Source organism: Heteronotia binoei, chromosome 3, assembly GCF_032191835.1.
Source record: "Heteronotia binoei isolate CCM8104 ecotype False Entrance Well chromosome 3, APGP_CSIRO_Hbin_v1, whole genome shotgun sequence".
NCBI lineage: Eukaryota > Metazoa > Chordata > Lepidosauria > Squamata > Gekkonidae > Heteronotia > Heteronotia binoei.
The window spans coordinates 104,312,524-104,384,612 of NC_083225.1; the positions used below are offsets into that span (position 1 = coordinate 104,312,524).

Below are 72,089 nucleotides of genomic sequence, written 5' to 3' on the forward strand. Positions count from 1 at the left end.
CTGGGCATGGAGCAGGGGGTAACTGTGGGTGTGAAAAGAGAGGTATTTGTGAATTTTCTGCATTGTGTAGGGGATTGGACTAGATTACCCTGGAGATTCCATCTAACTCTATGTTCTATGATTCTATTAAGAAGGTTCAAAGGATGGGAAATTCATATATATACAAGTGGAGTTATTCTACTCCATCCTCCTTTGCTTTCTTTCCTGTCCCCTTACCTCTCTCATACTCTTTCTCCCTTCTGCCACACCTTCTCTTACTCTCTGACCAATTTCACACTAAACCTTTAATCCTGGTTTAGCCCTGTCCCCAAACTGACATTCTACACTAGAATCATAGAATCAGATAAACCAACTCTATGATTTTAGTGTAGAATGTCAGTTTAGGGACAGGGCTAAACCAGGATTAAAGGTTTAGTGTTAATCTCTCTCCTCTGTGCATGTCACTTCCTCTCTCTTTCTGCTCCTCATTGCTCTCTTTGTTTTTCCACCTCCCAACCTCATCTTTCTTTATCTTTATGTCCTCCACTTCATCACTCTCTCTTTCTGCTCCCATCATTCTCCCAGCTGCCCACCTGCTTCCTCCCCCCCCCCCCAGCAGAAGTGGCAGTGGCAGCTCTCTGGGAATCACAATGGATCTCCCAGCTACAGAGATCAATCACCAGCTCCGGTTGGAAAATTCCTGGAGATTTGGGGGTGGAGCCTTGGATGGTGAGGCTTGGGTAGTGAAGCAATCTCAGCATGGTATAATGCAGGGGTGGCCAATGGTAGCTCTCCAGATGTTTTTTTGCCTACAACTCCCATCAGCCCCAGCCATTGGCCATGCTGGCTGGGGCTGATGGGAGTTGTAGGCAAAAAACATCTGGAGAGCTATCGTTGGCCACCTCTGACATAATGCCATAGAATCCACCTTCCAAAGCAGCCATTTTCTTCATGGGAACTGATCTCTGTCTCTGGTGCACAGTTTTAGGTCTGGTTGATCTCCAACCCTCATCTGGAAGTTGGCAATGGTAGTTCTCATGGAGGAATTGGCTGGCTTGGAGGGTGGAGCTTTTGGCATCATACCAGTCTGATGTCTGTCCCCTCCTCAAACCTCACACACCCCAACCTTCACCCCTCAAATCCCCACAAATTTTCCAACCTGGAGTTGGCAATTCTATCTCCTTCCCAGCCAACAGCCAAGCTATCTTTATCTGCCCCTCTTTCTTCAGCTTTCTGACTTCACCCTCCCCTGCAGCCTCTACAAAGGAAAACTACAGTCTTTCTTCACATTGGGGTCCAAAGCAGCTTACATTGTATTCTCCTCCTTTTGATCTGCACAACAACCCTGTGAGGTAGGTTAGGCTTAAAGTCTGTTACTGGTTCAAAATCACCCAGTGAGCTTCAACAGAAAGATGGCAATCTCACAGAAGAAGAAGATATTGGATTTATATCCCGCCCTCCACTCCAAAGAGTCTCAGAGCGGCTGACAATCTCCTTTACCTCCCTCCCCCACAACAGACACCCTGTGAGGTGGGTGGGGCTGGAGAGGGCTCTCACAGCAGCTCCCCTTTCAAGGAAAACCTCTGCCAGAGCTATGGCTGACCCAAGGCCATGCTAGCATGTGCAAATGGAGGAGTGGGGAATCAAACCCGGTTCTCCCAGATAAGAGTCCGCACACTTAACCACTACACCAAACAGACCCTATTCTAAAGCTCTGAGCACTGCACCATACTGACTTTCATAAGATGATTGCTGTTGAACAAAATCAAGCAGCCAGGCCTAGTTGAATCATGCGAGTCAGGTGGTATCAAGTCACCTAGAGAGTGCTGCCATATCTAGGATTGCCAGCTTCCAGGAGGGACCTGCAGATCTCCCAGAATACAACCGAATTCTAGACAGCATACATCTGTTTCTCTGAAGAAAAAGTATTTTCCCTCCCCCAAAGCCTACCCTCCTCAGAATCTACCACAAAATCTCTAGAAATTTCCCCATCTGGAGCTGGCAACACTTAACAGGCCTGGCCTTAGGGTTGCCAGCAGGCGGGGGATGGGGCTTAAATGTCTGGGAGCATGGAGGGAGAAGCAAGAAATAAACATGACATGCTTACATCACCCAGAAGTGATGTAGGCACACTGGTGATGTGGGGGGCAGCCTCGTAGCTAGCAACGTTTTGCTCAGGGGGCTGAAGTGAGGCCTGCTATTATATGACTGTGTGGAGCTGTCACATCATGCTTATACTTATAAATAACCAATAAATAAATAATAAATACAAGTGGTTTATAGCATAAAAATGTTTCAGGGTTATTATTATTGTTAAAAATAAAAGTGGTTTATTGCACAATAATATTTCAGATTTGTTATAATTTATTACAGTAGTAGTCAACTACAAAGTAAGGTCTGAGCCACCATATATTACATGGGTGGCCAAACTGTGGCTCAGGAGCCACATTTGGCTCTTTCACACATATTGTGTGACTCTCAAAGCCCATACTGCCCCACTGGCCAACTTGGAGAAGGCATTTCTCTCTTTAAAACACTTCCCCAAGTCAACCAAGCTGGCAGCTTGGAGAATGCATTTAAAGTTGCTTTCTTTCCACATCTCCTTTCCCCAATCTATTTGCCTTTCTCCCTCCTCTCCCTCCCCTCCCTCCCTGTGACTCTCAAATATCTGACATTCATGTCCTGTGGCTCTCAAACATATGACATTTATTGCATGTGGCCCTTATGTTGGCCATATCTGATATATCATATGCTCCCACATTCAAGGGATTCTCTCCTTCTAGGGAACATGTTCTGGGTCCTTGTTCAAAGAGCAGTTCTTGTGCCTGTTGCTCAAAAACCAAATGCCCCCAGGACAATCACACAGGCTGAAACAGAACACCACTATGGTCTGGCACCTTTAAGACCAACAAAGTATTATTTAAAGTAGAAACTTTTGTGTGCAAACACACTTCCTCAGATACAAATAATCAAATAAAATACCCTCAAGTTCTGTTTATAAGGAAAAGAGAGGCTGGGGGCAGCTGTTACAGAATGGCCATGCAGAGCCAAGATGCATTGAGCTGAAATAGGCCTGTAAGATCAATGGACGGCAGCAAATTAGCACATAAATGCAGGTAACAGGGATGTGAGAATGAAACCAGGGTCCTGCAGAACCCCCAAGCCAAACGAAAGTCATCCCAGGGTACATGTGATAACAGACTCTCAGCATGTACACACTTCTTCACATACATTGAAACAAATTTCCTCAAATATTACATTTCATTGCTATATGAGGATTAACACATATCAGAAATGCTTCAGTTCCTATACCAAACTGAGTTTCCTGAATTTGAATTTATTCACAAGCACATTGAAAGCACATTGCAACTTTGCATCCTGACTTCTTTCTTTTAAATAGTCCTTGTATCTTTTTATATGGATATAACAAAGATTTCCATTCAAATTCTGTCAGACAGACAAGTTTTGACAGTTGAAACCTCAGAATCCCAAAACCAAGACAAATTAATCACTGGGCATACCAAGATATGTTTGCTCACCTGCTCATTTTCAACATTGTATATGCTGTTAAATGCCAACAGTTCTGTCTGATTTAGTAGTAGAAGAAGAAGATATTGGATATCCTGCCCTATACTCTGAATCTCAGCGTCTCAGAGCGGCTCACAATCTCTTTTATCTTACTCCCCCACAACAGAGGCCTGAGAACAAAAGAAGCAAATGATCTGGCAAATGGTTACTTTTATGGCTCCGAAGGTGTCAACAAATGCTAATTTCAGGGTGACATGATCTGCAGCTGGAATCGGGAATCACCAGAGTTAAAACAACGCCTGACATTAGTCTGAATTGAAAACACACACCGAAAGGAAAATTACTGAAAAGGCTGTGTGAGGGGGCCTATAAAAATGCAAGGAGGCCATGTCTCCTCTGGCCCCTTGAAAGCTATGGTGCTGGGGGAGACACTCTCATTCGGGGCAGAACTCTATGGTTTGAAGATAATTTTACTGTAGAATTTTGCAAAAAACCCCAAAAACCCTGGAATGTCACCCCTGATGTTACCAACATATCTACATCACTTCCTGGTTATGTAAGCATGTCATATTTACTTCCTGTTTCTTGCCTGTTGGGAGGTACTTCCCACCATGGAGAGGAGCAGCCCACACCCATTTCCCCCCATGTTTGATAGCTCTGAAGTGGGGGATCCTCACCTGGTTGCAGCTGTTCTTTAGATCCAAGTGGGCAGCCTAGCTGGTCAGAAGCAGTAGAACAAAGTAGGAATCAAGTTGCACCTTTAAGACCAACAAAGTTTTATTCAGAATGTAAGCTTTCGTATGCATGCATACTTCTTCAGACAAGGGGATAGAGTACAGTGGGCTGAAATACATGTAGTTCGTGGGTTAAGAGTGTAAACTGATACAAAGTTAGGCTCAAATGGTGAAATAGTGTAATAAATGGGAAGGTCATTTGGTCTGGATAGCAATAAAAGGTAAAAAAAGTTGCCTGTTAATTGCTGTAGCTGCAAGTCTAGGTAAAACAAAAGGACATGTATTTCCTAGTGATGTTCTTGTCCACCTAATTTACTTTTTAACATCATTCTATACATTATAAACATCATTCTAGTTTTCCATTAGAAAAAAAAGAATACATAAAATGAAAATGGGTTAAGTAAATGTAATAGATAAACAGCCAATATCCCTTATTTGAGTATGTCAATACAAAAAATTTTCTGATACAGTATTCTATAAGAAATACATTGGAATACTGTGGCTGTATTATACTCAGTGAGAGTGGGTTTAGCACATGTAATGAGATAAAAAAATCAGTATCCCTGTTCAGTCCTGGGGAGGTGTTTGTTCCAAGTTTCATAATAATTTGTAATTCAGCAATTTCTCTCTCCATTCTGTTCTTGAAGTTCCTTTGCAGTAAAACAGCTACTTTGAGGTCACCAATTGAATGTTTTGGGAGGTTAAAGTGTTCTCCCACAGGTTGCTCAGTTCTATAATTCCTGATGTCAGATTTGTGTCCATTTATCCTTTGGCGTAGGGTTTGTCCTGTTTGCCCTATGTAGAGAACTGAAGGGCATCGTTGGCATTTAATGGCATATATAATATTGGAAGATGAACAAGTGAATGAACCCCTAACATAGGGAGACCATCAGCAGTGGGGAAGGAGGGTGGGTAGTGTGAATGCACAGATGACCACTCGAAGATCTACAGTTACAGGTAAGCAACCTGTCTATCTTCTTCGTGGTCTCTGTCTTCACACTCATGGGAGATTAGCAAGCCAGACATACCTGGAGGCGGGAAGATTGTCGATCAGAAGAGACAGCTTGCAGCACCACAGCTCCCAGACGAGTCCTCTGCTGAGCATGCACGTCCAAAGCGTAGTGCTTCATGAAAGCATGCGGAGAGGACCAGGTGGCGGCTTTGCACTCATCCGTCAAGGAAACACCCTTCAGGAATGCCACCGACATCGCCATTGCTCTAGTAGAGTGTCCACAAATGGGTCCAGGCAACGGCTTCTTGGCCAGCAAGTAACACAGTTTAATAGTCTCAGTAAGCCACTTCAAAAGCCGCTGAGATGAAATTTTCGAACCCAATCTAGGAGCAGCATAAGAAACAAAAAGATTCTGGTCCTGACGAAAACTCTTAGAACGACTCAAGTAAAAAAGCAACACACGCTTAACATCTAAAGCGTGCCACCGACATTCCTCGTCCGAGGAAGGCGTGGGATAAAATGTGGGTAACCAAACGTCCAACTTAAGGTGAAACTGGGAGACCACTTTAGGGAGAAACAAAACATCAGGAGCCAACGATACTCTGGACTCATGAAAAACTAAATATGGGTGGTCACAACGCATAGCCATGAGCTCCCCTACATGGCGTGCTGATGTCGGTGTGCTCCGATGAAGTGACCTCGATCTAGATGAATGGGTGCGCTGGGTCAGGTCTATCTCCTGCTTAGATCCCGACAGATGGATCGGCTGTAAGCCTCTGCTTCTCGACACCGAAGGACTCGGTGGACGTGCAGACACCAGAATCTTCTGGGGTGGAGCAGCTTGAGTCGACATCGACTCCAATGAAGCATCCCGAGAAGGACTGTGGGAAAGTCTGTCCTTCTTCCGCTTCTCCTTGGATTTAGACGTTTCTTGGCCAGAGTCACCACTAACCCTTCAGGGGGTTGTTTTGTGGGTTGGCCTTGCTCGTTAGGCATGCTCGTCTGCACCGGCGATGATGGATCGACCGATGCAACTGTCAGGGCCTGGGTAGCTTCTCCCATCGATACCGACAGGCCCGTTGCCATTTTTGGTGGACAAAGAGCCGATTCTACAAGTGCTGCCGATAGCCTTGCCGCCCGTTTTTTGTGGGTTTGCTTCAAGAAACTCGAGCAATGTGGGCATGAATTGACTCGGTGTCCCTTGCCCAGACACAATAAGCAGAGGGCGTGACCGTCAGGGGGTGCAATCTTGCTACCACACTTGAGGCAACGTTTGAAAACCCCCCAACGCCTTTCCATAGGCACCGGAACCCACACAGAAAGATTTGTGAGGGAATGGGGAAAATAAAAGTCCAACACAAAGTCTTTTTTTTTTTAACAACTAACTATAATACTAACTAACTAGGAAAACAACAAACGAGCGAATAACAGGGGGAAAAATCCAAAGGATTACCAGGCACCAACCGGAGCAGTCAAAAGGAGATCCTATCAATGCGGCAGTCAAAAAGGAACTGGCGGGATCCTCGCGCTGGCTCCGGTGAGCATGTGTACTGGGACGCCTGCGCATGTTCACTGGTGCCAAGCACGAACAATCCCGGGCTTTTTAGGTACCGATTTGGGGGATCAGCGCAGGCGCTATATCCCTTGAGTGTGAAGCACAGAGACCACGAAGAAGATGCAGACAACCCACATTTGCAACCTTTATGCATGGGAGAAGTCAGGAAAAAGAGTGAGAGAGCTGGTACTCTGTAAACTCCAGCAGGAACAATCACATTCGCAAAATTTACTTTGCATGGTGCAGAGTAGAAAGTACTAGTTGTCTGTGACCAACAGCTGCAAAACTCATTTGCAACTCTGTGCTGGGTTTAGCAGGAGATAAAACGTCCATTCCATACACAAGCATGACCCAAAAACATGCTTATTTTTATATGTAAGTTGAATGCAGTACTAGCAGGTAGGGATGAAAACAGATGTTTAAAGTTTGTATATTGCTAAACGTTTAAAATCACACAGAGACAGAGCTCAACAAATACATTAGGCTGGTTGCTGGGGGTGGAGCTGAGAAAAAGGTGGAACTGGGAAAGAGCATCATTAATTTTACTTGTATTCTGCTACTTCTCTATTCCAGTTGCCACAAGAACATCATGCTCTTGCAGCAGCAGGTCAAAAATCCACTACTTGAATATATTTTAATCACAATTTCCCTGACTAATTTCCATTTCCCTGACTTTCCAGAAAGTGGCATCCCTGCTTCTGCCGGGCCAGCACATGGGAGTAAATGGGTAAGTGACCACCTAGGGTGCCACCCTGCCAGGGGGTGCTGCTGGGCACCCCCTCACTCCCCCTTCCCTTGTGGCAGGATTGCGCCTGCCAGCAGGCAAGCCAAGACCCCCAGGCGGTGCTGTCACGCTGCCGCTTTTCTTTGCTGGGCAAACATTGCCTGCACTTGTTGGAGGCTTTCAAGGAAGCCTCCGAAGAGCACCCCATTTTACTGCTGCCTGCTGCTTTCAGGTTGAAAGCGGCTGGGTGGTGGCACCTTCCCATTGCATTAGTTGGAGCTGACAAGGGGAGGGTAGATAATAATTATAAAGAAATTTAAAAAATTCTCTGTGTATGGGAATGTTACTATGGTTGATTTTATAAAATAATTTTAGAATTTCAAGCTTCGAAGTGTCTTCTTTACAACATCTTTGTTTAATCTGTGTGCAAAATATGTCATTGCATCTTTTAGTCCACTTCTTGAAGGTAGATTTCCAGGGACACGCTGCGTAACTTTTTTTCTGAAAAGGGGGCGTTAGGCCAAATAAGTTTGGGAACCACTGGTGTAGTTTAATACTGTTAGGTCCAGTGATAGTGTTGTCTGTCTGGGTGTATGTGGCAGCAAAGTTGGCACTTGGGTTTACTGCAAGCTATGGTGTCCATGCTCAGATGAGATGTTTGATCCTAACTTTGTATCAGTTTACACTCTTAGCCCACCAACTGCATATATTTCAGCCCACTGTACTCTATCCCCTTGTCTGAAGAAGAATGCATGCATAGGAAATGTTACATTCTGAATAAAACTTTGTTGGTCTTAAAGGTGCAACCTGACTCCTACTTTGTTCATTTGTAAAGTTGTTCGAAAAGGAATTCTGTTTTTTAAAGCTACAGACTCTTTTAACATTTTCAGCTTTTTAAAGCTGTCCAGAATAATTTTTTTTTAGATTTCACATTTTTTTCCTTCAAACCTAAAGCCCTTTTCAAGTCTGTAGAAAGTTCTGTCTTGTCCATTCACAGCTTCAGTAATTGAATTTAAGTACCCAAAGATATCCTGACTTTGTTATTAGGATCAGCCTTAAATACAGATATTAGTGTAGAATGATTTGAAACATTCTAGAATATTGAGAGTAATTTATTTGTCAGAGTTGTGTGACAAAGCAGCACTGACTTTCTTTGTTTAGGATCAGATGTCCCACTTTCTTGATTATAGTGAACTACTGACCTGTATTTCTGAAAGAAGCTAATCATTTCTGCAATATTCTGCACTGGAGGACAATTATAGAGCCCACTATCCATTAGCAGTAACATTTGATTTGTTAGGCCTTTTGTTACAGAAGCAGAAATTTCATGAGGTGCTACTGTCTGCAATACTTTTGCTCCACATATATATTGGAGACCACAGTCAGAAGATACACTTTCATGAATTAAACATTAGCCAATCAATTCAGTTGTCCAATGGAACAAAGAAAATAAACACTGCTTTTGGGACAAGGCTGGATACAAATAGAGCACTATCCAGCCTATGGCAGAACCAAAATGATGCAGTATATTTAGTTTCATAAATTTGTTTGAAAATTTTTCATTTTGATTACTGACAAAACAATGTAACAGCTTTTGGATTATAGACTCCAAATATACATTCTGATAAACCCTTTAGCTCAGAGTTTTTCAAGATTTATTAAATTGCATACTGTCGAGAGTGCTGTGGGATCCCCTCTTCCCCTTGAATGCCTCCTTCTTGGGTCCTTGTATGTTGTGCTGTGATGCTCTTGTTGGCCGTGCACTTTTTGTGTTTTGTGTGGATTAGTTTGTTTTGATCTGTGCTGGCCATTGGCCATAATAATAATAAACTGAAACTAACTGAAGTAATTAATATATATATAATATATATAATACTTTTCTAAAATGACTAAATTTTCCTTCTCCATACACACATACTTAGGCTAAACATTTATGAGTATACCTGCCTGTTTCCTGTACTTGGTGTTCTTTGCCTTACCACTGGCTTAGCTCATCTTACATTTTACTTTCCTATACCCTACATGTAATCTCTTCCAAGCCATGTAATATCCAGTCTGAGGTAATGGAAAGCACAATGAGACAATCTTGGCTCCACTTCTCATCCCAGCATTCAGAGCAGATTTGCCTGGCAGCCCAGAGTCTTGTTTACAAATGATCACCCATTAGACATGCAAAGTACTTTGCACCTTCCCTATTGATGTCCTTAGTCCTTTTAGTGAGTTAGCCTTCCAGTTTGAAGAACACTGTTTTAGTCATTGAATTCCTCTACAAGAGCTATAAGTCTTGGAATTACTGTTGACATTTTCCAAAGTAGATGGGATACATGAACCCCTCCCCATAGTTTCTCGGAGGTTTGTGGGGCTCATGGTAGGAAGTGGGCGAAGGGAGAGGGATCATCGAGATGGCTTGCATTCCATTTCCACCAAACAGCAGGGCTGATGCACCCAGCAACTGTTAAGCTGAAATAGATGCAAGCCATTTAAGTGATACCTTTCATTCCCCCTCCCTACTTCCAAGGGATTGCTGAAATGTCTGTGGGCTCTGTTGAGCAGTCAGGGTTGAACCAGGCTGCCCAGGAGAACCCCAGCCCAGCCTGTTGGGAGAGTTCTTTCTGCAGGATTGGCTCTTTTGTAGGCTCCGTTGGACAGTCTGGTTTGAACCAGGCTGCCCAGAACAGCCCCAGCCCAGTCTATGGGGAGAGTTCTGATCCTATCACATTACTTACTGGCTCTTCCATCTTGTTGTATTGATATTATTGACTTAAGGTTGCCAGTTGGGAAATTCCTGGAGATTTTGGAGGTAGAGTCTGGGGAGATTGGGGCTTAGGGTGTAGAGAGACTTCAGGTGAGTACAATGCCATAGAGCAGCCATTTTAATGGCTTCTAATGCCTTCTAAAGCAGCCATTTTCTCCATGGGAACTGATTTCTTTTACCTGGAGATCAGTTGTAATTCCAGGAGATCTCCAGCCACTACCTGAGGCTGGTAACCCTACTTATACTGTGTAATCCATCTTCAGCCTCAGGAAAGACAGGCTATAAATAACATAAATAAGTAAAATGAAGCAGCCTCTGCATTACTTGCATTTCAAGCTGACACCTGTGCAGTTGCTTGCATTTATGAATCATGCCTTACTGAAATCATTAGGTGCTGCTGAAAAGATCGCAAAGTATAAATCACATCATTAGAATGTGTACCACAGTAAGAATAGTGTTGGCTTGTAAAATGCCTTATTGCTAAATTATTTTCAGTTAATTTCCCTTGCATATACTGATATTCCCACTGCTATTATCCTCTCTTGTATTGCTATTTCATAAATGAAGAGTCTTCTTTAGAGCATCTATTTGTTTGGGATATTTCCATTAATACAAGAAAAAGATATTGGCAGAATATTTAACTTTGTTGGCCAAACAAACAGATTGAACTCCTTAGGAGACAGCCAAAATGTTTGCACAGATTCAAGCAAAGTGCTGTGATGCTTTGTCTAAAACAGAGACCACGGATGGTGGCAGGTGGTACAGGATCACAAAGATTTAGGCCTCTGCCATTATTTAGAGAGTCAGATCTGGTTATCAACTGTTGTATCAATGTATTTCTAGCTCTGTTAGCATTTCTTAATTGGAGTGCTACAAAAATACTCAGCCCAATGTAGATCAACAACACAAAGATAATGAGGGACTTGTAGCTTTAGCAAATTAAGGCAGCTTTACTTAAAAAGTGTTCTGGGAGAGTTCTATTAGCTACAGAACAAATAAACTAATTATGCTCTGTTGTGTGGCACAACAAGGCTTCTCCCCACTCCCAGAGGGAGGAGCGAAGCCTTGTCACATCCTGGGCTCTCTTAAGAGAACACTTTATGGAGATGCCTGCATCAAAGCAGGTAAGGGGAGGCTGGTGTCACTCCTCTCAGCGTGCTGGGGGCGGCAGTGAATTAGGCATATGCCTGGAGTACTGGGAGGGGGGGAGCTCAATTCAGTGCCCCCCTCCCGGTGCCATAGGCAAATGCCTAGTTTGCCTAGTGGGTGAGCTGGTCCTGGCTACCATTGTTTTCTACTCCACACTGCCTGCACCATTCAGACAAACATGAGCACATATATATTCAGACACCATTGTCATTGATTTAGTCAAGAGTAATGACAAACAAATACTGGCCATTACTGGTAACTTCATTCAGAGCACTTCTGCAGTACTCAGTGATGTAACAAGTGGTTTCAATAAGTATTTAGATATATTGCACAAATTAAAAAATGACCTCAAGTAAGTACAGCCTCAAGGTGGTTCAGAAATAGATCTGGCTTATCCTATACTTATAAAAGACAAGCTGTCTTGGTGATGATTCACCTACCCTCCCATTGGCTGAGCCACATGTTGCTCAGTCTCCATTGAGAGCAATGCCACCCTCCAGATGAGGATTGGGCTGCCTTCATTTTCTATTGCAGGGGTGGCCAATGGTAGCTCTCCAGATGTTTTTTGCCTACAACTCCCATCAGCCCCAGCCAGCATGGCTGATGACTGGAGCTGATGGGAGTTGTAGGCAAAAAACATCTGGAGAGCTACCGTTGGCCACCCCTGTTCTATTGGCCTGTCTCACCAGGTCCTCCATTTTCCCTCATAGCAACCATAGTATTCCAAGTTTGGTTCTGTCAGTAAAAGGCAGGGGGAGGAGGCCCCTTTCAGGCCTTTTATGGCCTTTGAGAGAGAACTCATTGGGGGCTGACTAGAGCTGCCATCTCCGGGTTGGAAAATTCTTGGAGATTTTGTGGTGGAGTCTATGGAAGCCAGAATTTGGAAAGGGAGAGGCCTCAGCTGAATATAATGCCATAGACTCCACCCTCCAAAGCAGTTATTTCCTCCAGTGAAGGTCTGTTGTCAGGAGTTCAGTTGTGATACCAGAAGATCTTCAGGCTCTACCTGGAGGTTGGCTACCCTAGGCCTAGCAGCAAACTGATTGACCTGATGCCACTTGATGGGCATGACGTAACTAGGCCTGGCTGCTTGCTTCTGTTCAACAGCAGTTTCCCTATGGCAGCCAGTGTGGCGTAGCAGTTAACGCTTCAGAGCAGGGTCTGACAAACCCAGACTGTTGCTGTGGAAGCTGAGTAGGTTGCAGCATTGTTGTGCAGATCAAAAGGGGGAGAGAAGAATGATGTCAGCTGCCTTGGTCCCCACTGTGAAAAAAGACTGACCTTTTCCTAGGTAGAGGCTACAGGTAAGGGGGAAAGATGAAGTCAGAGGGGCAGATAGAGGTAGGTTGATGGTTGGCTGAGAAGGCAATACAGTTGCCAACTCCAGGTTGGTAAATTTGTGGAGATTTGAGAGGTGGAGTCTGGAGAGGGTGGAATTTGAAGAGGGGTGGGACCTCAGGCAGATACAATGCCATAGACTCCACCCTCTAAACCAGCCATTTCCTCTTGAGGAACCATTGTTGCACTCACCAGGTGAGGAATGAAGATCACTCAGAATTGCAACTGCTCTCCTGTTGGCAGAGATTAGTCCTCCTGGAGAAAATGGCTGTTTTTCATGGTGGACTCTTTTTCATTATACCCTGCTGAGGTCGCTTCCCTCCTGCTTTGATCCACACTGTGGAGAAAGACTGTCCTTTTCCTAGGTAGAGGCTGCAGAGAGGAGGGAGGAGATGGAAAGCTAAAGTCAGATCAGTTCCCCTACAGAAAACAGTCTCCATGGTCTTCAGGTATATACCCTATAGTATACCATAACACAACCATGCCAGGTCAAAGGGAAGATCACACCACAAGCACACACTGATGCTAAATGCTGCAAGGCCAAATACGACAGAAAAAGGCACCAACAACACACTGCAGATGAAATGAATTCTGAACCTCTATGTCTTCATGATTATCATCATGCTATGACACCACAGCAAATTGACCCTGAGCACCCAAGGCCAGGGCACTCACCCAGAGCCTCTTTCTAAAGGCCATTGTATTTATTGCTAGTGTCAATATATATGAGAAATATGGCAATCAAAAATTAAATCCAAGTGCAAGGAATAACACGAACACAATGAGCATGGCCCAGTCAAAAAAGATGATCCAGATGTCTCTGGCAGTTGGCTGTCAAACCGTTGGTCTTGGCAGATGCCTATCATGTGTTACAAATTAGATTGCTTAAACTTTGTTGGGCTTGTTCATAAAGCCCCAGTTTATGAATATTCTGTTCTATGGTAAGGGAAAATTCTCTCACAATAGGAAAATTGAATGTTGAAACAAATTCTTAGAGATCAAGCTGTTGAATTCTATTTCTTCTATTCTTATTCATGTTTTTAAAATGCATTTTTTTGGTCTAAGGTCTTATTTGCTTTTGATAATTTACAATGCATGTATATTCTTATAAACATAAGAGAATCATTGCAATGCTGACTTCTGCCATTCTGGCAAGGTCACATGTGTATAACATAATTCATTATTTCTGATAATAATTATAAAAAACTGATAACAACCAGAATGTGGAGATAGAATAATAATTACATGAATGAATATACTGGTATAGAGATACTTATACATACACCAACAAGCACACATACACATTTTAAGGGTTTGTGTAGCAATGCCATAGTTAAAAGAATTTTATTAATTTTAATGGGCCTTTTCTAAGTACTCAGTCACAAGCTAAAAATACATCAATTCAAATTAAATATTTGTATGGCCCAGGCAGCTTTACAGTTTAATTAAAATACCTCAGATATCATTAAATCCACATCCATAAAAATGATCTTTGAGGGATGGCACTGCTTATAATAACTGGCTCGCATATCATCCTAATAATATAATAGGAAGAGATATTAGGAAGAGAGTGCACATTTCCTGTTCATAGCCAATGACTTTATGCTAAGTATAAAGAACCAGGCCATCCTCAGAAGCTCTGGGAGGCACCTCCCTTGTTTGAGCCATCTTCAAACACTTTTGTGTAGAAATCTGTAAGTCAATAGAAGGGAAATCATTTTATGTAAATAGTACATGATATAGGAGGTACTGTGACTAGCACATGATAATCTAAACTAGGATATAATATCAACTTTCCACCTATACTGTACAGGCAAATTTGGGATATGATGGGCTGTTCTTGTGTACAAGAAAATTTATTAAAATTCCTTCTAGTTACATGATTTAAATAGCTAATAAATACATAAAGAAGAGGAGAGGATGTGAGTGAAGCTGCTTTTGTAGTCATTTAAAGCCATCCAAATCCAAAACTTCATCAAATGGAAAGTTAGTAGGAAAGATCTTCTCTTCACTTTACAGGATTTGAATGACTTTGTGTTAACCTTACCCAACAATTTTTTGGGGATGTGTGTGTGTGTGTGCATACAGGTCACTTACACACAGGCTGTTTGCCCCATCTTGGGTACTATTGGGGAAGCTGGGGCTTTTTTCATGCTTCACTACAGCACTGTGGTGTTTCTGTACACCTTCCAGGTTTTTCTTGTTTTTTCCCCATATTTCCTAAATTTGTTTTACAGAAATGTTTTGGGAGATATCTTTGCAAAACTGAAGTTGCAAATCCATGTGAATAAAATAGCACAGCTTTTCCTAGTGCACACCAAGAACTCACCACCACACTATATGACAATGGCAATTGATCATTGTTATGTTATAACAACACTAGGAATAAGACCCATTGTGGGGAAAAATACAATGGGCTCTAGAAAGAGGCTCTGGGCAAATGCACCCCCACCCTTCCTGTCTTCCCACTCACTCACCCTAGTGGAGGCATTCATTTCCCCAACCTTAGTGTCTTCCCACCCACTCAAGGCAGCCATTTTCTGTAGAGAAATTGATCTGACTTCAGCTTTCCATTTCCTCCCCCCTCGCTACAGCCTCTACCTACATTCTTTCTCCAAGTGTAGACCAACGCAGCTTACATCATTCTCTTCTTTCCATTTTGATCTGCACAACAGCCCTGTGAGGTAGGTTAGACTGAAAGTCTGACTGGTTCAAAATCAGAGTGGATCAAAGCAGGAGTGAAGTGACCTCAGCAGGATATAATGAAAAAGAGTCCATCCTGCAAAGCAGCCATTTTCTCCAGGGGGACTGATCTCTGCCATCTGGAGAACAGTTGTAATTCTGAGTGATCTCCATTCTTCATCTAGTGAGTGCAACAATGGTTCCTCAGGAGGAAATGGCTGGTTTGGAGGGTGGAGCGGCCATTTTGGAGGGTGGCCAATTTTCTCCAGGGGACCTGACCTCTGCCATCTGGAGAGCAGTTGTAATTCTGAGTGATCTTCATTCCTCACCTGGTGAGTGCAACAATGGTTTCTCAGGAGGAATGGCTGGTTTGGAGGATGGACTCTATGGCATTGTATCTGCCTGAGGTCCCACACCTCTTCAAACCCCACCCTCTCCAGACTCCACCCCTCAAATCTCCAGGAATTTCCCAACTTGGAGTTGGCAACCCTATCTCCTTCCCAGAAGCTGTAGCAAGCAGCCAGGTTTAGGGTAGCCAACATCAAGATGGAGACGGAAGATCTGTTATCACCACTGAATTCCAGACAATAGATCTCTCTCCCACTGGAGAAAATCTGCTTTGGAAGGTGGCATTATATTCAGCCAAGGCCTCTCCCCTCCCTAAACTCTTGCTTCAGTAGACTCCACCACAAAATCTCCAGGAATTTCCCACCAACCTGGAACTGGCAGCTCTAGTCAGGACTGGCCCCAATGTGTTCTCCCTCAAAAGCCAAAAGAGACTTGGAAAGGGCCTTCTACCACCTTTTACTGAGAGAACTATGCTTGGTTGCCTTTTACAGACAGAAGCAAGATTTTTTTGCCTAGCAACAGCTACTGCCTAGTAGCTTCCCCAGTGGCCCAGTTCTCATCTGTCCTGGTCCAGTAGTGGGTAGGGGAGAGGAGCATAGACAGTAAATGGCACCAGACAACAATTGACTGATGGAATGTACACCACAGCCAATGAGAGAGTTATATTAGGTCAATTCCATTAGGGATTTATATCTTATATAGAAGATGCCTATCAGTTTCTGTGAATCCCTAACTTTGATTTTTAGAAAAGTACAGCCTTGTTTTGCAGCTAGTTGTGGTGAGCCTGTCAGCAGTGAGCTGGGTTGTGTTGCCCAGTACGGCATCTTGCCAAGTCTCCCTGATGGTTTCTTTAGTCTCCAGAAGGCATCCACAGGCACCTGTGCCACTCTGTCCCCCATGGGACATGGCTCTGGGTGCTTGGTGGTCCTGACAAGCCTCAGTAAGTGCAGAGGTGGAATTGCTGTCCCTGGCCACCAACTGTGGCATTTTTTGCCTGTGACAGACCGCCCCCCCCCCCCAAGTGAGTATATATAATAAGATAAACCATTATTTTACATTCTGAAGTAATAAAGAAATTCTGGTAACAAATACCAACAAAAATTCTAGGTTTGCTTGTTGCAATTAACCACTCCTAACAGAAATTTCTATGTATCTAATTGCCCCCATGATCTGCATTTTGAGGAAGGCTTTGCATTTTAAGTTGCGCCTTGCCAGAGGCTGAGCACATTTCAGAGAGGTCTGAGAGAGGGCAGAGAAGCTCTGAGATAAGTTGAGACAGCTGGGAAAGTTGCTGAGAATTTCTGAGTTTGTGTGACTGCTGAAAATTCTGAGTTTGTGGTTGCTTGGGAACTGCTGTTTGTTTCGTTGAGTGGGCTGAAGGTTAAAGTGATTGAAGGTGATTGTTGCTGATTGATTAGGAGTGGCTGTGTTCTCCACCCTCTTTGCATTTTAAGCTGCGCCTTGCCAGAGGCGTGAGTTTTTGGCGTGAGCCGAAGGGTGAGACCCAAAGGGCTCTTGGCCGGCTGCTCTTAGCCTGGGAACTCTGTAAGGACCAGGAACCCAGATTCCTTCTGCTCCCAATAAGGTAAGCTGACCCTCCAGAAGGAGAGCCACACAAACAAACAGGATTTAAAAGGGGACTGTATATTTTTAAAAAGCTATCATGAAGGTAGAATGCCAGCAGGGGGGGTGGGGGTGGGGGCTTTCCAGTGTTTTGCACTGAGTGTCACATGTATGACTATCTGCCCATAGGACAGAAGTCTTGGGTGTGTGCTCGATGCAAGGAGCTCCTGGTCCTTAGGGAATGAGTTCGTACCCTTGAGTCCGAGGTGACTGACCTGGAGAAGCAGACACAGTCAGTTAGGCACTCGGAGAAGATTCTCGGGGACGTGTTAGATGAGCCCTGCTCTGAACGTGGCAGCCCCATTGCTGCCAGGGAGCATGAGGGTCGAGAGGGAACAGGGCACCGTGCTGAGGGTAAGGGGAATGCACCCTCAGAAGGGACATCTTCAGTTGGTGAGTGGATATCCTTTCGCACCAAGGAACCAGCCCTGGGCAGGGAGAGAGGGGAGGTCTTGGTAGTTGGTGATTCGATCCTTAGGCAAGTAGACAGCTGGGTGGCAAAACTAAGTACTGACCGTATGGTGACTTGCCTGCCTGGTGCGAAGGTAGCGGACATTACGCAAGTAGTTGATAGGCTGATACTGGGGAGGAGCCAGTGGTCGTGGTGCATGTTGGCACCAACGATGTGGGGAAATGCAGTCGTGAGGTCCTGGAGGAAAAATTTAGGCTGCTAGGCGGGAGACTTAAGGCCAGGACCTCCAAGGTAGCCTTCTCAGAAGTGCTACCTGTTCCACGTGCAGGGCAGGAGAGATAGGCACAAATTAGAAGTCTCAATGTGTGGATGAGACGATGGTGTAAGATGGAAGGGTTTAAGTTTCTTAGGCACTGGGATGCTTTCTGGAACAAGCGGGAGCTGTACAAAAGAGACGGTCTCCACTTGTCTCCAGATGAAACCAGGCAGCTGGCACTTAAAATCAAAAAGGTGGCAGAGAAGTTTTTAAACTAAATCTTGGGGGAAAGCCGACAGGAGATGAAATGTCTCTGGTTTGGAAGGACTCATCTCAAAGAGATGAAGGGTTAGCTGTTACTTTTCTACTGGGTAATGGATCAGAGTTGTCCACTGAGATGGTGACAAACAGTATGGACTGTCTGCCAAAGTCTCGAGGCGGCAGGAGGAAGGTTGCTGGCCTAGCTTGCCAGGGAAATTATAGATGTTTGTATGCAAATGCTAGAAGTGTTCAAAGTAAAATTGGTGAGTTGGAATGGTTAGTGTTGGGAGAAAACATAGACATTGTGGGAATTTCAGAAACTTGGTAGAATGAGGAGAATCAGTGGGACACAGTGATTCCTGGATATAAGTTATATCGGAAGGATAGGGAGGGAAGGGTTGGAGGTGGGGTGGCTCTGTATGTCAGAGAGTGTATACGGTCCAATAAGACTGAGGTCAGAGAATTAGATTCCCTTCTAGAAATGCTTTGGGTTGAAATAGAGGGCCCAAAATGAATTTAATTATGGGAGTTTGTTATCGCCCACCAAATCAAAAGATAGAGGATGATTATAATATGATGGAAGGATTAAAGATAGCAGTTAAACGTAAAAAATGTGTCGTAATAGGTGATTTTTACTACCCGCAGATTGAGTGGGTCAATATGTGTTCTGGTCGAGAGAAAGAGATTGAGTTTCTTGATGCTCTCAATGACTGTGCTATGGAGCAGATGGTCTCTTAACCTACCAGGGGTGGGGCGATCCTGGATTTGGTCCTAAGTAATGCCCAAGACTTGGTGAGAGATGTAAAAGTGATCGCACCACTTGGGAGCAGTGACCATAATGTTATTGATTTCACCGTTTGTATAAATAGAGAGTTGCCCCAAAAGACCGGCACAACCACGTTTAACTTTAAAAGGGGTAAATTCTCTGAGATGAGAAAGGAAAGGTAAATACAGTCAAACCCTTTGGGAAGCTTGGAGGCTATTTAAAACTACAGTCCTAGAAGCTCAGATAAAATATATACCACAAGTTAGGAAAGGCACAAACAGGTATAATAAAAGGCCTGCATGGTTAACAAACAAAGTAATGGAAGCTGTAAAAGGAAAGAAGGACTCCTTTAAGTGGTGGAAAGCTAGTCCAAGTGAGATTAATAAAAGGGAACACAGGCTGTGGCTAATCAAATGCAAGACTGTGATCAGGCAGGCAAAAAGGGACTATGAGGAGCATATTGCAAAAAACATAAAGACTAACAATAAAAATGTCTTCAAATATATTAGAAGCAGGAAACCAGCCAGGGAGGCAGTGGAGCCTTGGTCAAAGGATTACTGAAGGAGGATAGGAAAATGGCTGAGAAACTGAATACATTTTTTGCCTCCGTTTTCTCTGTGGAAGACAAGAAGTGTTTGCCCGCTCCAGAACCACTAATTTTGAAAGGGGTGTTGAAAGACCTGAGTCAGATTGAGGTGACAAGAGAGAAGGTCCTACAACTGATAGACGAATTAAAAACTAATAAGTTACCAGGTCCAGATGGCATACATCCAAGAGTTCTGAAAGAACTCAAAGTTGAAGTTGTGGATCTCCTGACAAAAATATGTAATCTTTCATTGAAATCTGCCTCCGTTCCTGAGGACTGGAAGGTAGCAAATGTCACTCCCATCTTTAAAAAGGGTTCCTGAGGAGATCTGGGAAATTACAGGCCAGTCAGTCTGACTTCAATACTGGGAAAGTTGGTAGAAACCATTACCAAGGAAAGAACACGGGTTATTGAGGAAGCCTCAGTGTGGGTTCTGTAAGGGAAGATCTTGCCTCACTAACCTGTTACATTTCTTTGAGGGGGTGAACAAACATGTGGACAAAGGAGACCCAATAGATGTTGTTTACCTTGACTTCCAGAAAGCTTTTGATAAAGTTCGTCATCAAAGGTTCCTTAGAAAGCTCGAGAGTCATGGAGTAAAAGCACAGGTCCTCTTGTGGATCAAAAACTGGCTAATTAATAGGAAGCAGAGAGTGAGTATAAATGCGCAGTCTTCGCAGTGAAGGACGGGAAGCAGTGGGGTACCACAGGGCTCAGTACTGGGTCCCATGCTCTTTAACTTTTTCATAAATGATTTGGAGTTGGGAGTGAGCAGTGAAGTGGCCAAGTTTGCAGATGACACTAAATTGTTCAGGGTGGTGAGAACCAGAGAGGATTGTGAGGCACTCCAAAGGGATCTGTTGAGGCTGGGTGAGTGGGCGTCAATGTGGCAGATGAGGTTCAATGTGGCCAAGTGCAAAGTAATGCGCAGTGGGGCCAAGAATCCCAGCTACAAATACAAGTTGATGGGGTGTGAACTGGCAAGAAACTGACCAAGAGAGAGATCTTGAGGTCGTGGTAGATAACTCACTGAAAATGTCAAGACAGTGTGCGATTGCAATAAAAAAAGCCAATGCCATGCTGGGAATTATTAGGAAGGGAATTGAAAACAAATCAGCCAGTATCATAATGCCCCTGTATAAATCTATGGTGCGGTCTCATTTGGAATACTGTGAAAAATTCTGGTCACCGCACCTCAAAAAGGATATTATAGCATTGGAAAAAGTCCAGAAAAGGGCAACTAGAATGATTAAAGAGTTGGAACACTTTCCCTATGAAGAAAAGTTAAAACGCTTGGGGCTCTTTAGCTTGGAGAAATGTCGATTGCGGGGTGACATGATAGAGGTTTACAAGATAATGCATGGGATGGAGAAAGTAGAGAAAGAAGTACTTTTCTCCCTTTCTCACAATAGAAGAACTCGTGGGCATTCGATGAAATTGCTGAGCAGTCAGGTTAAAACCAATAAAAGGAAGTACTTCTTCAACAAAAGGGTGATTAACATGTGGAATTCACTGCTACAGGAGATGGTGGTGGCTAAAAGCATAGACAGCTTCATGAGGGGGTTAGATAAAAATATGGAGCAGAGGTCCATCAGTGGTTATTAGCCACAGTGTGCGTATGTGTATATATATATATATATATATATATATATATATATATATATATATATATAATTTTTTGGGGGGGCCACTGTGTGACACAGAGTGTTGGACTGAATGGGCCATTGGCCTGATCCAACATGGCTTCTCTTATGTTCTTATGTTGTTCAGTGGTAAAGTAAATATATCGCATACAGAAAGTACCTATTTCAGTTCCTGGCATCTTCAGTTGAAAAGGATCATGTACCAGCTGACATGAAAGACCTCTACCTGAAACCTCTGGAGAACTGCTGCCCATCAGAGTAGACAATACCGACCTTGATAGGCCAAAAGTCTAACTAAACATAAGGCAAATTTAGGTGTTCATGTGGTAGGAGCAGGCCTCATTTTGGGCAGGAGCTCACAGGAGAAGAGCTCTGGAACCTCTAAATGCTATTGTGCTCTTTTTTTCTTAACCCGCCCCCCCCCCCAAAAAAAAATGCTTCTGGACTCCATTGTTCAACATCCCTGTGAGAATTTTGATGAACTCTAAGATTTGACAAACTTTTAAATATTTTTCTCCACAAAAAAATGGGAAAATAACCAAAACATATAAAGCAGACAGATGGAAATCTTCATCATACCACTGTGGCCAGAGGAGAAAGTAATTTTAAAAGTATTATGGGAGTAAGGTTTTATTATGACAATTATAATTCAAGAAGCATTTTAAGGTAGAAGATGAGCTGATATAATTTAGAATACCTTCCAGTGATGCCAGGGGTGTGTGGCATATACAAATGAGTTTTGCTAATGAGCTCTGGCATCTCTTTTTCTATGAAATGACCCCCGGGTAGGAGAGGTGCTAAAGATTAGGGAGAAAACAGAAGAACTAGACAGTTGGTGAAATGTGTACTATCTAGTAATTTAGATCAGTCAGCAGTGTTTGGCTAATCTCATCAAAGTTTTAAAACTCTGATGCTGCATTCTGAAGACTGGTGGTGTGCATTTAGTAAGTAAAGAGATAAAAATGCCACAGTAAAGTTTTGGTTACACATTTCTAAGCATGCTAAGGCACACCTGGCATAATGTTTATATTTTACCTTCCTTCTTGAATTGCAGTGAATGTTCAGTCTCATTGATCTGCCTCTAAGGGTAATTCACATAATTGGTTTTGCTTAAGAGAACTGATTAATTCAAAGGTTGTCTTAGGTCTCTAGATGGCTTTAATGTAGCAATATGGATGCTGTTATCTTGATTCTCCTGGCTAAGAACTGTACTCCAAGTCTCAGATATACACCTTTAGCATCAGATGCTTCACTGTGAAACACAGGAAGACTCTTCAGAATCAATTACTTTTTACATATGACTGTTCAGTTTGTGCCACAGTTGAGAAAACTGTTCAATAGCAGTCTGGTAATTTGATATTTATAATTAACTGCAATTTCTAATTAACTGCAATTAGTAATTGTGGTGTAAAACAAGTTGAATGACCTGCCTCTCAATAATGAAGATCAGATGCACTTCTTCTATTTATATGCTCTCTTTCCTGGAACACATAAAATAAAGACTATCAATTCTCTTTGTGTTACAGTGCAATGAACTCACAAGTCGAAAGAATGACAAAGATAATGGTCAAAAGCGTACTTTGCTGTATACATGCTATGCTCAGCTGCAGCTGGTGCAAAAGAAGGAAAGGTCCCCAGCAGGGCTTTTTTGGTAGAAAAAGCCCAGCAGGAACTTATTTGCATTTTAGGCTATACCCCCTGACACCAAACCAGCCGGAACTGACACCAAGCCAGCTGGGACTGCGTTCCTGCTCAAAAAAAGCCCTGGTCCCCAGTCTTTCACAAAAAGATAGATATTTAACCCTTTCTCAGACTAATCACGGAGCTCAATGCTGGATCTTTCCTAAAGCAAAGCAAAGACTTATGATGGAGCTGCCTAGGAAGTAAGTATCCAGGAAGATACTATTTTGTGAACAAAGAAGCCTCTTTTGTTTAGGAGATGAGTGAGATTTTTCTTGAGAGATAGCTATCTTGTTCAAGGAAAGTCTTAGTGAATGGTTAGTGGGGGCAGCTGGCCCATGCCTCACACTTGAAAGGATCCCTGAACACCCACAGCCTATCCCCAAGAAGGGGGAAGAAGAAGAGCAGGTTCCTGCTGCCATTCATACTGTCCCCATCTGAGGATGAGGCAGCTGGCTTCTGCTAGTCTCCTGCCCCACTTACACAGGGCAAGAGCTTTGCTTGGCCCTGAGGGTGTTGTTAGATGGATGTGAGGTGGCAGTAATTCTGGAGCCCCATCTTGGAATTTTTTCTATGTTTCCAGAATAATCAAAACCATCTGGTTAGTGTTTGGGCTAGGCCTAGGCCAAAATTATGTTAATGAATTCTAATGTTTCTGTTGTGTCCTAGGCTCAAATGGGAGAACTGTTACTTTTGGAGGGAACTGTTACTTTTGGAGGGAAACTGAACAAGCCAGAGCTTGAACTCCACACCAGGGTTCCAGAGAAGGCCTAAGCGTGCCCAATCAGGGGAAGGATTGAAACATAAGCAGCCAATCAACATCCAGGCTCATGCTGTACCCTGATAGGCCCTTAGGGCCCTGTAAATAGCCAATCCGTGTAGATAGTTAAGGACCAATCAGAAGGGGGGCAAGAATTGTATAAAGGAGCGGGAAGTTTGAACAGAGCTCAGTCTGTGTGTGCGTGTTCCTGAAGTCTCTCTCTCGGCTTGGCTTGCTGAAATCACTCTCCGACTCTGGTCTCTTACTGCGCCGACCCCAGTACTTTACAGTTTCCTTAATAAGGCTCAATTGTTGGAAGATGGCTCTGTTCAATAATCCATTAAAACTGGGGCATGGTGATCTGGTCTGTGCTTGAAGAAACAGCAATTTAATTTTGGAACAGAAAGTGTAGGTTTATTTTACATTAGATATGTTGGTTTAAGCACTCATGGGGGGAGTCATATTTAGTGCACTGGCTCTGCCTCAGCTTTTCAATGTGCTGTGATAATGGCATCTACATGCATTCAGAGTGTCCATGTATAAGTTCCATTTCCATTATCAGAATCAGGAACATTAGAAAAAGCACCATTGCTGATTTTGGAGACAGAATGTATATGTGTACAGGTGGGGGTGGGACCAGGATGCTTATTTCCCCTTCTCCTTTATGCATTTTGAAATGAACATGCATAATGCCAAGTGAAGAGCTTGGAATTGACTGAAGCATATAGTAGACTGGTTTTAGGAGGGCTCTCTTACTAAGGATCTAGTGTGGGGTAGCTGCTAGGAGGGTATCTTTGGAGAACTGTGCTGTTAATATATTTGTAAATGGAAAAAGCATTATAAAATTGCAACAGGCCTCTATGGGTCTTTAATCAAAAAGGACCTAAAAAGGAGAAGAGGGATGTATTTGAAATAATTGTTTGTACTGGTTCTCTTCAAATGTTTTAGTCATTACTGGTTTAATGTATTATATAAGCTTCTGAGTAGTTAATGGAAAAGTGGTTTATAAACAAGTATCTCAGGGAAGTACCTTTTCAAAGAGGCAGCGATATCCTACCTTGCATCAAAACCTGGAACTTGAGCTCTAAAGGGAAACAGAACCTGGGATACATTGTGATATATCAGGTTTTCTTGAAAAATATCCCACTAAAAATGGAGCTTGTGGACACAGCTTTAATTAAAACTGCTAACAGCACTGCAACATTTTGATTTCTATTGCTCATGTCAGCTATAAATCAGAAAGTGCTTCTACTGTGTTTTACATTTGCATATGTTTTTTTAAAAAAGGAATGGCTGTCCCATAAAATATTTTCAGTGACAGGCATGGAGTTAAGTAAAAAGAAAGAAAGAAGATAAATCAATATTCAGATGAAATTTCTACCTATATTAGCTTCTAGATTTGCTGACCCAGCTATCATCTTATGTAAAGAGGCTGTCACTCTTCACAAATTGTTGTGCTATTGTGTCTTGATGTGTGTGTATGTCTTAATACTGGGTTTGTCCTCCAGAACATTTTTTTTAACATGAACTATATCTCCACAAACATATACACACCTGATAGGTAAAGCTTAGACAGTATTTTCCCCCTTAGTTTACTAATGTTTTCTAACTAATGAGAATCCAAATAACCAACTTAATAAATAACAAAAAGTCCAGCCAGAATGATTTATGTTGATTTGTGAGTGTACTGTCACTATCTGCTAAAATTGCTTCATTCCCAAGAGAAAATGTAGGAAATTACAGTTTAGGAACAGAAATAATAACACTTGACCTTTTTAATGTATTGTTTTCTTCAGAAATTAAAATTAAAATTCAGAATCATTATCCCTTTAAATGAACAGATTCATTGAAATAGAATTTACATTTCCACAAATAAGAGTGCAGATTATACAACATTATAGAAAACAAAGGAAGACCTCACAAAAGTGAAAGATATTTGGTTATCTTGGTTTGGCATATTGACTGTCATACAAATAATGTTAGAATCCAGTGGTACTTTGAAGACCAACAAAGTTTTATTCAAGATACAAGCTTTCGTGTGCCCGCTGTCATGGGTGCTGGGGAACCTGCAGAGGAAGTTGAGCCTGCAGAAGAAACTGTGCCCCTGCCACCTGCACCAGTGCCCCTGCCTCCTGCTGGAGAAGATCCCAGCCCCCCTGCCTCACCCTCTCGGGTGGCGCGTGTGCGTGACCACCTTAGTCAGGACCTCAGGGATCCGAGGAGGGCGGCACGCTCACAAGCAAGATGCTCCCTGAGCCCTGAGTTTTGAGAGGATTCTGGCCCTTCTAAGAGCAAGGATGCTTGAGTTGCAACAGGATCCTGGCTGCCTCTCTGAGCCAGCAATTAGCTCAAATGGGCAACAGCCAGCAGAGGGCTATATAGCTGTAGGCTTTGGGAGGAGGCTTTGTGAAAGCAACTAGTCATCTCCCTGATGTTCTAGCATCCACTCTGGCTTGACTTTGGTTTCTGGACTCCCTGACTTTGGCTCGTGACTGCTGGACTCCCTGACCTCGACTTCTGGACCTCGGACCTGCGATACTTGTACAGTGATTCGGATTTGGCGCCTCGGACCCTCCTGCTTACTGGCTACAGACCTCGGACTGCCCCTGGACTTTGCCAGACCCGGCCCCAGCCGTGACACCCGCACACTTTCTCAGATACATAAAATGGAAAATAACCATTTAAACTTACAGACAGAGGCTGAACAGCAAATTAGCATGTAACATGATGAAGACATTTTAAGATATGCAGAGACAGAACTGGAATAACAAGTTAAGTATTTAGAATCATAGAATCATAGAGTTGGAAGGGACCTCCAGGGTCATCTAGTCCAACCCCCTGCACAGTGCAGGAAACTCACAAATACCTCCCCTAAATTCACAGGATCTTCATTGCTGTCAGATGGCCTCTGTTTAAAAAGGAACCTAGCACCAAAATTGTTTTAAATTGTTTTAAACTATTTAATTGTTATTAACTTGGTTTAATTGTTAAACTCTAATATTTATCTATTGTTTTATTGTTTTAGTTCCACAATTGATTCCACCCCCCCAATTGATTCCACCATTGGGGGGCCTTTGTAGAGAACGCCTGTTCTCTGGTAGCTTTAAATTTAGTTTCTTTTGGCCCAGGGATTTTAAGAAGATTTTTTGAGCTTGATCGCAGTGCTCTCTGGGAAACATATGGAGAGAGGCGGTCCCTAAGGTAGGTAGGTCCTTGACCATATAGGGATTTAAAGGTAATGACCAGCACCTTGTAACGAACCCAGTAAACAATTGGCAGCCAGTGCAATTCCCGCAGCCCAGACTGCACATGTTCCCATCGAGGCAGTCCCAGTAGCAGCCTGGCTGCTGCATTTTGCACTAGCTGCAGTTTCTGGGTTCGGTACAGGGGCAGCCCCATGTAGACGGCATTACAGTAGTCCAACCTCGAGGTGACCATTGCGTGGATCACTGTTGCCAGGTCGCTGTGCTCCAGGAAGGGGGCCAGCTGCCTCGCCCATCTAAGGTGAAAAAAAGCGGACTTGGCAGTAGCTGCTATCTGGGCCTCCATTGTCAAGGGAGGCTCCAGTAGAACTCCCAAGCTCCTAACTCTGCGCACTGCTACCAGTTGCGCCCTGTCAAAAACTGGGAGGGAGACCCCATTCCCTAAGCCGCCGCGGCCCAGGCAAAGGACCTCTGTCTTCGCTGGGTTCAGTTTCAGCCCACTCAGCTTAATCCAGTCTGCCATGGCTTGCAACGCTCAGTCCAGATTTTCCGGGGCATTGCCCGTCCGGTCACCCATCAATAGATAGAGCTGGGTGCCATCAGCGTACTGATGGCAACCCAGTCCATGTCTCTGGGCGATCTGGGCAAGGGGGCGCATAAAGATGTTGAATAGCATCGGAGAGAGAACTGCTCCCTGTGGCATCCCACAATTGAGTGAGTGTCTCTGGGACAGCTCTCCTCTAATTGCCACCCTTTGTCCCCAACCCTCAAGGAAAGAGGAAAGCCACTGTAAGGCTGACCCCTGAATCCCTGCACCGGTAAGGCAGCGGGCCAGCAGCCGGTATCGACCATATTGAACGCAGCTGATAGGTCTAACAGCAGCAAAATTGCTGCGCTGCCTCGATCCAGGTGCCTCCGGAGATCATCCATGAGAGCGACCAAGACTGTCTCCGTCCCATGTCCCGGGTGGAAGCCGGACTGGAATGGATCTAAGGCAGAAGCGTCCTCCAGAAACCTCTGCAGCTGCAGTGCAACGGCCCTCTCAATAACTTTGCCCAAAAAGGGCAACTTTGAGACCGGCTGGTAGTGTGCCAATTCGGTCAGGTCTGATGTAGCCTTTTTTTTAGGAGAGGGCGGACCACTGCCTCCTTCAGAGGGGCAGGAAAGCAGCCCTCTGAAAGAGATCTATTTATGATGTCTCGTATAGGACATCTTAACTCCTCCAGGCAGGCTTTAATAAGCCAGGAGGGACATGGGTCAAGATCACAAGTTGTTGCACGTGCAGCAGAGAGGACTCTGTCAACTTCCTCCAAGCTGAGCGGGTCGAAGTGATCCAGGATCAAACTGGAAGGCAGGCACGGAGCCTCGAGTATACATACTGAATCCAATATGGCAGGGCAGTCGCGGCGGAGCGATTGGATTTTATCTGCAAAATATTTCGCAAAAGCCTCACAGCCTATCTCTAATTCCTTAACATTTGGTTTGCCCTGTGGCAATGTAGTAAGTGTTCGAATTATCCTAAATAATTGTGCCGGGCGCGAATTTGCAGACGCAATCTTAGCCGCAAAGTACATTTTCTTTGTGGCATTGATTGCCATCTCATAGGATCTCATACATTCCCTATAAGATGCTCTGATCGCTTCGTCTCGAGTGTGCCGCCATTGCCTCTCTAGCTGTCTGAGGCCTGGTTTCAGCTGGCGTAATTCCGGGGTATACCACGGCGCCAGCCTAGTCCGGGGTCGCAGAGGGCATCGAGGTGCGATCTCTTCGATAGCCCTGGAGAGTCGGCTATGCCAGACCTTAACCAGAGCCTCCAAGGAGTCGCCAGAGGGCCAGGGATCCCGAAGAGTCATTTGGAACCATTCCGGGTCCATTTGGCTCCGCGGGCGAGCCAAAATAGGCTCGACGCCTGAGCAGGTTTGGGGTGGAGCATTCACACGAGCTTTAAGGGCGCGGTGGTCCGATCATGGCACCGCTTCTATGGTTATATCGTCCACCACAACCCCAGCCGCAAAGATCAAGTCTAACATTTGTAGAAAGAGAGTTGCTGGAGCTCATTAACATAACTCATTTGCATATGCCACACCCCCTGATATCTCTGCAAGTGTGTCAGAAGGAGTGAAGGAGATAAACAAAAATGAAAGGAGGGAAGGAAGATAGAATGAAAGAAACAGACAGAAAGAGACAGAGAAAGGATCAGCGAAAGGAAGGAAGGGAGAGGTAGAAAAAGATGGAGAGAGGAGTGAAAGAAAAAAGAAAGGAAGGAAGGCTCACAGAATGAAAGAAAGACAGAGACAGAGAAAGAATGAAAGAAATAACAGACGGGAGAGGTAGGAAAAAGATGGGAAGAGAAAAGTGAAAGAGAAAAAATGGAAGGAAGGAAGGAAGGAAGGAAGGAAGGAAGGAAGGAAGGAAGGAAGGAAGGAAGGAAGGAAGGAAGGAAGGGGTAGAAAAAGATGGAGAGAGTGGAGTGAGAGAAAGAAAAATGAAAGAAAGGAAGGAACACTGACAAAATGAAAGCAAGCAAGCAAGATAGATAGAGACAGAGAAAGAATGAGAGAAAGGAAAGAAGGGAGAGGTAGAAGAAAGATGGGCAGAAAAGAGAGAAAGAAAAGATAGAAAGGCCTGCCACTGGCCTGGAGATCCCAGGGCCTTGCATGTCCTGGGCTCTCCTAAGTCACCCCCCACCACTGAAAGGCCAGAGAGCCACCCACCACCCCACATCAAAGCTGCTGCTGGCTGGCTGGCTGTCCTCCCTCCCTACTTTGTTGTTGTTGTTCAGTTGCACAGTCGAGTCTGACTCTTTGTGACCCCATGGACAAAGTCATGCCAGGCCCTCCTTTTCTTCCACCATCCTCCAAAGTCTGCTCAGATTTGTGTAACACTGTCTAGCCATCTCATCTTTTGCCATCCCCTTCTTCTTTTGCCTTCTGTCTTTCCCAGCATATTCTCCAATGAGTGCTCCCTTCTCATTTGGTGGCCAAAGTATTTGAGCTTCAGCTTCAACATCTGACCTTCCAGGAAACAGTCAGGATTGATTTCCCTTAGGACTGACTGATTTGATCTTCTTGCAGTCCAAGGGACTCTCAAGAGTCTTCTCCAGCACCACAATTCGAAAGCATCTATTCTTCTGCATTCGGCCTTCCTTAGGGTTCAGCTCTCACAGTCATATATTACTACTGGGAATACCATCGCTTTGACTGTATGAACTTTTGTTGGCAGGGTGATGTCTCCACTTTTTATTATACTGCCTAGGTTCATCATAGCTGTCCTCCCAAGGAGCAAACGTCTTTTAATTTCATGGCTACAGTCATCATCTGCAGTAATCTTGGATCCCAGAAATGTGAAGTCTGTCACTACTTCCATGTCTTCTCCTTCTATCTGCCAAGGTGTGATGGGGCTGGATACCATGATCTTAGTTTTTTTGATGTGGAGTTTCAAGTCTACTCTTGTGCTCTCCTCTTTCACCCTCAACAAAAGGTTCTTTAGGTTCTCCTCACTTTCTGCCATTAGAGTGGTGTCAACTGCATATCTGAGGTTGTTGATGTTTTTCCCAGCAATCTTAATTCCGGCTTCTGCTTCATCCAGGCCAGCATTCCACATGATGTACTCTGCATATACCCATATTTTTCGGTCCATAAGATGCTCCGGACCATAGGACGCACCTTCCTCCTGGGGGGGGCGATCCGCTGCCTCCGCCTCCGATCCCGGCGCTTCCCCCTCGCCTGCCTGCCTGGCTCCAGCTCTGCTTCCAGCAAGCGCTGGGATCGCTCCATGCTGCCCCCACCACAAACCCAGTGCTTCGCGAGCGCCGGCTGTGGAGGGGGCAGCATGCTTCCTCCGTGCCTGTCTGCCTGGCTCCAGCTCTGACGCTTATAACAAGCGCCAGGATCGCTCCCTCCGCCCTCCAATCCCAGCGCTTGCTTTAAGCATCAGAGCTGGAGCCAGACAGACAGGCACGGAGGAAGCACGCCGCCCCTTCCGCAGCCGGCGCTCGCGAAGCGCTGAGTTTGCGGAGGGGGCGGGTGCTCCCTCCATGCCTGTCTGCCTGGCTCCAGCTCTGATGCTTAAAGCAAGCGCTGGGATCGGAGGGCGGAGGGAGCGATCCTGGCGCTTGCTGTAAGTGTCAGAGCTGGAGCCAGGCAGACAGGCACGGAGGAAGCACGCTGCCCCCTCCGCAGCTGGCGCTCGCGAAGTGCTGGGTTTGCGGTGGGGGCAGCGTGGAGCGATCCCAGCGCTTGCTGGAAGCAGCGCTGGAGCCAGGCGCGGGGTAAGCGTCGGGATCAGAGGCAGAGGCAGCGGATCGCCCCCCCCCGGAAGAAGGTACATCCTATCGTCCCTTCGCTCCATAAGACGCACACACTCCCCCCCTTTTTTGGGGGGGGGGAAGTGCGTCTTATGGTCCGAAAAATACGGTAAATTAAATAAGCAGGGTGGCAATATACATCCTTTTCAAACTCCTTTTCCTATTCTAAACCAATCAGTTGCTCCATATCCCATTCTGATAGTTGCTTCTTGACCCTTATACAGGTTTCTCAGGAGACATGTGAGGTGGGCTGGTACTCCCATCTCTTTAAGGCCTTGCCACAGTTTGTTGTGATCCACACAATCAAAGGCTTTAGCATAGTCAATGAAGCAGAAATAGACATTTTTTTCTGATACTCCCGTGCTTTCTCCATAATCCAGCGAATGTTGGCAATTTGATCTCTAGTTCCTCTACCTCTCCGAAACCCAGCTTGAATTTCTGGTAGTTCCCAATCTACATAGTGCTGAAGCCTAGCTTGTAGGATCTTTAACATGACCTTGCTGGCATGTGAAATGAGTGCAATGGTGCGATAGTTTGAATATTCCTTGGCATTACCCTTCTTTGAGATTGGAATATAAACTAACCTTTTCCAATCCTCTGGCCACTGTTGCATTTTCCTCACTACTACTCTAGCTAAATGGATGGGGAAAAGGGATTGTATTTACAGACTTCACTGGACAGAGGTAGGTGGGGAGGACGGGGTGGGGGAGCAAAGCCAGAGCTTCCAGTGTGCTCCTGCTCAAACTGAGGAGGCCTGTCATTCCCAAAGGTTGGTGGGGGGCTCAACTACATTCCTTTCATGGCTCATACAATCAAACTTCAATTCATTTTCAGAATTGTAGAATTTAAAAAGGAAATACCAGTTAATTGGAAGAATAGAATTTTTAAAAAAAAAAATTAGAAAGAAAATATATATTTTTAGGAGGACTACATATATATGCCAGGAAAACATGGTAATTTCTTCAAGTGCTTCCCTCAGGAAAGTTTATTATGAGGCTCATCAGAATGCCCACATCTTCTGGTACTATTAGTGGACCCCTTTCTTATTGTCCCACTCAGCTAAGTTATAATTCCCTGTACCACTTCTCTGCTTTCCACTTGTGACAGCCCTATCCTCCCTTCCTTTCCTCTGTTTCTCTCTTACCCACATCCTTCATGTATGGTCTTTGTTTGGACTAGCCATGGGTTAATAAATCAAACTTCAGTAGGATGGCTTCCACTAGGAATTGTTAAAATGGCTTGTTTGTTGCTTGTTCCCAGTTTGTGTTATCTGCATTGGTGTGATTTATTACATTTTAGTATATTTCAAAGTTTAGAATATTTTACTGCATTGTCCTTGTATCTGCTCTCCCTTTTCATTTTTCTTTTACCTCATGTATATGCAATAAAGAGCAAATCTGGTTCTGAGCTGCCATTTTTCTTCCTGTCATAATTCCACCTGAGATGCAGTCTCCAAGACTGCACATGTGGGAATATTTACACGTGTAGACGCTGATATGGGTATCTCTCGGGTATTAACAAGGTGAAATACCTCCACGATAATGGTGTCTGCCACCCTTTATTTATGTTATTCCCTGCATTTAAAAGCCATTAATCCTTTAAAAAATCTGTTAGCTAACTAACATGGGAACCAAAATAATAAATTAAGCATTACCAGGCCTTAAATTCAGCAGGAGTTCACAGGAGTGCAGCTCCTGAACCTTTCTGAGGGTTCCCCCTCCTTCTCCCCACCTACCTTGTCCATTGAATAGTAGGTACAGCTGCATAATAATCCCTGGATTAGGAGAGCGGGCAGCCAGTCAGCCATCCACCAGGAGCTTTGCCATGCCCCTAGCATATGAACATATGAAGCTGCCTTATACTGAATCAGACTCTGGGTCCATCAAAGTCAGTATTATCTACTCAGACTGGCAGCAACTCTCCAGGGTCTCAAGCTGAGGTTTTTCACACCTATTCGCCTGGACCCTCTTTAGTTGGAGATGCTGGAGTTTGAACCTGGGACCTTCTGCTTACCAAGCAGATACTCTACCGCTGAACCATCGCCCCTCCCCAAAGCTCAGCATTTAGCATATATAACAGAAAAGATTTCTCTCTCTCTCTTTCTCCTGAAGCCTGCTTTGGTCAAGGAAATGTGAGAGCCAGCTGAGCCTGGAGTTCTTTTCATCTGCTGTTCCAGATGTGCCAGCCAAGGCCCTTCTGTGGAAATCAAGAACTCTAGTGATCATCTGCCATGCACCTGTGATCTCTACTTCTACTAGTATCTCTAGTCTAGACAGGCTTCCAGTATTGTTCCTGATAGCATGTGTGTTTGTGTGTATTTGTGTAAAGTGCCATCAAGTTGCAGCAGACTTATGGCAACCCCTCATGGGGTTTTCAAGGCAAGAGATGTTTAGGGGTAGTTTGCCATTACCTGCCTCTGTATAGCAACCCTGGGCTTCCTTGGTGGTCTCCCATCCAAGTACTCACCAGGGCTGACCCTGCTTAGCTTCCGAGATCTGACAAGACCGGGCTTAGCTTGGACTATCCCGGTCAAAGCTAGCAAGATCTGTAATTTACAAGAAAGATTCCGTTCAGCAGAATCAGTATTGGGGGCTGTTGTTTTTACAACAGTCAAGCATTAACTTAACCCCCCCCCCCGAAAAAGCTATTCTTGAAGTCTTCTAAGATTGCCTAAACCAGGGGTGTCAAACATGCAGTTTGTGGGCCGAATCAGGCCCGAGGAGGGCTCCTATCAGGCCCCTGAGCAACTGGCTGTCATCTGCTTCCTTCTCCCTATATCTTGCTTCCTTCAGTATAACGGCTTACTTTGCAAGGCTTGCTCAACTGCACAGGAGCTACAGAACAAAATCTCTATTTTCTCCATTGGCTGAGGCTCCTCCCTTGGGGAAAGAAGGAAAGAGCCAGAGCTTCCTTTGCCCAGTTCCCTGGATCCCATGGAAGAAATACAAAGAAAGCACCTTTAAGACCAATGAGTGCTAACATTTTAAGCACGTTTAAAGTTTTAAGAATATATATATATTTGTGTTTGTTTGTGTTCTTTATAAAATGTATATCTCTGCTACCTAATCTTAAATAGGTACACACATCGCCTGGCCTGACATGGCTCGGCCCAACCAGACATGTCCCAACCCAACAAGGTCTCTTTTATGTCAGATCCAGCCCTCATAACAAATGAGTTCGACACCCCTGGCCTAAAGCATTCTAACTGCAACTTAACTCGCTTCCTCAGAGACTGAAAACAAAGAAACAGAACTTGTATATGTCCCTTCCCTAGCAGCCCTCATTAACTCCTGTGCCACCCTTTCTTCACTTATGTGATTTTGGGTGGTGAGTGGCTTGCTGGCCTTTTGACTTTTGGGTTAGAGCCAAGGAGAGCCCCAGATGAGCAAGGTCTGCTTAAACTGGCTGGATCTCTAGCCAGCTCAAGCAGGCTTTGCTCACCCAAGGCTCTCCTTTCTTGCATCAGGTTGCTTTTGGCTGGTGGGGGGTGGCATATACTAATGAGTTATGCTAATGAGCTCCACCATCTATTTTTCTACAAAATGATCCCTGAGCATTACAGCCATAATTTCAATGGAGATCAACAAGGTAATGGCAACTTTTATTAGATTCCTTCTAGAATTATTCCATTTTAAAAAATCATTGATCTCTGGACATTCATTGATATTTCTGGAAACAATGCTGGTAATGCCATATATCCCAAAACATCTTCCATACACAGCTAAATAGTGACATCCAAAGTCTAGTGAAATAAAGCCCGGATATTTATATTCACTTCACCTGGTCTTGTTCATGTGTTCTGGCCACAAGGGGAAAAGGTACGTTAAACTGTTGATGCACCATGTAGTAAGGTATTCATATCCACAACCAAAATGGATTGGATTTTTTCCTTCATTCTATTTCTTGAAATGGCAATTAGTTCTATTTATACGCTAAGGAGAACCACTTATAGATGTTTCAGCAATGATTGAACAAAGTGTGTGCCCACAAAACTTAAGTGGGGAGATTTCCTCCTCCCCTTTCTCACCATACCTACTGTGACTCCTGAGCTTCGTGGCCACCATTGATTGCACTGCCATTGCCAATGGACCAAGCACAGCTCTTGGGCTCCTCCAATGGCTGCTGCCTTGCTCAGAGAAGAAGTCTGCAGATTTATACCCCGCCCTTCTCTCTGAATCAGAGACTCAGAGCGGCTTGCAATCTCCTGTATCTTCTCCCCCCACAACAGACACCCTGTGAGGTGGGTGGGACTGCAAGGGCTCTCACAGCAGCGGCCCGTTCAAGGACAACCTCTGCCAGAGCTACGGGTAACCCAAGGCCATTCCAGCAGGTGCAAGTGGAGAAGTGGAGAATCAAACCCAGTTCTCCCAGATAAGAGTCAGCACACAACCACTACACCAAACTGGCTCTCTTTTATACTTTAAAAAAAGATAAAGGTAATCCCCTGTGCAAGCACCATTCACTTTCGACTCTGGGGTGACATTTTCACGTTTTCACTTAAAATAGTATAAAAGAATACTATTTTACTTTTCAGGAAATTAACGCCCCAGTGTGGTTTTTTTTTTAAGATTTCAGATTTTTCTGCAAATTGGTGTGTGTGTGGGGGTGTCACTCAAGTTTGCAGGAAGGTATGTTTTGTGTAAATATGATCCCGATCTGCTGATTTAAACATCTGCAGATGGGGTCCACACTTGGGAAATTGATCTATGGATAGTGATGACAATAACATGGGGTGAAATAGCTAGCATGCTGGGGTTGGGTGTAGAAAACCCAGACTGAAATTCTCATTGGGTACCTGGGACAAATGATTAACATATAACCCATGCTTAATTATTTTACATGACCAAAAGTTCATATTGGGAAAATATGGGATAAAAATAAATAAAACAGAGATATAGTCCAGCTACTGCCAAACCATGTTGACTGGACCTTCTATCCTATTTCCTTCGCCAAAGGAAGTCCTTCCTATCAGTCATGATATCTAGATGGTGCTCCCATTTTCAGAAGTAGTATGCTGCTGAATATCAGATGCTAGGCATAAACAACAATGGAAATGTTCAATAAGGGAGAATGGCCACAAAGTAGTTCTAGAGAGAACTGGCTGGTTCATACTTCCCTCAAAAACTCATTATCATTGAATCCCTCATATTAATAAACGTAAACCCCTTAGAACAAGATGGTATTAAATCAGATGATAAGGCTCCTAAGGCAGCCATCAAAATTCAGGCTTGCTTTTGTGGATATATAACAAGGAAAAAGCTTAATGGGGAGAAGAAGAGAGATGCCCAAACTAATGATGCTGAAGCTGGTGAGAAGGAGGAAGTCCTTCCTAATGGTGTGGCTGATGGCAAAGCTGCTATTACAGATGTGGCTTTGTCTGAGAATTCCCAGCCTGCAGAAGGCAACAAAGAGGGAAGCACCCCAGCAGAGGAGAAGCAGGAGGAGGCCACAGCTGACACTGGTTCAGAACAAGAGGCCTCAAAGGCTACAACTCCTGCTGCCCCATTGAAGGAAAACTCCTCCCCTGCTGCCACTGAAATGGAAAGTGCCACTATAGCTTCCACTAATAACCATCTTTGAAAGCCCATAAAACTCCCATCAAGGAGGAACCTAAAACAAGCCAATGTGCCTTCCACTGACACCACTGCCATTAGCCCCTATACTGCAGAGGATGCTACTGCCAAGGCAACAGTGCAACCCTAAACAGACATGGCAGAGAGGCCAAATTGAAGAGAAGACAGATGCTGTAGAAGAAACCAAAACTTCTGAAAATGCCCAACAGGAAGAAGCAAAAGAAGATGAGAGCAAGGTGAACCAAGAAAATGCCTGAACATTAAGAAATGACTCCCCATTACCCCTCCCTCTCTCCTTCCCTCCTCTTTCCTGTATCTTTCCTTCATTTCCCTTCTGACCTGCTCCCACACTCACATCTGTGAATCTGTCCTCTTTGTTCTCACCTCTCTCCCACAATTTTTTTTCTCTCTGGGTGGCAAACATTTAAAGGGGAGGAGGAGCAAGAAAAATCCAAGTCAGACAATGAGGCTTAAATATTTTGTTTCTTGGTGTTGTTATGGCTAGGGGTTTTTTTTGTAATGATGACCCAACATTTTGGGGAAATTCTTTGACCTGACTACCACAAATGCCCCCTCCCCCCCCTCTGTTCCAAGTGTGTGTGGAATCTTATGTTCACCTGAGGAGTCCAAACATACTGAGTTAGTTAAGAAAAAAAAGAAAAGAAAATAACAAATATTTTTTTCTTTTCTCCTTTTTTCAATATGATGATGGAATGAACAAAAGGAGATAAAGCAACAAAACAGAATGAAAAATACACCCCTGGTTTGTTTTTAAAAATAAAGCAAATGTGCCAATTAGCATTTTAAAAAAGGATTAACTGGGCCATGCAGCTAAATAAAAATTAATCAGAGTTGTGAAAAAATGTAAATAAATATGCTAAATGGAAGGTTATAATGAACTGAGAAGTAGTGAATGAAACTATATTGAGCCCTGTTGTTTGCTAAGTCAAATATATATTTATTTTTATGGAGCAATATACTGCACTGTAACTATGTGAAAAAACGAATCTCAGAACTAGAGGCTGCAGGAGACAAAGAGGTACAATATTTTTCCTCATGGATGTGATTTTTCATTCTTAAAGGTAAAGGTAGTCCCCTGTGCAAGCACCAGTCATTTCCAACTCTGGGGTGATGTTGTTTTCACAACATTTTCACAGCAGACTTTTTTATGGGGTGGCTTGCCATTTCCTTCCCCAGTCATTTACACTTTCCCCACAGCAAGCTGGGTACTCATTTTACCAACCTCAGAAGGATGGAAGGCTGAGTAAACCTCAAACTGGCTACCTGAACCAAGCTTCCGCTGGGATCGAACTCAGTGTCGTGAGCAGAGCTTAGAACTGCAGTACTGCAGCTTTACCACTCTGTGCCATGGGGCTCTTTGCTCTTCATTCTTAGGACCCAACATTTAAAAAAAAAATCAGCAACTTTGCTCATCTTTACTTATCTAAATCTAGTACAGATTGTGGTACTAGCTTGGCTGTATTGCATTTCTTAGCAGCAGACTAGTGTTCATACCCTTCAGAGACCAAGAAAGAGCCTTGTCCCTGTGTGAGAGAGGCATGTAGTTGGAATACCACCCCACATCATGAATTAATTGAGGAAGGTAAGATCCTGTATTTATATGGCCTGACCTTCCAGACCCTTACAGGTCATTATGTGGGGGCCTTGCTTTAAAGCCACTGGATTTCTGAAATCTGAGACATGCTTTTTCAAGGAGTCTCCTTTTTCTGTTCTTCAACCTGCCTAAGAAAGCTCTGTCAAGTTACCTCACTCCTAGCTTTTAGGAGGCTGACAATAACCTTAGAAAGGAAAAGTTAGTTGTTAATGCCTTAGTTTGCTGGATATCTATGTGTGTTCTTTGACTCACACTGTATTTGACTGGTGGTTTTAATTGCACGTTTTAATAAAATGGTTTCAATCATTTCAATCTAACCGTTTTTCTCATATTTAAGTAGTTCTTACATAACAGAGCTCTGTGATTAAATCTTTGATATCGCCAGTGCCTTTTGTGAATAGGGTTCCTAAATCCCCCACTAGGCCTGGAGACCCCCGATTTGGAGCCTCCTCCCCCCGCTGGCCATAAAAGGGAAAGCGGGGGGAGGGGAGGGGGAGAACGGCAGCCCTTCCCACCCAGCCCCGATCGCAGCAGCCAGAGCTCTTCCATTTTCTCAGGCTGCTTCCCGCCCCCAGTCAGCTGGCCGGTGAAGGGAGGGGAGCCCAGCCACGCCCCCAAAGGACCATGTGCCTTTGCACCTCCGGAGGTGAGTGAGTTCTGCTGGCTTCCTATTCCATGCCATAAAGTGCCCAGCTGGTGTGCCTGTGTTGCTGTGAGAAGCTGGCAGCAACTCGTGAGTACAGAGTCCCCTGCATCAGATTTGCCAGAAACGGGGGGGGGGGGAGGGGGAGGGAGAGGGAAACGTCTTCTCATAGGGTATAATGGGGAATTGATCTGGAGGTTTCGGGGGCTCTGGGGGAGCTGTTTTTTGAGGTAGAGGCACCAAATTTTCAATATAGTATCTAGTGCCTCTCCCCAAAGTATCCCCCAAATTTCAAAACGATTGGACCAGGGGGTCCAATTCTATGAGCCCCAAAAAAGGTGCCCTTATCCTTCATTATTTCCTATGGAAGGAAGACATTTAAAAAGGTGTGCTGTCCCTTTAAATGTGATGGCCAGAACTCTCTTGGAGTTCAATTATGCTTGTCACACTCTTGTTCCTGGCTCCGCCCCAATGTCTCCTGGCTCCACCCCCAAAGTCTCCTGGCTCCACCCCCAAAGTCCCCAGATATTTCTTGAATTGGACTTGGCAACCCTATTTGTGAATGTACTATGCAAATTCTCCATCCTTTTGCCATTTCATGCAGGGCCGGATTAACAATTAGGTCAAGTAGGGCCTGGCCTATGGGCCTCCACACCTTTAGGGGCCCCAGGATGGCTTTCCTCCCATCTCCCCCCCCCCACCTAAGCATTTGATTGGTTTGGATGATCCATAAGCAGTTACCAAAATAGGTTATACCAGATCCTATACATACAGCATTATATGACCATATTAGTCTGTTGTGTGGTACTCTGCTATGTTACCATTATTTGCACATTAGGTTGTACTAACATGATAAGCAATTAACACTTTTAATGCTTCCTGTGCTGAGTAAAATGCTTCACTTCACTTTAGAGATGTTTTATTTATACTGTGTTTGTTGTAGAATGACCAAAATGCTGTCATGTCCCAACAGGAACTGTTTGCTTAGTTAAATCCCCTTTGCTGGTAATTTGTCTGGTGGAGGTAAATTATCATTGGCCCCTGATGCAATCACTGGAAGGGATCAACAATGCAAGAGGACTCTCCAGGGAGGGAACCCTTAATATAACTTTACCTGAAATTAGTTCCAAAAATAAATAAATATTTAGGATTTACTAAGCTCTGAAACTCTTAGAACTTGAATTAGTGCCAACTGATGTTTGCTGCAATAATATTTACAAATAGTCTGTCACATGGGTGTCAAGCATGTGGCCCAGGGGCCGAATCAGGCCCCCGGAGGGCTCCTATCAGGTCCCGGAGCAACTGGCTGTCCTTTGCTTTCTTCTCTTTCTCTCTTGCTTCCTTCTGCATTACAACTTGCTTTACCAGGCTTGCTCAATCGCACAGGAGCTACAGAGCAAAACCTCTATTTTCTTCATTGTCTGAGGCTCTTCCCTTAGGGAGGAAGGGGGGGAAGGGAGAGCTTGCTTTGCCAGGCTGTCTCAATCACACAGCAGAGCTACTGAGTCAAGCCTCGCTTTCTTCTGTTTGTTGAAGCTCCTTCCCTTCCTGGTCCCTGGGGAAGGAAGGAAAGAGCCATAGCTTCCTTTGCCCAATTCCCTGGATCCCATGGGAGAAATACAAAGGAGGAACCTTTAAGATCAACGAGTTTTAATGTTTTAGGCATGTACATACATACATAATTTATTATGTACATACATAATTAGGCATGTTTTATTTTAATTTTTAAACAAATCTTTGTGGCCTTTATAAAGTTTATATCTCTGCTACCTAATCTTAAATAAGTACACACATGGCCTGGCCCAACATGGCCCGGCCTAGCAAGGTCTCATTTATGTCACATCCAGCCCCCATAACAAATGAGTTCAACACCCTTGGTCTGTGAGCTCACCAGAGGCTGGAAGGAGCAGAAAGTTTGATCCAATGAATTAACATTTAATTTTCCCTTGAGTTCCAGTGGGTGTAAAATGACTGCTTGCATTTGGATTAAAAACAATTATGTGAATCTTCCCAGATATTTTACTGCAGACACTTAACAACTTAGGTTTCCCAACCCTCCCGCCCTGGCGGGGGACCCCTGGATTTGCAGCCTCTTCCCCCGCTCTCCAAAAACCTGGAAGCAGGGGGAGGGGGGGGGAAACGGCGCCAAGGAGCGTGGCGAGCTGCGAGTCCGGGTCCTTCTGAGCCCATCTCGGAGGAGCAGCTAGGTGAAGCGGAGAAGAGGCAGCAGCAGCGCAGTGGCGTTGCCCGCTCCATTCTGCCTCTGAGGTAAAATGAGAAAAGGAAAGGGTGGAGGCAGGCCAGGAGCGTGGCGAGCCGCGAGTCCGGGTCCTTCTGAGCCTCAGAAGGACCCGGACTCGCCACGCTCCTGGCCTGCCTCCACCCTCCCCTTCTCTCATTTTACCTCAGAGGCGGAGCGGGCGACGCCGCTGAGCTGCCGCCTCTTCTCCGCACCTAGAAGGACTTTGGTTTGATCTGGCAGGTCTGTTTGCGCATGTGTTTTTATGGTCCATTGACTCCATGTTCCCCACTCTCCAAAGAAACGCATCTCTTTTGAAAGAGCAGTGAAAACCTCGCCGGAAGGGAATGAACTGGAAACGGGCTGAGTGGCGACATCCTGCCCTCTTTCTTCTCTTCACAATCCTTGTGACTTGAAGATGATTCCCGTCTTCTGTCAGGGGTTACTTATCACTTTGAAAAATGTCTTTTATCCCTTTACCTGCCAAAGGGGGGGTGGGGGGTGGAGAAGGAGATATTTACACAACTTTGCTGGCTCCAGGCTTCTGTGTGTGTGTGTGGGGGGGTATTATTCTGTATATTTTTTTTATATCCAGGGAGGATACTGAGAGTCTGTTCACCAACCTTCAGCCGGTGTTTTAAAAGTAACCTGTAAAGTAGGAAGTATTTCTCATTTCTTTGGTCTCTCTTTACTTTTTTTTTTAAAAAAGAAGAACTTAAAAGGTTTTGCAGAGGGTTCCCCTCCCCCCCTCCTTAAGAGCCAGAAATGTCAGGTTTTGACTGGGAATGGAGTGTTATTGTTGTCAGTCCAAGAGAATGAAAGATGGAGAGAAACAGAGAAGGCCATAAGTTTGCCCCTAAATTCTGTTCTTAAATGTTTTGCTAGCATTTGAGCTTTGCACAATACCCTGGCCACTGAACCCAAACGTCCCCTCTTTTTTTGTCTCTTTGCTTTTGTAAGCCACCACTGGGCCACCAAGAGGGAGTGTTGAAAGAGGGGGCAGATACTCTAGAAACTAGCACCATGGAATGCTGAGACTTAGGGTTGCCAATCCCCAGGTGCAGCGGATTCCCTGGTTTGGAGGCCCTCCCCCCCTTTAGAAAGCGTGGGGGGGAGGGAAATGTCTACCGGGCACTCTGTTATTCCCTATGGAGAACGATTCCCATAGGGAAAAATGGGGAATTTATCCGTGGGTATTGGGGGCTCTGGGGGGGCTATATTTTGAGGTAGAGGCACCAAATTTTTAGTATAGCATCTAGTGCCTCTCCCCAAAATACCCCCAAGTTTCAAAATGATTGGACCAGGGGGTCCAATTCTATGAACCCCAAAAGATGGTGCCTCTATCCATTATTTCCTATGAAAGAAAGGCATTTAAAAAGGTGTACTGTCCCTTTAAATGTGATGGTCAGAACTCCCTTGGAGTTCAATTATGCTTGTCACACCCTTGTTCCTGGCTCCACCCCCAAAGTCTCCTGGCTCCACCCCCAAAGTCCCCAGATATTTCTTGAATTGGACTTGGCAACCCTATAACAACTACTGAGGAAAAAATTCCTTGGTTCAAATGGCTGATCCAGAAGTTAAACCCTATCAAGTCTCCAGTACTGATTTACCTCTGGCCTTCACCACCAGCAGCCCTGGGGGTCCACAGTTAGGTGTCCCAAGGTGACTCTGACCCCTCAAATAACTATCATTTTTACAGATGTTTTATTTATACTGCTTTCACACATTACCTGTCTATCATAATTTTGCTTTATCTTCAGCTACTGTTGTTTTCCTGACAGATACTTCAGGGGTCTGTCACCCTTTCTTGGGCAGCGTTTCTACTGCGTGTCACACCAATAAGATATCTTTGAATTTAAATTTATCTGGCATGCTGCATATCCCTGCAGCAGAGGTTACTGGTGCTCCAAGCAGTTCTGCCTCTCCTGAACAATCTTCGTCCCTTTGATCTTTTTCTTTTTTGCTCTTTGGTATTTTTGTGTGTGTATGCTAATCAAAGCAGTTGGAGAGGGGCTCTGGGAGGGGAATCTTTGGCTGTTCTGAAAGCTGGAATTGGTGACCTGAACCTTATTATTTGCAAGGCTGATAGTATTTATTTTTTGCACAGCAGTCTATCATCATTAGGGGTTGAAGAGTTCATTCATTATGGCTGAGGAATAATGCCCTAAAACTAAATGCATTTAGTTGGAAATAAAGACCTTTAATGTCAGAAGAACATGCTTCCAAGTAAGCAGTCAAATGAGGTTTTATGGGTGAAACAGAAAGACAGCAAACGTTATAGTAATAATGTCATATGACTAAAAAGTGCTTTTGGCACTGGTTATGTTTAGTATAACAAAATGATACAGTTCATAAATAATATGGTACATATTTATTTTCTTCATTAATAGCATGCCTTTCTAACTGAGCCTCAAGGTGGGTTGCAAAATATAAAAAGCAATTTATTCAGACAGTACAATACATCCAATAAGCAATGTGATAGGACTAAGATTATAGAATTAGAAAACCATGGAGACAAAAAAACTCTAAAGCATGACACACCATAATACAAAAAGTGGATTACAAAAGTACAATGCAATGCAGTAACAGACAGGTAGTACATACTATAAATGATGTAATAGACTACAATCCCTTTTTCTTATAAAGACATCCCCAAAGTGAGCTGATTTATGTATGAGAATTAAAAATCAAATCTGGTCTGCTTGATTTTATCTGATTGGAATTTCTGTTATTTTTATCCCTTTTGCTAGATTAAATATGTTTGTTTTTAACAATTATTTTTTTGTTTTGGCCATTAATAGAATAAACGAGTCATGATTTAAATTTCATTTTTCTTGTTCCTATGCAGTTCATTTGGGTCTATTGTTCAGTGGAGGCTTCTGCCCTTCAGAGGTGGTCCTCCTCAAAGCCACTCACTGACCCCTCCCACAGTGTAGAAAAAGCCCAGCAGGAGCTCATTTGCATATTAGACCACACCACCTGGCCTGGGAGTAAGTGGCTGCCACATGGCAGATTGGGCAAACTGGAGCCCTAGCCAGCCCAGGCCGAGCTCTGCTCCTGTGGGCTGCAGCAGAAAAAAAGCCCTGAACAGCTGAACCATGCAGCTCCTTACACTCCTATCACACAGCTATCACTTTAACAGTAGCAACTTTCCCAAGGTAAGATAGAAAATTCTTAAACACCTTTACATGAATTACTGTTAATTTCCTTACATGAAGGAGTCTCAGAGTTTTTAAAGTAAGGCTCACCAACTTAATTAACTTTTCAGTTCACCTGCAAAGAAACTACATGCTACTTTCTCCATGTTACAATACAAACTGCAGGAATCTCTAACTAGTTAACACCTAGCTTCTGTTTTATAGTTTTAGTGAACAACTGGCTGTATTTCATGGCCATTTTCATAATATGCAGAGGCAAATCCAGATTTACCATTGAGTTTCATGGGGCCTCTTTCTCAAACTCATTGGCTCCTCCTCCTTCCTCCTAGACTTATTGTTGTGAATGTGGATTCATGTGAATGTTCTTTATCAGTGGTCCTGCCTGCCTGCTAGAACAGTGGTCCCCAACTTTTTTACCCCAAGGACCAGCCCCAGGAATCAGACTGCCGACCGCGACCCCAGGGTCGGCAGGGTGGGGCACCCAATTCGACCTTCCCCTCGTGGTGCCTCCTCCTCCCCCATTTTCCTTCTCCATCTTTCACCGCCACACACAGCCTCATTGCCACTTCCTCCTTCCCCATTTCCTCCTCCCTCCTTTGCCCCCGCTGAGCAGCCTTGCTGCCTCTTAAAGGTGCCCACCTGGATCTATTTTCCTCCCCCCATTTTCCTCCTGTTTCCTCCTTTGCCCCCCCCCACACCTTCTCCTCCCCTGCTTCCCGTTTTCACCCTTTTAAGGTCAGGGAAGGGGCCATGAAGCATCTCCCAGGCCGACTCCCCTGCTGATCATCTGATTGGCCAGAAAATAACTGCAGTAGCAGCGAGCGATGCTGCCCTTGCCTCCTTGAGGTGAAAATAGGGGAGAGGCAGCAAGGCTGTGCGGGGGGGAGGGTGAAGGAGGGAGGAGGAAACGGGGGGGAGGAGGATAGATCCAAGTGGGCAGCCATGTTGGTCTGAAGCAATAGAACAAGTTTCCTTCACCCCGTCCCTCCCATGCAGCCTTGCCACCTCTTAAAGATGCAACTTGACTCCTACTTGAGGCAACAAGGCTGCGCAGAGGGGGGAAAGGAGAGAGGAGGAAATGGGGGAGGAGGCGGCAGTGGCGAGACTGCGCGGGGGGGCAAAGGAGGGAGGAGGAAACAGGAAAGGAAGAGGCGGTGGTGAGGCTGCGCAGGGGGGCAAGGCTGCGCAACCCGTTTCAAACAAGCTGCGGCCCAGTAGAGGTCCCCGGCCCGGGGGTTGGGGACCCTTGCTCTAGAACAATGGGCAGTAGGATCCAAATCCCTGCTGCCCTAGTCCAACCAGAAGCCCCCTGCTGGTTCAAAATCCAATGGCGTCCTAGCGTGGGAACCCAGGACTGTATATAGTTGGCCCCATTGGCCCAGTTTAGCCAGTCTTCTTGGCCACTGGTTACCATGCTGTGACTCAATAAAGAGCTATGATCTCGGCAACCTCGTTTCTTCTATGAATTGACCCACTATATTATACTTATGGTCCACTTGTGAGAGAGGTAAAAGTTACTCACAGTTTAAGAACCACTATCTTACACAGACCAGGTGTAAGGCACTGGTTCCAGCACAATAAATAGTGGTTCTAGCACTATTGTGGTGTTAACAAAGCATTATAGTGGGAGTCTATACTGGAAATGTGAGTACAGCAAAGAGAGACTTTAAATCTGTTATGGAATATAGTTCTCTCATCCTTAACTAACTACAATCAGCATGCATTTCTAAGATTAGGGGGAAAGAATCCAGGCTAACGTGTGGTTTTTAAACTCCTTCAGAAATTGAGAACTAAAAACTAAATGAAGATCCTAGAAGGCAGAGAAACAGAATGGGGAATGAAGTCTTTTTACATTAAAGGGTTGTGTCAGTTTTCATCAGTGAAACAAGGATATGTATATGTAAGAGTAAAACCTTCCTCCTTCCCTATGTATTTCTTCTATGAAGTGAGGCCCCTGCGCGGCTGTAAATTTAACACACTGCGGGGGGGGGGGGGATCTCTCCTGTTGTGAGATCTGTTTGTCTGTGATGTTTGGAAATGTTTCATAATCTCCCTAGTCCTCCTTCTTTGAGTCTGAATTGTGCTTAAACTCTCCACATCAAATGTCCAAGTACCAGAATAATGAATGGAAAATTAATTAATATCATTGTTTTTCCTGTTTGCTACCTTTATTTTAGTGACAATTAATGATACTGTAATGAACATCACTACATGTCCCACAGTGGTAATTTCATGGAAATAGAAGTTAATACAAGGGAGGGGCGAGACTCAAGAACCTGCAGGGGTAGGGTTGCCAGGTCTTACCTGGCTGCCGGTGTGGGACTGCAGCCCTCTTTCCTCAGGTTTTCCACACATGCAAAGTGCACACAAAGCAATGATGTCACCCAGAATGACATAATCATGCTAGGTATCACACAGGGTTTTTCAAACATTTGGGGATACTCTATGGTCATCATAGCATTCCCCCCCAAATGGTAGAGTGTCCCTCATGAAACATGCCCAACGCAATGACATCATCTCCAGGTGATGTCATTGTGCTGGGCACATCGAGTGCACCAGTGCTCTTCAGGGGTGGGGCTCCCCTGGTGGTCAGTTCCATAGTGGTGGGTTGAAGGCCCTGAAATTGGGGGAACCCCTGCCTCCAGCGGGAGAATAGGAACCCTGTGCAGGGACTTCCTATTCCGCCCCACCATTTTTTCTTTCATTTCCCTGAAAGCCCCATACCCTCTCTCCTTTTTCTCCTTCCTTCTCTTCTTTTCACCCGCCAGCCAACCTACCTTATCTACCTCCTGTATTTCCCTCCTTCCTTCCCCCTGAGAGCCACTACCCCAAAAAACTATGGCTCAAAATTTCCTCTCTCCCTCTCCTAGTAACCTCCATATCCTTATCTTTCCCAGCTTACATCTTTCCTTCTCAACCATCCCACCAACGTATCTTTAATCTACCCCCTCATCTTCAGCTATATTTATTAATTCCCCACAATGGGTACTCAAAGTAACTTACATCATCTTTCACTTTTTCTTCACAACGTGAGGTGGATTAACCTGAGAATGTGTAACTGGCTCAAGGTTACCGAGTGAGATCCCATGAGAGAATAGGGATATGAACTTGGGTCTTCCAGATTCTAGTCTGAAATGCTAACCACTATTAACTGGTAGGGTTGCCAAATCTAATTCAGAAAATATCTGGGAACTTTGGGGGTGGAGCCAGGAGACCTTGGGGCAGAGCCAGACTTTCCCCTTTCCAAAATAAATGCATAAAAATACAGCAGTGCAGTTCACCTGAATAGTCATCATTTCCTCATCCCCCAATAGCTGCAATTCTAGTAAATGAAAGTGTAAGCACACAAATAACAGTCAAATGCACAGAGGTTGCAAGCTCACATTTTTGTGATCTTACTGGGGCTTAACTCACAGGAACTGCTGTTCTTCAGCCTAACACAGGCAAATAAGAGAGAGAGAGGTGGAGTTTTCCTTTATCTCATAAACAGGCTCCTATGCAAAGACTCTGAAAACAATGCAAAACAAGCACAGAGACAGACACACACTATTACTGCCTCCCCTACAAAGAACTCTCTCTCTCTATCACTGGGTCTGGTTCCTCCACAACGACATCTGACAATTACAGGGGCTACGGTGCTCTCTCTCTCTCACACGCACATACTCTTACTTGCTGTGAAACGAAAGCAAAACAAACGGAGGCTCTGCTTTTGACTCTTCCCCATGAAGTACTTCCTGCTCAACTTTAAAGGGGCACACACACACAAAGAGGCATTTTGAAACGGGACCTGTTTGCAGGTTTCTTAACTTGCGGGAGATCTAGAGGTATTGGTGGCTGTGGGGGCATGGCTTCCCCCTGTCGGCCAGCTGGCTGGGGGTGGGGGGAAGCCTGTAAAACTGGGGGATCCCCTGCTGGGATCTGGGGATTGGGAAGCCTACTAACTGGCTATCATGGGGTGGCTGCTGTTGAATTTTAGCAAGCAGCTGGGCCTGGGTGAATCATGCAAGTCACATGGTATTATCAGCTGGTGCTGGCTGCCAGGACTGGTCCTGATGAGTCCTCCCTCCCAAACAACCCTGAAAAAGTCCTGGACTTGCTCATGCCTTTTACTGACAAAACCCAAAGCTGTCAGGCTGGCAATATTATGGTTGCCTAGCAATTGTCATGGCCCATAACAGGGGTGGCCAAACTTTTTAAATGTAAGAGCCACATAGAATAAATGTCAGATGTCTGAGAGCCCCAAGACAGGGAGGGCAGGAGGGCGGAAGGGAGGATGGAAGGAAGGAAGGAGAAGGAGGAGGAGAAGAATTGCAGATTTATACCCCGCCATTCTCTCTGAATCAGAGACTCAGAGCGGCTTATAATCTATCTCCTTTCCCCACAACAGACACCCTGTGAGGTGGGTGGGGCTGAGAGGGCTCTCACAGCAGCTGCCCGTTCAAGGACAGCTCCTGAGATAGCTATGGCTGATCCAAGGCCATTCCAGCAGGGGCAAGTGGAGGAATGGGGAATCAAACCCGGTTCTCCCAAATAAGAGTCCACACACTTAACCACTACGCCAAACTGGAAGGAAGGAAGGAAAATAGATGGGGCAGAGGGAGGAAGGGGGAGGAAGAGGTGGGAAGAAAGCAACTTTAAATGTATTCTCCAAGTCAGCTGGCTTAGATAAGTGATTTAAAAAGAGAAATGCCTTCTCCAAGCCATCCAATGGAGTGGCTTATAGAGCCACACAATATGTGTGAAAGAGCCACATTTGGCTTCCGATCCACAGTTTGACCACCCCTGGTCCATAACATGGGATCAAAATTATTCTGATAAATATAATTCCCATTTCTTTCCCATAAAATTTGGAAAAATTTGCCACAGATAGCAAGTGCAAAATTGGCTTTACACAATATAATGGTTTCTGTGCTCTTGATGAGGACATATTTCATGCTGCAAACAATAGAACATTTATCTGTATGTTAGACACATATTTTTTCAAGAATATTGAAGAACTCCTTGTTTAAGATTCAAGGACAGAAGACCCAGAATGTAATTCAGTAAGTGTGAATACATGTTTTCACAAGGTATTATCTGTGATTCAGTGCAGACTCAAGCATCCTTAAAACTCTGGTTGCGATGGACTTGGTATGCATAAATATATTTTTAGATTGTGTCCTTTGTGTACAGCTAAGCTAAGGATGGTAGAATTTGCTGTTGAGATGGAAAAGTACAAAATGCATACTCACATAAGTCTGCTACGAAATTTCTCAGTTATCAGGTTGATTGCGACTTTCAAATCTTTATTTAAAATGTGTGAGAGTGCAGATATAAGCATTAAACTCTCCTACTAATGTGACCTCTACGGCAAAAACATGTCAGCAATAACAAGGGTTTATCTTTTCCCATTTGAAATCAGCCATGCTGCATATTCCATTCCTGTTAAATTAAAGTTGTAATTAATTTTACAATGTATTGCTAGTGAATACAAAGCTCCAGGGGATTTGTTGCTTTCCCAACAAGTAAGAAATTACGCTGGCAGCTGCATTGCAAATAGTATTGTGAAAATGGATGGCCTGATCATAAGGGATTCACACAGGTAACAAAGACTAAAGGAACATAGTTTGGTCTCTACTCAAAAACCACCATGTGAGTAGTTGAATTAAGATGTAGGTAGAAGAGACATAAGAACATAAGAGAAGCCATGTTGGATCAGGCCAATGGCCCATCCAGTTCAACACTCTGTCACACAGTGAACAAAAACCCCAGGTGCATCAGGAGATCCATCAGTGGGGCCTTTTTTATTTCAGTCGCACACTGTCTTGATATTTCCAGTGAGTTACTACTATGACTCTGTTATGTACTGAATTTATTGATTCACGCAGCTTTGTGCACTTCCACAGAACCGCGGGAAACCGCAGGTCACCTGGGTGAATTTAAACTCTCCAAGTGAACTAATGAGCGGTTGGGGTGTGAAACAACTGCAGTGATTTGGTATGGACTCAGGGTGGAGGGATGTTCCGGGGTGCATGCATATAAGCAGGGTCCAGGCCCCACCATGTTGTCTTGTAGTATGTAGTAGCAATAAAGCATGTTCTGTGCTGAACTCTGCTGCATCAAACTCACTATTTAACAGACTCCAAGATCTCTCTCTTGGTCAGTCTCCACCAACATGTATTTATAGTTCGGACACCATCAACATGTATTTATCGTTTAATTTTTGGCCTCAATGTGCCTTACTTTGCACTTGGCCACATTGAACCTCATTTGCCATGTTGACCCCCACTTACCCAGCCTCAGCAGATCCTTTTGGAGTGTCTCACAGTCAGTGTTCCCTCTAAGCTGTGGAGCCTTGTGAGCAAAAATTCTACTTTGTGAGCTGCTAGCATTAAAGTTGTGAACAGCTACATAAATTAGTTTGCTCTGGGGTCATTTTTCTTGAGCTAAGACACAAATGTGTGAGCTGGAGGCTAAAAACATCTGCTGCCCATCCTCATCCCGTCCTCACCCCGTCCTCCAGCCTCCACAGTGTGACTCAAAAAACTACCACTTCCAAAGTGGTAGCAAATTTTTGAGCTGCAGGCCAATCGCCTCCTTGGCGTCTGGAAGCGGAAGGGTGCAAGCGAGGTGTCTTGGTGGTGTGAAAATGTATGGGGAAACTGAGTGACGGGAATGGTGTACAACAGCCATCTGAAAATGTCCATGTCATCCCATGGACAGGATGGGGACGGCTTGCAGGGGAGCATGTGGAGGCTTCAGAATGGCTCTTTTTAAGCTGTCCTGATTTGGGATGCTTCCCATCCACCCCCAAATGCCCATCTGTTATCACCGTGTGTTTCCTATTAATTAGCCAGTTTTTGATCCATGAGAGAACTTATCCTTTTACCCCATGACTATTGAGCTTACTTAGGAGCCTTTGATGAGGAACTTTATCAAAAGCTTTCACATTTGAGTTCTTTCAGAACTCTTGGATGTATGCCATCTGGGCCTGGTGATTTATCAGTTTTTAAATTGTCTACCTCCTCTCTTGTCACCTCAACTCAGGTCTTTCAGCACCCCTCCCAAAATAAGCAGTTCTGGAGTGGTTCTGGAGACCTTTATGTCTCATCTCTGTGGGGCAAGTCCTATTTGTCCAACATTAGTTGCTATCCAGAAGTTAAAGTCAGATGGAAACATGAAGTGGTAGTTGGGACTAGAAACCTATGGAAGGAGATAAAGGTTACTGTGGCAGCTTTGCCTTACATGGACTTCCATTGCTATTGCACTTGTTTTCTTTCTGTAGTCATTAAGTCCTTGGTCTCCATTCTTATAAAATAACTTAATGTCTTAGCATGGCATATGATTTTTCATGTGGTGGTGTTTGTAAACAAACAGATATACCTGATATGGAAATTGGAGTGCCATGGTTAGGTTGAACACATAGGGTTGGATCCAATGGAATGTTTCTGTAGATGGAAGGACTTCTGTCTGCTGAGCACAACTTTTTTGCTCCCCCACTCCAGCTGTAGCCAAAAATGTCTTCTGAAATGCTGTTTTGGAGTCAAAAGCAGCATTTGGGGAGGGGGGGCATTATGGGCTGCAGCAAGAGGAAAGTGGTAACAAAGTCACTCTCCATGAGAAAATAATTCTGTCCATGAAAATGCTCTGTTGGACTCAAGCCAGTGTTTACCATGACAGTAACCACAATTTGAATTATACTTTGTCACAGAAACCTTTGAAATAAATTAACTCAGGCATACAAACCAACATTTCATTACTAAAAATGAGGATACTCATCTTGTGTACTTGCAATACTTTTTTACACTAGAGAATTACTCTTTTCTGCTGCCACATGTTATTCAGTGGTGGCCCTTCTGTTTACTATATTATTCGAAAATACCTTGTTCTTTAATAGGTTATACTTTTTATAATATGAATCTCATCAGTGGCAGACTATAAAGCAGATAGCATCTTACTGTTCATGTGTGTACATTTACTTCAAGTCAAAATGTATCTGCTCTTTACTGAGAGATTTATTTATAGAAACCCAGGAAAGGGAGCTGAACACTGAAGAAAATATCTCTTCTGAGGATCAAATGAAAATTTTAAATGATGTTTCAAAATTTCTCATTCCATTCCAAACAAGGAAACCATCTGACCATCTCTGGTAAATAAGTAGCAATAATATATACTGTGTTGCTATTTAGAATGACAAATAATGAAAAACAAAAACAGCATTCACATGAAACATTTACCACTCCAAATTAAACAGATGTAATGTATATAGAGCACAGTTTATTCTTGGCCCTGATCTGGATACCCTGATCTCATCAGATCTTGAAGGTAAGCAGGGCTGACCCTTGCAAGTATTTGGATGTGAGACCTCCAAGGAATACCAGAGCCAGAACACAATGGCAGGAAATAGGAAGCCACCTCTCTGAAACAGCCAAGTCCCACTAGGGGTCACCAGAAGTCAATTATGACTTCCAGGCATGTACATGCACATGTACACATGCATGCATGTGAGCGCACACAAACACTCTCTATCTCTCTCAAAAAAAAAATAGAGCACAGTGTATTTTTATCACCATTGCTGTCAATCTTGGTACTGAGTTTTTTTCATGTTGATAATTATCTTTTGCTTGCTGATAACTGTACAAAATAAAAACTAGAAAACTAAAAGTTAATATATTTTCATATGCACTTTCTAATTTATTCTCTCTCCTCCCATTAGTTTTTTAACAGTGAAATATAGCTAGTGTTTGGTTAGTCCATAATCCACCACAAACAGTACATTTAAGCAGGGTACAATAATCATGATCCTTTCCTTCATAGGTTTTGCAGGGACTTATTGCAGTGAATAGTGATGGTACTGCAAGCAAACAAGATGTAAATTAAACTAATACCAGGTTTATGTAAATTAAACTAATACCAGGAAACAAAATTTTAAGCAGCAAATATCTAAATTAAGCCCCAAATGGACTGGGCCCACTCCTTACATAAACTACTAATCCACAGCGAAATGCTTTTCGTAACATATGGGCTGCAATAATTTCCGGTATGCTTTACTTCTTAAGCATAACAAACTCTATAACCAAGGGAACTTTTATTTGTGTTAGAAGTTAGTAAAGAAATTCTGAATAAAATTTTCCAGATGTATCATCAGTACTTATTCAAAGAACTGAAGTTTAAAACTGATGCTTAAGATGGCTGTTAAAGATTAATACAGTTAAGTGCTTCAGCATCCGTGCATGATACCAGTAGTCTAAAATTACAAGTTGGATTAAGATTTGGCTCTTTTGCCATTTCAAAAACATGATTCAAGTTCTTCATATTAGGAAATCAGTCCCAACAGTAATCTCCATTGGTTTTAATGGGAAGCACAATTCTAGGTATAATGTGTCTCTTTCTTCTCAAATTTTGGGATGAAATTCACAGGGCTTGTACCTTTACCTGAGATACCTTCCTTAAATTTCAGACAGATAGAAAAGAGCACCCTGTCCTATAGACAAGGAAAATTCTTATTTGCAGAGCAGGCACAAAGAAATATTCTCTCCCTTTAATTTTGTATCATGAGTGTGATCTTCATCATCATCATCTCCTCCTCCTTTAAAAATAGGCAAACACACTTTGCCTTACAACTTTCACTCAATTTATTTTAGCATTTTCTTTCTATATTAGAGACTGACTGGAAGAAACTATACTTCAAATAGCTCACCAAGGCAAAGTGGAATGGGGTGGAGAGAGCAGAATTAGTTCCCTTTATCCATAAAAACAAACCTGGGTCTATTGGGAGTCTCACAGCTGTACTTTCAAATACTTCAAACACATCTGGGAGATCTCACCTGAATCAGAGGTTTTCTCTCACATAGACAGATGGGCTGATCCTTCATCTCTGGTCTCTCTTGTATTTCCTAAAGGTGTGTTTGATCTTTAGTATTGTATGTGGACATAGAGACTTCCTAAGTTTGAAGCACAGGTGGGCTACTCATCATCTGGAGATGGGACAAAGTCTTCATTCCACCTAGGTTCTGCTGCCCTGTCTGTCAACATATACAACTAAAACTGTTGAATCTTTCATCTGCTGCAGCTCCTGGGCTTCTATCATTGGGGAAGAAATAATGTAGTTTTGGCTAAACCTTGTCTTTATATCCCACCACCACATCATTCTGCCTTACCCATCTGTTATGGTGTGCTTGCAAAGTCTTTGCCCTTGGTTGGTAGGTATAAGCTCAAATAATGAAATAGCTGGTTCATAAAAAATAAAAGAGCCTTGCTGGATCAGTCTGGTGGGATATAGAGGGTCCATTTAGTCCAGCATCTTGTCTCATACAGTGGCCAACTAGTTCCTCTGGTGAGCCAACAACAGGGCATAGAGATTGAGACCTTGCCCTGAAGTTACCTCCTGAGTCCTGACACTGCCTCTGAATAAAGAGATTTCCCTCAGTCACCATGGCTAATAGTCATTGATAGACCTATCCTCCATGAATCTTTCTAATCTCCCTTTAAAGGTATGCATTTTTGTGCTCATCACTACATTCTCTGGGAGTGAATCCCACATTTTAATCTGTTCTATGTATAGACGTATTTCCTTTTGTCTGTCCTGAATCTACTGCCCATCAGCTTCACTAGGTACCCTCAAGTTCTGCTATATTGGCAGATGGAGAAAAAAGAATTTGTCAAGTCTTTCCACCCAATGCATCCTATATATATGGCATGTTGCTCAAAGAACAACCCCACGCTCCAGCCCCAGGACAGATGAGGACTCAGCCACTGAGGAAGCTGCTAGGTTGTGGCTGCTGCTAGGCAATCAAGTTTGGTTCTGTCAGTAAAAGGCAGTGGAATGGGGCCCTTTCCAGACCTATTTTGGCCTTTGAGGGAGAACTCATTGGGGCCAGTCCTGACTATGGCTGCCAGTTACAGGTTGGTGGGGAATTCCTGGAGATTTTGTGGTGAAATCTATGGAAGCCAGAGTTTGGGGAGGAAAGAGTGCTCAGCTGAATATAATGCCATAGATTCCACCCTCCAAAGCAGTTATTTCCTCCAAGGAAAGGGAGATCTGTTGTATGAAGTCCCATTGTGATACCAGAAGATCTTCAGGCTCCATCTGGAGGTTGGCTACCCTAGGCCTAGCAGTACCCTTTACTTAAATTAATGCCACCTGATGAGCATGACTTCACTAGGCCTGTTCAGCCCCAGTTCCCCTATAACAGCCAGTGTGGAGTAGCAGTTAGCGCTTCAGAGCAGGGTCTGCCAGACCCAGGTTCTTGCTGTGGAAGCTGACTGAGTGATTTCTGATGAGTCACAGACATTCAGCCTAACCTATCTCACAGGGTTGTTGTGCAAATCAAAAGGGGGAGAGGAGAATGATGTCAGCTGCTTTGGTTCCCACTGTAGAAAAAGACTGTACTTTTCCTAGGTAGAGGCTGCAAGGAGGGGGAAGGAGATGGAAAACTGAAGTCAGAGGGGCAGATAAAAGTAGGCTGATGGTTGGCTGGGAAGGAGATAGGGTTGCCAACTCCAGGCTGGGAAATTCCTGGAGATTTGAGGTGTGGAGCTTGGAGCAGGTGGGGTTTGAAGAGGAGTGGGACCTCAGGCAGGTTCAATGCCATAGATGTCACCCTCCAAACCAGCCATTTCCTCCTGGGACCCATTGTTGCCAATCTCCAGGTGAGGGCTGAAGATCACTCAGAATTACAACTGCTCTCCAGATCACAGAGATAAGTTTCCCTGGAGAAATGGCTGCTTTGCAGGGTGGAATCTTTTTCATTATACCTTGCTGAGGTCGCTTTCTTCCTGCTTTGGTCCACACTGTGGAGAAAGACTGTACTTTTCCTAGTTAGAGGCTGCAGGGGTGGGGATGGAAAGCTGAAGTCAAATCAATTCCCCTATAGAAAATGGCCACTTGAGATACATACTCTATGGTATATGATAACACGGCCGTGCCAGGCAAAACCCCCCAGATTACACCAAAAGCACATGCTGATGCTAAATGCCGCAAGGCTGAATATGATAAGAAAAGGTGGCATCAATGCACTCAAACAAAAGGAATGCTGAGCTTCAGCATCTGTATGACCATCATCATGCCCCCCTACAGTTCCCATAATTATTCTTCCTTATCTCCATTCTGGGCCTTTTTCAGGGCTTTGAGCCACTACAGGCACAGGGATGCATTGCACACACATGCAAGGAGGGGAAGCTGGCATCTGTTCAGCTGTGGGGTGGATGGGAAGACAGCAAGGGTGGGGGAGTGAGTTAATGCCAAGGGTTGGGGGTGGGTGAATGTCATGGGGGGGGGGAAGTAGAATCATAGAGTTGGAAGGGACCTCCAAGGTCATCTAGTCCAACCCCCTGCACAATGCAGGAAACTCACAAATACCTTCCCCTGAATTCACAGGATCTTCATTGCTGTCAGATGGCCATCTAGCCTCTGTTTAAAAATTTCCAAAGGAGAGCCTCCACCTCCCGAGGGAGTATATTCCACTGAGGAACCGCTGTAACAGTCAGGAAGTTCTTCCTAATGTTGAGCCAGAAACTGATTTAATTTCAACTCATTAGTTCTGGTCCTACCTTCTGGGGTCACAGAAAACAATTCCACATCTTCCTCTATATGACAGCTGTTCAAGTACTTTAAGATGGTGATCATATCACCTCTCAGCCGCCTCCTCTCCCGGCTAAACATGCCCAGCTCCTTCAACCTTTCTTCATAGGACTTGGTCTCCAGACCCCTCACCATCTTCGTCACCCTCCTCTAGACCCATTCCAGCTTGTCTATATCCTTCTTAAAATGTGGTGCCCAAAAGCTGAACACAATACTCCAGGTGAGGTCTTACCAGAGCAGAGTAAAGTGATACCATCACTTCACGTGATCTGGACAATATACTTCTGTTGATACAGCCCAAAATTGCATTTGCCTTTTTAGCCACCACATCACGCTATTGACTTATGTTCAGCGTATGGTCCACTAAGACTTCTAGATCCGTTTTGCACATACTACTGCTAAGACAAGTCTATCCCATCCGATAACTATGCATTGGATTTTTCCTACCTAAATGCAGAACTTTACATTTCTCTGATAAAATTCATTTTATTGATTTTAGCCCAGTTTTCCAGCCTGTCAAGATCATCCTGTATCCTGTTTCTGTCTTCTACTGTATTTGCAACCCCTCCCAATTTAGTATCATCTGTATAATTAATAAGCATTCCCTCTATTCCTTCATCCAAATCATTTATAAAGACGTTGAACAAAACAGGTCCCAGGACAGATCCTTGAGGGACTCCACTTGTCACTCCTTTCCAAGCAGATGAGGAACCATTCACAAGCACTCTTTGGGTGTGATCTGTCAACTAGTTACAGATCTGCCTAAGAGTATCAGGATCCAAACCACATTTTACTAACTTGTCAACAAGGATATTATGTGGAACCTTATCAAAAGCCTTACTGAAATCAAGATAAATGATGTCTATAGCATTCCCCTGATCCAGCAAGGTAGTCACTTTCTCAAAAAAAGAGATCAGATTAGTCAGGTCAGTCACTTTCTTAAAAAAAGAGATCAAGTAGTGGAGTTCCATGGGTACAGGGATAGTTGAGAGGAAGAGGCGGTTGGGGGATGGGTAGTAGTTAGATGGGGTGGGTGGAAAGACACCAAAGGCGGGAGGCATTCACCCAGAGCCTCTTTCTAGAGCCTTGTTGTATTTTTTCCCACAATAGGCCTTATTCCTAGTAATTTTATAAACCTCTATCGTGTCCCCCCTTAGCCATTTGTTTTCTAAACTAAAAAGTTGCAGATTCTTTAGTCTTTCCTTATAGTGAGGGTTCTCCAGTCCCCTAATCATCTTGATTGCCCCTTTCTGTACTTTTTCCTGCTATGCAATGTCCTTTTTGAGATACAGTGACCAAATACACAGTATTCCAAGTGAGTCCTCACCATAGATCTAAACAGGGGCATTATAATATTTTTTTGTTTTATTTTGAATTCCTTTCCTAATAATCCCTAACAGAGAGTTTGCCTTTTGCACTGCTGCAGCTCACTGGGCTGACACAGATTGAGCTATCTACTATGACCTCAAGATCTTTCTCCCTTCAAGTCTCAGAAAGTTCAGACCCTAGTACCCTATGCTTGAAGCTTGGATTTATTTTTTTTTTTGTCCCAATGTATATCACTTTACGCTTACCAACACTGAACTTTATTTACCATGTTGCCCATTCACCCAATTTGTGGTGATCCTCTTGGTGGTCTTCATAGTTAGCCTTGGTTTCCTTGATTCCGAATAATTTTGTGTCATTTGCAAACTTGGCCACTACACTACTCACCACTACTTCCAGATAATTTATGAACAAATTAAATAGTTCCACCCCAATATCAATCTTCATGGGACTCCACTGCTTACTACTCCTCTGCTTACTCTTCCATTGTAAGAACTGTCAATTTATTCCTACTCATTGCTTCTTATCATTTAACCAATTTTTAATGCATAAGAGAACCATCCTCTTATCCCATAACTGCTAAGTTTACTTAGGACAGAGTCTTTGGTGAGGTACTTTGTCAAAAGCCTTTTGAAAATCCAGGTAGATAATGTCTACTGAGTCACCGTTTTACTACATGCTTGTTCACTTTCTCAAAGAATTCCAAAGGTTGGTAAGACAGGACTTCCCTCTGAAGAACCCATGCTGATTTTCCCTCCACAGGTTTTATCCTCTATGTGCCTAATAATTCTATCTTCATTTACTGTTTCTACTAATTTGCCTGGGACAGACATTAGGCTGACTGGTCTGTAACTTCCTGGTTCCTCACTGGACCCCTGTTTAGATTGGTGTAACATTTGCTACTCTCCATTCTTGTGGTACAGCGGCTGAATTTAGTGATAGGCTACATATATGGGTTAGTAAAGCAAGTGTCTCACATTTGAGTTTCCTAAGAATCCTTGGGTGTATGCCATCAGGATCTGGAGACTTATTGGTTTTTAATTTTACCAATAGAACTTCATCTCTGGTCATTCTGGCTCAGTTTGGCTCAGGAGTGGGGCTGTTTCCTGAAGGTCTCTTCACCAAACTGGAGAAGCTGAGGCAGTGCTTCTGCCTCAGCTTCTCCAGTTGACAGCAACCCTAGCTTCAAGGGAAGAAACATGCTGTCTGAGAACCAAGAGACCACACTCATAAGAACATAAGAACATAAGAACATAAGAGAAGCCATGTTAGATCAGGCCAATGGCCCATCCAGTCCAACATTCTGTGTCACACAGCGGCCAAATATATATATATATATATACACACACACACTGTGGCTAATAGCCACTGATGGACCTCTGCTCCATATTTTTATCTAACCCCTTCTTGAAGGTGGCTATGCTTGTGGACGCCACCACCTCCTGTGGCAGTGAATTCCACATGTTAATCACCCTTTGGGTGAAGAAGTACTTCCTTTTATCCGTTTTAACCTGTCTGCTCAGCAATTTCATCGAATGCCCACGAGTTCTTGTATTGTGAGAAAGGGAGAAAAGTACTTCTTTCTCTACTTTCTCCATCCCATGCATTATCTTGTAAACTTCTATCATGTCACCCCTCAGTCGACGTTTCTCCAAGCTAAAGAGCCCTAAGCGTTTCAACCTTTCTTCATAGGGAAGGTGTTCCAGCCCTTTAATCATTTTAGTTGCCCTTTTCTGAACTTTCTCCAATGCTATAATATCCTTTTTGAGGTGCGGCGACCAGAACTGCACACAGTACTCCAAATGAGACCGCACCATCGATTTATACAGAGGCATTATGATACTGGCTGATTTGTTTTCAATTCCCTTCCTAATAATTCCCAGCATGGCGTTGGCCTTTTTTATTGCAAACGCACACTGTCTTGACATTTTCAGTGAATTATCTACCATGACCCCAAGATCTCTCTCTTGGTCTGTCTCTGCCAGTTCACACCCCATCAACTTGTATTTGTAGCTGGGATTCTTGGCCCCAATGTGCATTACTTTGCACTTGGCCACATTGAACCGCATCTGCCACGTTGACGCCCACTCACCCAGCCTCAACAGATCCCTTTGGAGTTCCTCACAATCCTCTCTGGTTCTCACCACCCTGAACAATTTAGTGGCATCCGCAAATTTGGCCACTTCACTGCTCACTCCCAACTCTAAATCACTCATGATTTCCACGAAGTGAGTAGATAGTTAAACATGCAATACTCTTTGCAAACCACTGGATAGTCCTCACTCACCAATTGGCTTTCTTCCTTCATAAGGGGTTAGTTGTTTAAACTTAGAGTGAAATCAGGTGTTTACCTGAACTAGTGTGGATTTGTGTAGCAGGAAGGATACAGCAATAAAGCATCCTCCTTGTTGATGCGAAGCTTGTATGTCCCTTCTCAGGAAACATGGACTGGGATTCTCTTCTGCTCCCCCTTGATCTACCACACTGAACTCTCAAGCTCAACACAACACCCCATTAGAAGCCTTATTCGAAGCACCAAGAGTAAGCTCCAGGAATCCTTTAAACAAGAGGTACACTTACAGAGAATCAGAATGACCTCCTAAAGCAGGGGTAGTCAAACTTGCTGAACATAGAGCCACACAGAATAAATGTTAGATGCTTGAGAGAAGGAAGGAAGGAAGGAAGGAAGGAAGGAAGGAAGGAAGGAAGGAAGGAAGGAAGGAAGGAAGGAAGGAAGGAAGGAAGGAAGGAAGGAAGGAAAGAAAGAAAGAAAGAAAGAAAGAAAGAAAGAAAGAAAGAAAGAAAGAAAGAAAGAAAGAAAGAAAGAAAGAAAGAAAGAAGGAAGGAAGGAAAATAGATGATGAGAGAGAGGTAGAAAGAAAGCAGCTTTAACTTCAAATGCATTCTTGAAGCCTCCAGCTGGCTTGGTTTGGACCAGGGCTTTTTTTGTAGCAGGAACTTCTTTGCATATGAGGCCATACACCCCTGATGTAGCCAATCCTCCTGGAGCTTACAGTAGACCCTGTACTGTAAGTTCTTGGAGGACCCCTGTAAGCTGTAAGACCCCTGTAAGGCAGAGGTGGGCACCGGTAGCTCTTCAGATGTTTTTTGCCTACAACTCCCATCAGCCCCAGCCATTGGCCATGCTGGCTGGGGCTGATGGGAGTTGTAGGCAAAAAACATCTGGAGAGCTACCATTGGCCACCCATGCTGTAAGCTCTTGGAGGATTGGCTACATCGGGGGTGGCCTAATATGCAAAAATGTGTGGCCTAATATGCAAAAAAGTTCCTGCTACAAAAAAAGCCCTGGTTTGGACAAATGATTTAAAGAGACAAATGCCTTCTCCAAGCTGGCTGATGGGGCTTGGGGGCTTCAAGAGCCATACAATATGTGTGGCCACCCCTGTCCTAAAGCCAGTGAGACAATGCATTGATTGAAAGACAACATAAAAGTTTGTGCTAAAATGCCAATCAGGATGATCCTGTTAATCTTTTGGTTGAAGGACATTCTGTTTGGTTGAAGGACATTCTCGTCATATATTCCTACTGAGTCCCTCTCTTCCTATGCAGTCCTTCTTGTTGTCTGGGAACCTGATGGCAGACATGAAGGTACCATTGTAAGTATCATATTGGTAAATATTTGACTAGTTCTGAATGTTAGAGATAATTCTAGAGCATTTACAATAGTCATGAATGGGCATTGCTCGGGCTGAATCTTGATTAGCTAATTTCTAGTTGACCACTCTTACGCTATATGAAAGAGCACATTCTGCTGGAGAACTAAGGGCTCACTGCTTCTTTATCTATGAAAAGAATAGTTAGAGATGTAATTATTTAAATCTCTTGCAATGCTGATCTTTTTAAAAACTCTTTCTCAGTCTGATTGAGGGATGAATGTTTCTTAAAATAATATCAGAAATATCTCTGCTACCAGTAAGCAATCCTTGCCTTTTGTATCTTTTTACTTATCATGTTTATTTTTTTTTATCCAGCATGAGCAAAATGTTTCACACCAGAAATATGCAATTCTCAGGTTGGTTTTCTATAGGTATTACATTAAGTTAATTTTAACTACAGCAGTGAAGGAAATATATAAAAGGATGGAAGTGGGATCCACTTCATGAAACTTTAAAGTTTAATTATCAGTATGAATGTACTGTGAGCTGTCTTGCTGAGTCAATCCATATCCTCATAATCGGTGTTAACTACAACAGTTCTGGCATATTCTGTTCATACTTCTTGGTGACATGTGTAAGTGGCCTGTTCTATGAAAGTGGCTGTTGAAGACTGTGCCTTTCTTTTCTTTTTATGATACATCTTTTAAAATGCTACAAACAGAGGGTTGTTTTATTTTATTTTTTTGCATTTTTTAGCACTACAACTTTATTGCCATATGGGAAAATTTTGGCATAAACCAGCAACCAGTGTTCCTTCTAAGCTGAGTTAGCATGAGTTAGCTCACAGATTTTTAGCCTCCAGCTCACACATTTGTCTTAGCTTAAGAAGGATGACTCCAGAGCACAATAATTTATGCAGTAACTCACAGCTTTAATGCCAGTAGCTCACAACTTTAATACCAGTAGCTCACAAAGTAGAATTTTTGTTCACAAGACTCTGCAGCTTAAAGGGAACATTGCCAGCAACCACTGGATAACTGCAGAGGCTGTTTTTCAAGTTGCCACAGATTTGTCTGTGTGGATAGCCAGTTCTGTACTGGATGAAGTTGGCCTTTCATCTAACAGGAATAGTAGAAGTAGGTCCATCAGAGCTGTGGCACTTTGTGCCTTGGTAAATCCATGAGCCATACATTTTGTTGGTCTTTTGGAAGAAGATCAAAGCTTTTAAAAATAAGTCTCTTACCATTCTGATTTGTCTTTTGGCATACTGATGTTCCTTTATGGTTTATTGCTCATATTTAAACTGTGTTTTAATGACTGTGATGTTTTAGTGGTTGTGCTATTGCTTATTTGCCTTGCAACTACCCTGAGGGAATAAACTAATCAATATATAATATAGCAGTCTGAAAATGTGCTATATAAACACAAATAACTATTCTTCTGTTATCACCACTTCTGAAGGCAGTGGTTCTCTTTTTGCAATGCCTGACATTGATGGTATTGCATAATATTTGGTTATATCTGAATTTTTTTTAGTTGAAAGTATTGGGTTCAGAGGACTGCTGCTGTTTCTTGTAATGTCTTCAGCACTAAATATGTGCATGGCTCTTGGAAAGCTGTGGAAATATACTTGTTCTTCTGAGACAGTTTAAGGTAGTAAGATGAGGTTTATCTTGTGTATTTGTGGCTCATCAGGAGCTAAGCTGAATGTATGAGAATTCTTCAGACCATTTTGTATCTTATTGGTGACATCTGCTCTGATTTGGGAGACATCTCTCTCTGTTATTTAATGTACCGCTAGCTCCTGTTATCAGCTTCTGTACTGAATGTGGCATTTTCTAGCTGTTCAGGTGCTATTTTAATGTTTCTAGGTTGTTTTCTTTTTTATTATTAATTCTGCTCCAGAGCAGTATTCAAATGAACAGTTTTTTCATTTGTTTCATAGTGGCTTTTTTGCTCGCTAGCTTTTTAATTATTGAGTGATACACCACAGATAAGGAACAATGGTTTGTTTTTTAAACATAAAATGCAGTATTCATCACTGAGTTTGATTGAGCTTATTACTATGACATTGCACTCCAAGACCCTTAGTAGACTTGTGGGCCACTCCCTTCCCTTGCTAGTCAGATACCCAGGAAAAGACAGGTGAAAGAGAATAACTTGGAGAAGGTACAGGTCAATCCTCTCCAATGTTCCCTCTAAACTGTAGAGTCTTGTGAGCAAAAATTCTACTTTGTGAGCTACTGGCATTAAAGTTGTGAGCCACTGCATGAATTATTGTGCTCTGGGGTCATCCTTCCTCACTAAGTTAAAAATATGTGAGCTGGAGGCTAAAAATGTGTGAGCTAACTCATGCTAACTCAGCTAAGAGGGAACATTGATCCTCTCCCTTTCTCTTTGAGGCCCATAGATGGAATGGAAGGACATGGGAGAAGCAGAGCTTAATCTCCATCCCTTTTCTTGGTCTAATTCTTTTAAAGGGGAAAAGAGGTTATAGGGACAGATTAACCCACCTATATTTTTAGCTTACAGTGTTTGGTAGAGGGAAATGATTGCACAGGCTGGCTCCAAACACTAACAGGTAGCCAAGGGTATCTATAAGAGACAATAAAAAGGTAAAGGTAGTCCCCTGTGAAAGCACTGAGTCGTTACTGACCTATGGGGTGATGTCACCTTATGACATTTTCTTGACAGATTTTTATTGGGTGGTTTGCCATTGCCTTCCCCAGTCATCTACACTTTACCCCCAGCACTGACTGGCAACCCTGCCAGGTAGCTTTGTCTCTATTCTTTCTGGCTTGGGCTGCTGACTGTGCCTTTTTGGTGAATCTGCTATCTCTTTACTCTTTCTATTCCATTTAGACAGCAGCTTGCATTTCCATCCCATACCGTTCACACTTCTTTTGCAGTTTCTTCTCTCTTCTTTTACTTGCAAGCCATTTACAATTCTTTAATCTTCTTTCTCCTGAAGGTAAGGTACTCTTTGCTGTTAGTGATCCATGCAGTCCCCCAAGACATTGCAAAAAACGGGGATCAACTAAGAGCCTTATCAATATGTCAGGAAGGACAATGAGAGCCAGTGTTTGTGTGCACCTATGTTGGCCTCAGAGCCACAGCTGCACTGTCAAACAGCCATATGTGGATACCTAGCCAGACTTTGTCCATCTTTTAATAAACTGAATCTTAGACAAAGCTGAAATATCAATTTAAGGTGCTGGTATTGACATTTGCAGAACTATGTGGGCTGGGGCCAACACACCTTTAGAACTGCCTTCACCTACCTACTTACACCGGTTATCTTTGGAGGCTCTGCTTTTGTTCCCCTGTGATCTAAGTCAAGACCTGAGAAACAGGTTTCCCATCATGACACCAAAACTTTTGAACTCCATCTATGGGGAGATTTGTCTGTCTCCCTCTATCAGTGTCTTTTGCCAGCAGGTGAAGATTTTGTTTCATCTGGTATACCCGCAATAATCATATTGGCCCTCCTTCTAATGCTATGTATTTATGTGTTTTTAATTGAATTTTATAATCACACACACACATGCAGTATATATAAATATATAAAAGCCCTTTTGTGGTGGCAAAATGGAATACCCTGATAGGTTGGGACTGCACTGCACTGCATCAACCTTTGGCCCGTCAAACCATCAATCAAGGTCTGTTGCATTCCATTGGCTGATGGTGGTAGGAGGAGGATAACAGCCACAGAAAGCCTTCCCCCAATTGGTTGAGGGCTCCTGGATTTTCCTGGTGAGTATATAAAAGGAAGAGAAGCGAGCAGAGCCCGTCTGTTTGTTTGGAGCTCCCCTCCTTTCTTTTCCCTGTTAGTCTTAAGTTGGTTTAAATACAGCTGATGGTTTCAGTGAGTAAATTGTTCAGGTGAGTAATTGTCCCAGTGAGATCACAAAAGTGTGTGCTTGCAAACTGTTTATTTGGCTGTTTTATGTGTGTGTGTGTGTGTGAGAGAGAGAGAGAGTGTGTTCACTTTAATTTAGTAGAATGCAGTCAGCTGCTGGGGGAAAAGAAAATGAAAATTTTATTCAGGGAAACCACACTGTTGTATTTGGGGGTGGGGTGGGGGGTGGGATGGGAAAATCTCCTGGCTCCACCCCAAAGTCCCCAGGTATTTTCTGAGTTGGACCTGGCAACCCTACAGCCAAGCTTGGTTCTGTCAGTAAAAGGCTGGGGGAAGAGGCCCTCTGGGCTGAATCAAGAATGCAATCTATTGTGATTTATTTGAATTATTATTATCAGTTTCTACTGTGCATAAGAACATAAGAGAAGCCATGCTGGATCAGGCCAATGGCCCATCCAGTCCAACACTCTGTGTCACACAATGGCCAAAAAAATTATAAGTGTATATATATATATATATATATATATATATATATATATATATATATATATATATATATATAAATTATATGTATATATACACACACACACACACACACACACACATACACACACTGTGGCTAATAGCCACTGATGGACCTCTGCTCCATATTTTTATCTAAACCCCTCTTGAAGGTGGCTATGCTTGTGGCCACCACCACCTCCTGTGGCAGTGAATTCCAAATGTTAATCACCCTTTGGGTGAAGAAGTACTTCCTTTTATTCGTTTTAACCTGTCTGCTCAGCAATTTCATCAAATGCCCACGAGTTCTTGTATTGTGAGAAAGGGAGAAAAGTACTTCTTTCTCTACTTTCTCCATCCCATGCATTATCTTGTATACCTCTATCATGTCACCCCGCAGTCGACGTTTCTCCAAGCTAAAGAGTCCCAAGCGTTTCAACCTTTCTTCATAGGGAAAGTGTTCCAGCCCTTTAATCATTCTATTTGCCCTTTTCTGGACTTTCTCCAATGCTATAATATCCTTTTTGAGGTGCGCCGACCAGAACTGCACACAGTACTCCAAATGAGACCGCACCATCGATTTATACAGGGGCATTATGATACTGGCTGATTTGTTTTCAATTCCCTTCCTAATAATTCCCAGCATGGCACATATTGTTAGCTACTATACCTTTAAGAGATACTTTGGGGACCTTTGTTGATGGACTACACCTGTGTTTTTAAATACCTATCTGTGCGTTTTACAATTTGCAAGATTGGAGCTGTTGCACTAGAGATTTTTAGGTGCCTTGAAGCTTTCTTGCCATGTCGTGACTTTAGAAGCATTCAGATGGGATTAAAATAATAATTTGTATTTAAGGTTGGAACTGGTATAGCCCTTTTATATTATGAAGTTGTTATTTTTAAAAAGTTGTAATATTTTATTATGCAGCTGGAAGAAGCATCAGTGAAATGGGGATAACTGAGTATCATCCCATCACACTAAGGATTCATCATGCATAACTGCACACTTAGGATATTGTGCATAGCCACACTTAATGAGGACATTGTTTCATTTATTGTAATTTATGAAAATCTTGAACTATGGTTTTAATCTCCAGGTGAGACCTGGAAATCACTCAGAACTACAACTGCTTTCCAGATGGGCAGATACCAGTTCCCCTGGAGAAAATGGTACACTCAGAGTCATTATACCCTACTGAGGTCATCCCCCCCCCCCCCATGACAGCCAGTGTGACATGGCAGTTGGCACTTCAGAGCAGGGTCTGCCAGACCCAGCTTCTTTCTGTGGAAACTGACTGTGTGATTTTGGATCAGTCACAGACTTTCAGCCTCACAGGGTTGTTGTACAGATCAAAAGGGGGAAGAGGAGAATTATGTAAGTTGATTTGGCCCCCATTGCAGAGAAAGACTGCACTTTTCCTACAGGGAGGGGGGGAGAAAATGGAAACAATCTACCCCATCTCTTTTGCCCCCATCCCTTCTTTTTCAAGAGCCCTCCTTCTCTGATAACCTATCCCATATTTCCCCACTTTCTCCATTTTCCCTCTCAACAGCTGCCTTCTCAACATAGCTTGCCTCCCTCTATCTTTCTCTCCCCTTCCTAGCTTCCCCCACCCAGACCATGAAACTCACCCATAGCAAATTTCTAGCATCTTTTGTATTTCTGCCCACAACAGGCCTTATTACTAGTTTAACTATATTTTTAATTGTTAAATGTTTTTATGTTTGCTGCCTTGTAGACACTGACATCATGAAAAGATGGTATACAAATGTTTTAACTAAATAAATAAAAGTATTTTATTGGTTATGTGATACAATGTACTCAACTCACTAAGAATCAGGTTTTCAACCATTTATTTCCATGTGTAGGTTAAAAATGTTACTGGTGACAAAGAATAGTTAAGGCGTAAATTCTCTTCTGAATTATATGCTTGCTTGATGTAAGACTTCATCTGAGTACAAATACCCACTCTATTATTTTCCCCAGAAATATAGTGGGCTCCATTAGTAATAACAGTAAAACTATCTGCAAAGCAGTTTGGGTTAATAACTTACTGTTTGAACATTACTTTGGAACTCACAGATATATTGTTGGCATGAAGCTTTGTTACTGGCTTAGTATATAGACATTAACAAAATGTAATTCACTAGTCTTTTTTTCTGTCGTCACTTTGAATTTCAGGCCTCAACTAGGCATATTAATTATCTTTGCAAGACACAGTGGAGAGATTAATAGGCAGTGGCTCTAAAAACAGTTGTAAGGATGGAGAAAGGCTTGAAAAGACACAAGTGTTTCCCTTTTCCTTAGAAGGAGAAATATTGGTAAAATTATTAATCATTCCAGAAAGAACTATTCAGTTTCACAAATGGTGAGATAGAAGAAGAAGACTGCAGATTTATACCCCGCCCTTCTCTCTAAATCAGAGACTCAGAGCAGTTTACAATCTCCTATATCTTCTCTCCCCACAACAGACATCCTGTGAGGTGGGTGGTTCTGTTCTTACTTACTCTTCATGTACTTATTTATAAATCAGTCAACATGTCCATTCAGGACAACTGTAATTAGTGGTCTCCCTAGTTATGTTAGGCTCCTTCAACTCCTGTAGTGCAGCATAAATGCAGTTTCTCTGTTTAAGCCCTTGATACAATGGCTTGATACAATGAAATTACTAATCAATTCTGTTCAGTTATTCTTTGTTCGGCAATTATTTATGACTTGGGGATCCCTCAGAATTACAGCTCATCTCCAGACTACAGAGATCAATTCCCTTGGATTAAATGGATGCTTTAGAGTCTATGGCACTGTTCTCCAGTGAGGTTCAGTTTTATTATGGTCATTGTCTGACATTATTAGGTATACAGATATTTAAGTTAAGCTCCAGTTAAAATAAAAATAGAAAATTTAGCAAAAAAATTATATATAATTAAAATATAAAACACAGAAAGATAACCTTAGATAACCATATTTAAGGAACTATAAAGTAGACCTTGTAATGAAATCTAAGTCAAGGTTCAAAAGGGCAGGATTGAAATTTATTGCGCACTTTGATTGCCTGTGCACAGAATCTAGCAGTTAGTTTGGTAATAACTGAGATTTCATCAGTTAATAATTTATCTAAGCATATCTGGTCAGCCCCTGCCACAGGACTGTCAACAAGGGGAAGATTTGTCATATCTCAAATTTGTTTATAGATGAAGTAGTAGAAAAAAGACAAATCCCAAATCCTCTCAGAGTGTGAATCTTATTTCTTCCTTCCAAAATCATGAATGACATGGCATTACATCTGGCCAATATAAAAGCCCTCCTGTAAGGGAGGAAATCTAAAGTTTTAAGATACTGGGCCATTACCATGATGTATTTCTTCTTCTCAGGGGCCCTAAGTCTTGCTGGTATTTCACATAATAAATCCATTGTCTAATTGTGAATCTGACCTGATCAATGGTATGTGACAAAAAGGTACCAAGTGAAAGGCCCATTTGTTCAAGACTTCCATCAACCCTATGACACCAGCTTCGTTGGTAAGAATCTTGCGTTACAGAACTCCCGGGCTGCGTCGTCTTGCTAGCAGGTGGATTCGCGAGCTCTCCTGCTTGCGACTTCCCCTGATCAGGCAGGGGGAGGGGTGTCATGGATCTGACACCCCCAAAGAGACCCTGGGAGGGTCTCTTAGGCATGGAGCTTTCACAGTGGAATGGGGGCGCAATGGCTGTTGCTCCTGTTCCTTCTGTGTGCTCTAAAGCTCTTCCCGTCATGACCGCTAATACAGCAACAAGAGACGAACGCTCGACTGCTTGTCTTTCTTTTCTCTAACAAGTCTTTGATCTATCAACCCTCTATCTCAAGCATGACAAATCTGCAATGCAAGTAAGTTTGCTTTCAATTGCCAAATTCTAATGGTTTTTTTTTAAATATTCTAATGACTTAGTAGTTCAAAGGAAGGGAAAGAGATCGATATCTCTAATTTCCCTGTGAATGAGGCCATGGAAAGTCAAAGAACATCTTTAAACACTGGAAACAATTTGATTTAATCAGAATATGGACATTTAAATTGACCCAGATCATAATTGGATATTTGCTAAAGAGACTATTATTTGGCTGCAATATGGTCTGAGCAAAATGAGATACCTGTTAGAGTGCTTTTTCCTTGTTGTCTAATCTGAAATTCATACGTTAACATCTAAAACTTCAGTTGGAGGAGACTGAGAAGGACGGGCTGTCTGGGACTCTGAGCTATTGTTTAATCAAGATTAATGGACTGAGTTTGCTGACAGAGAAAAATGGCTTTGCCAAGATAAATTTCTTATAAAAAAGACATTTTGAGCAGTTTAAAATCTCTGAGGCAAGATCTTGGTTTATTTGCTGATTTGGTTGAGAAGCAAATGGCAGCTTTTTTTGCTGAAATCTAGTGAAATCTCAAATCTACATGAGCAGAATGCTAAAGAGAACCTGGTGATGTCTATGGAATCAAAATGGGAGACTAAGCTGTTGGGAAATCAACAAAAGAAAATTAAAATGGAATCCTGTGGCGCATTTAAAAAAGAGAACCGGAAATGGAGACTGCCTCAAGCTAGGTTGAGAGGAACAAAGGCTGTGGAATTTTTCTTATCACTTTCGAGGAGGATGACTGTTTTAAGAAGTGAGAAGATGTATTTCAACCAGAAAATCATGATGTGGAAATCTTTCAGAAAGAAGACCCTCCTGAATTAGACTTTTCTCAGTGGATAGCTGGACATGGACTCTGTAAGAAATTCTGATATGTGAAATTAGAAGGTTAAGTGAAATTTCTTTTTTTCCCTTTTGTTTTTGTTTGTTTTTTGGGCTATAATAAATTGTCTTGCTTTAAGCAATATGGATTTAAAAGTTAAAGGGCCAAAAAGTTTTTGAAAATAATTTTATGTAAAAATAATCTTTTCAGATTAATTTTTCAGATAACGTAATTTCTTGACAAATTGCTGAAATTGTTTTCAATAGATAATGATATTAGTTTCTATGGGCGTTTTCGCACTGACCTTCTAGTGGCGCGACCACCCTCTTCACACCGGAGGATCTGCCCGGATTTCGCACAAGAAGCGCCGGCACACCCAAAAGAGTCGGCGACTTCCGTCGCGAAACCCGCTCAAACGTTTTCCTGCTTCTTGGCGGTTTCTGTTTGAGCGGGTTTCACGACAGAAGTCGCCGGCTCTTTTGGGTGCGCCGGCGCTTCTTGTGTGAAATCCGGGCAGATCCTCCGGTGTGAAGAGGGTGGTCGCGCCACTAGAAGGTCAGTGCGAAAACGCCCTATGTTTGTTATAGATATGGGTAATTCTACAAGTTAATCTATAACTCAGGAGATTAATTTTTTCTAATAAGAAGGGTTTCCTGAAATGTTTATTTTTTGGATAGTTGGGTAGGTAATGCTCAATAAGAACAGGTTTGAGATTTCCATTTTTGGGTCATAAAAGGTTGTTTATCCTAGCCCAATAGGGATACAAGAAGTGGATTAATTGTTAAAAAGGTAGACAATATCTCTCGGCTTGGCTTCGCGAACGAAGATTTAAGAAGGGTGCAATAGTCCACGTTTGCTGCAGGCTCGCTGGTGGCTGACAAGACCAATATGGGACAGGCAGGTCCGGCCACAGCGGCTGCAGGGAAAAGTCTGATTTAGGGTTGGTGCTGTAGCAGTGCGATTCTTCCTCAATCTCCTTTTGTCCTCAAGACCAGCTATGCGTGCGTTCTCAAAGGAAGAGACAGCCTGGTGGATGGTGTGCCTCCA

The 72,089-nt window shown here is 43.4% G+C and overlaps 1 pseudogene; it reads left to right on the top strand.

The window, feature by feature from the left end:
- Nucleotides 1-6,187: 6,187 nt before the first annotated feature.
- On the top strand, nt 6,188-37,104 carry LOC132569087 (neuromodulin-like; annotated as a pseudogene).
- The last annotated feature ends 34,985 nt before the right edge of the window (nt 37,105-72,089 follow it).